Genomic DNA, 71013 nt, shown 5'->3' with positions numbered 1-71013 from the left:
CAACGATCAAGTGCACTTGTTGTTGTGGTTGGCTTGCTTCATCATTTATTATTGCTTGCTTAAGAGCACCAAGTGTGAGAAACCACTTGAATTTCAATGATTTGCTCTCTTTTGGGTGTTGTTTGCTTTCTAGATCAATCCTTTTGATTGCTTCAACTAAGCATCTCAAATGTCCCTTAGATCACCACTTCTATTTTAGCCTTCTAAGCACCACACTTGGTTTACCTACAAAAGGCGGCAAGTCCCTACACTAGGGAGAAGTGACCTCTCTCCAAATAACCATTCTTGATACTCACTTGAAATAACTTGATTGATTGATCCAAATGATGGACTTAACTTGATGAGTAATGTTCATTCCTTATTTAAGTCATTTTCTTTCTACTTGTTTAAGTCCTTTTTTTCTACAAAAAGATTTCTAATTGTCACTAGAACTTAAACTTCATCTTCATCTTGAGTTTGATCTTGATCTTCCAATTTGAGTACCAAATGTGGGCCAAATACACTCCACAATTAAATGGCCTTGTACTCTTTGCTTGTCATGCTTCTAGATCAGTCCAAAACCAAACTTTGATACCTCAAACACACATAAATATGATTCCAACTTGAGGACTATTCAATCAAAATGACTCTTAATCAATCTAATAATTGTCACTTTTCTGGCAAGTTCTGTACGCTTCAATGAAAAATCCATATCTCGCAATGTATAGATCCAATTACCACAAAATTTGGTGGAAATGTGCTTTACTAAGTCATCTAGAAGATGTAAAAAATTGACCTTCATTTGACTTCATATGGACAGCCAGAAATGAAATCTTCCACCACTGCTACATGTTGAAAACTGCTGCACTATAGCTGACAAGATCCACTCCAAAGCCGAAGCATTTCTTATCCATTTCTCATGAAATTAATACAAAAATTTTTACCATAAGCCTAGAGCATGCATACCAAATTTTAAGCCAATATAAATAGATTTGATCACTCAAACTCAGACTTGATCTTAGCTAGCTCAGATTTTTAATTTAGGACAGATTTCAATCACTTGAGCTATACTTCATCAAATGTGAATCAAACTTGAAACTAACTTGTTTGAATACTTTCACAAGACATAAATCCATTCAATCCACTTACTAAAAGTCATCTTATGAATTTATTCAACTCAAATCAATCCAAATTTGATTACTAATCAATTAATCCATTCAATCATCCCATAGCAAGCAACATATGCATATATTTCCAATTCAATAAATCTCATATGCACCCAAATGAATGAGATCAACTTAGAGATATACCTTGGTTAGCTCATGATCATCCATGGTAAGCTTTAAATCATATATATGCCAGCCATTAAATATACCCAATAAATCACCACAACTTGATAAATGACACTTGTATGTTGTATCATTTGGACTTCACTAATTCCTGGCTTGGCATTGGGATAGAATAGCACTAGGCTTCAATACTTGACTCAATATATGATGAAAAATAAGAATTTCATTGAGTCAAGCCTTCAATGTCATGGTACCTACACACAATCATCCACTTTTTGATGGTACCTAAATAAGTTTAGGTCCTCTCAAGTTAGGAGCAATATACTTAGGCATAACCTTAGTATAAGTAGCGGGATGTTTTACAATAGTAACCATTGCAGTACCATCACCATTGTCCCTAAGCATAGAATCATCATTGATTGAAATGGGCTTAGGAGTGTTACCTAGAGGACATGAATGTGCCATGTGTCCCCTTTCCCGGCATAAGTAGCAATTTCTCTTGGTTAGAGCCTTCTCTTCCTTGCTCTTGTATTGCTTCTCATTGCCTTGCCTCTCATGAGATGCTTGAATCTTCTTCTCAAGCTTGGTAGGACACCTTGAGGCAAAGTGTCCCATATCTTAACACTTGAAGCACTTGATGTGAGCATACACCTTCTTTTCATCTTGAGTCTTGCTCGTCATCTTAGCATCTTGGTTAAGCATTTGATGCCTCGCTCTTCCACCCCTTCTTGTTTTGTTCTTCTTCATCATTAAGTCACCACCATCTTCATGGTTGATCTTGATTTGCTCTTAGGGTGTCTTTTCTTGCTCATCTTATGGTTTTGGTTGAGGCTCAACTTGTTGCTTCACCAATTTCTTGGTTGGGCACATAGAAGTGAGATGACCCCAATCATGACACTTGTGGCATTTGACATGCTTGAGCCTCTCTTCTTCTTTCATCTTCTTGAGCTTCTCTATGTAAGGGAACTTATCATGAAGATGACCCACTTCATGGCATCGATAGCACATGAAATAAGAGGGCTTCTCTCTTTCTTGCTTCTTCATCTTCTTTTCTCTTTTTCTTTTGCCCTTTGTCATTTTTTGTTGAAGCCAAGACCACTTTTGTCACCAAAGTTTCTTTGAGTCTTCAACATATGCTCAAAGGTGACTTTTGAGTTGTAGCACCTCTCTACCTTGTTTTCCTTCAAAAGGTTAGTCTCACAAGACATAGAAGTAGAACAAGTATCTATTTGTAAAGAACATGGCATATCTAATAAATCATCACAAGAGGTGGATACATGCTTCTTCCCTACATCACAAGAGTTAGCCACATGTTGTGTTTGATCACTTGACTCATGTCATGAGCTCTCATCATTTTTAAGTTTCTTAGAAAACACTTTGATGAGAGAAGCATGTTGTTCAAGTAAATCTTCATGAGATGCAAGTAGTTTCTCATGAGTCAAAGTTAGCTCCTCATGTGAAGCTCTAAGAACATCAAGTAAGTGCTTATATTCTTCACATGAGTTCTTTAGAAATGAGTTTTCATTTTTCAATTTCATTGTTTTAGCTCTCTCATTTTCTAAAGACATGGTCATGCCAGCAAGTCTATCTACAAGCTCATCATATGAATCAACATGATCAACCACACTAGCTTTTTGTACCTTTGTGTCACCTTGTGACATGAAGCAATATGGTGAAGGTGATGGGCTTGTAGAAGCATCACTCTCATAACCCAAGCATGAGCCACCATCATCATCAACAAAAGTGCATGGAGTAGAAGCATCACTTGCCTCACTTGTGGCATCATCAACAATCTTGTCAAATGAACTTGTGGTAGAATCATCATCATCATCACTTGACCATGAGGTAGAACAATCTTCCACAATCACCAAATTATGGTTATGCTCAACACACTCATGTGCCACCTCCTTGTGATCATCCTCCTTAAATTTGCCATCATCACTTGTGGAGGAGTCACCGAAAAGAGCTTGGATTGCCAACCACATGTCATGAGCACTCTCTAAGTCACACACGTCTAAAAATATCATCATGTAGAGCACATGTTAGATAATATTGAGCACGTGTATCAAGTTGTAAGCAATCCTTTTGAGCTTGGGTTAGATTTCTCTTATCCAAAGCATCACGAGAAAAAACAACAATGATCCACCATGTCTTGGGACCCAAATCACGGAAATGATCAAGCATATGGTGTTTCCACCGTGCAAAGTGTGTGCCATAAAAAATATATGTATCACAAACAACATCTAGCCCAAAGTTCGCCATCCTCTCGGGTCGATGAAGACCACAAATGAGAGACCTAGCTCCGATACTACGTGTAGGGTCGAGATGGCGGACTAAAGAGGGGGTGAATAGTCCTTTCTAAAATTAATCGTGTCGGCTAACCAAAATAAATGTGGAATTAAAACTATCGAACTAGCCAAGACTACACCCCTCTATCTAAGTTCACAAGCACCTTATAAAGATCCTAATTAGGCAACAAAGGTGCTGGGCTAGCTAGAGCTCACCTAACCAATTCTAGAAGCAAGGTCACACAAATCTATGCAACTAGTACTTCAAGCACTGGGGGAGCTCCTATACAACTAGTGATGCAAACCACACAAAGCTCCTAAGCTCACTAGCAATACTCAATAACAAGGCTACACAAGCCAAATTAGAGAGCACAAATTACTTAGCTACACAAACTAAGCAATATGACTAACAAGGTTACTCAAACCAAATTAGTCATGTAAGGAAGCTACTTCTATGCTACACAAGAAAGAAGGTAACTAGCAAGCTATACAATCTAACTAATTGCAAGAGCAACTACACAAGCACAACATATATGAAATAAAATACAAGCTTGTGTAAAGGGGAATGCAAACCAACGGGAAGACAAGGATGACATGATGATTTTTATCCTGAGGTTCACGTGCTTTCCAACACGCTAGTCCCCGTTGTGTCGACCGTTCACTTAGTGGTTCAATAGCTAATTGGCACCACAGCAAGCCCACACGTTGGGCGCCACAAAGAACCCCACAAACCAAGTGAGGGTAGCTCAATAACACGCTCAACTAGAGTTGCTCTTCATGACTCTCGTGGGGTGAGCACAATATCCCTCACAATCACTTCTCTAGAGCACCGCACAAGCTTCTTGCATGCTTCAATGGAGACCACCACGAAGCCATCTAGGAGGTGCCAACCTCCAAGAGTAATAGGCACCACTGGCTTACAACTCGATCATGTAGTGCCACTCGATGCAACCTCACGATGCAATCACACTAGCACTACTACATTCAGACCAATCACAAGCGGTTCATAAAGCCCATCACTAGCGCTTTTCGGTCTCGGTAGTAAGCTGTCGGTGGTGATGACATTCTCATCATAGGCGGTTTGCAACCGGCGGCGATAATAGCTTATCATAGTCGGTTCGTATTACTAGCTGACAGTGATTTGAATTTTCAAAATTACCAAAAATGGGCCAAAAAATAGCAAAAAAATTGTTTCAATCCTAGGAAGCCCCATCCCACTAGCTCCAGCTTTATGGTACCGGGAAGCTGCTCCAGCTCCAACTCCACGTTATTTTTCATGGTATGCGTTGCTAGGATTTGAACATAAGACCTTTGTCCTTTGCTCCTCTAACCACTCTTCTCTAATCACTCCACCCCTAAGTCACTTATGTCTATATAGCATAACCATTCCCCTAGTATTCACTTTTCAGGATTTAAAATGAATATTTAGAACCCTAAATGGCTTTAGATGAAATAGTCATAAACCACAAATTTGTTATTCTAATCAAGATCTACAACTTTGATTTTGGTTGTTTTGCCATCCGAGGTTGTTTAACAAATTTGAATTTCAAAACATCAAAACTTCAGCTAGACTTTTGGGACCTCAAATGATTTCAAATGAAAAAAGTCATCAACTACAAAGTTATTATTCTCACCGAGATCTATAACTTTGGTTTTGGTCGATTTTCCATCCAAGGTTGTTTGAAAAAATTGGTTTTTAAATTTTAAAACTTCAGATATAAATTGAGACTATAAATGATTTCTAATGAAATAGTTGTCAACTACAAAGTTGTATATCTCATCGAGATCTACAACATTGGTTTTGGTCATTTTTCATGTCGTTTGTACAATTCAAAAAAATTGAATTTCAAAATTTGAGTGCGTCAAAAAGAATTCTGGGACCGCAAATGGTTTCAAATGAAAAGTCATCAACTATAAAGTTGTAGATCTTGATATAAAGTTTGTTTTCATCTGACTTTATTTGAAAAATTTGTGAATTTTATTATGCTGCAGCATGGTTACCACCACCGTATCATACAACAAGCTGGCGGTGAAAAACATCTTCATCGCTGGTTCATATGGCAAGATGGCAGTGATGAGGAGCACATCATCACCGCCAGTTGGTGGTGCAAACCGGCTGTGATGATGGACTATTATCGTCGGTTGGCAAGATGAAGCGATAGTGATAGTTATGAACTAGGACATTCTTACGAACCGGTGGTGATAGTCTCATCACTAATGGTTCATATTATGAACCATTGGTCATAAATATCAGTAACGGTTTAATGATACCGGCGGTGATAGAGGCATTGGTGATAGGTCAATTTGTAGTAGTGTAGAATCACTCACTCGCAATGGATTTGCACTTCTCGCAAGCACAAGTGAGTTAGAGGCTTCTCAAACCAAGCACACATAAGGACAACATATCCCCAAGGTGCTTAGCTTCCAGCCCAAGGCCTGCCAAGGGGGTATTTATAACCCCCACACGAAATAGAGCCATTGCTCCAAAGTTCCCTTTTTTCTATGAGGGCACCAAACACGGTGGTGCCTGGCACCAGACATGGCGGTGCCCCTTCCAACGGTCAAATTCCAATGGCTAAAACTAGTCGTTGGTCATCGGACAGGGGTGGCGATGACCACCCAAGCCAACCCCATGAAAACACTGTTCTCTGGTAAAATAGGGCAGTCGCACCGCCCTAGGTCAGCCGGTCACTGCCCTAGGGGTGGCGGTGCACTGGACAGGGGGTGGCGGTGCCCCTAGATGTAGCACCACATCCCCTTCTTCGCCTCCTTGGATTTCTTTGCAAATGAGTCAACACCACAAGTGTTTCACCATCACGTGTACGTGTGTTAGCTTTTCACAAACATTTCCCAAAGGATTAGCACTCTTTTTACCACGCCACTCGATCCTAACACGTATGCAAAGTTAGATCGCTCAAGTGGCACTAGATGACCGATATGCAAATAAGTTTGCCCCTCTTGATAGTACGGCCATATATCCTAAACTCAGTCATAAACTTCTCTACACACCTATGACCGGTTGAAAGCTCTAGTTTGGTTTTGGTTAATTGATGAAACCCTAAGTGCTAACCTAGTTTATCAAAGTGATTATGAGATAGGTAGCACTACTCCAAGTGATGAAGCAATGACGAAGATCATAACAATGGTGATAGCATGGTGATGATCAAATGCTTGAACTTGGAAAAGAAGAAAGAGAAAAACAAAAGGCTCAAGGCAAAGGTATAAAATGTAGGAGCCATTTTGTTTTAGTGATCAAGACACTTAGTGAGTGTGATCACATTTAGGATAGATAGCCGTACTATTAAGAGGAGTGAAACTCATATCGGAATGCGGTTATCAAAGTGCCACTAGATGCTCTAACTCATTGCATATGCATTTAGGATCTAGTGGAGTGCTAACACCCTTGAAAATATTTGTGAAAAAAGGCTAACACATGTGCGCAAGGTGTTTGCAGGCACTCAATTGGTCAATGCAATGAAGAACATGGACATTGGTGATATAAGGCCTAGAGAGGTGATTGATATTGAAGATGATAAGAATCAAGTGCTCTCTAACTCAAATGTGCAAGCTAGTGGTTCTCATGATCAAATCCATGCAAGCACTAGTAATGGCAATGTGCAAGATCAACAAATGGCTAGTTCATCATCTCAATCAAGTGATCAATCAAATGCTAGCAATCAAGTGCAAGTACTTCAACCAACCAATGTTGCAAGAGATCATCCATTGGACACCATCATTGGTGATATTTCAAGAGGTGTGCAAACAAGATCAAGATTGGCATCATTTTGTGAGCACTTCTCATTTGTGTCATCCATTGAGCCTAAAAAGATAGATGAAGCTTTGAATGATGTTGATTGGGTCAATGCTATGCATGAAGAGCTAAACAACTTCACAAGAAACCAAGTATGGGAGTTAGTTGAGAGGCCTAAGGGTCATAATGTGATTGGAACCAAATGGGTCTTTCGAAACAAGCAAGATCAAGATGGGATAGTGATAAGGAACAAAGCAAGATTAGTGGCTCAAGGTTATACTCAAGTTGAAGGTCTTGACTTTGGAGAAACATATGCCCCGGTTGCAAGATTGGAAGCAATTAGGATCTTGCTAGCTTATGCATGTGCCACAACATCAAGTTGTACCAAATGGATGTGAAAAGTGCATTTCTCAATGGGTACATCAATGAGCTTGTGTATGTTGAGCAACCTCCCAGTTTTGAAGATGAAAAGAAACCCAACCATGTGTTCAAGTTGAGAAAGGCTTTGTATGGATTGAAACAAGCACCTAGAGCATGGTATGAGAGATTGAGGGATTTCCTACTCTCTAAGGGATTCAAGATGGGAAAGGTTGACACCACTCTCTTCACCAAAAGGCTTGGAAATGACTTGTTTGTAATGCAAATCTATGTTGATAATATCATCTTTGGATCAACAAATCAAGAATTTTGTGAGGAGTTTGGCAAGATGATGGCAAATGAGTTTGAGATGTCTATGATTGGAGAACTTAGTTACTTCCTTGGTCTTCAAATCAAGCAAATGAAGAATGGCACATTTGTGAGTCAAGGCAAGTATATCAAGGACATGCTCAAGAAGTTTGAAATGGATGAGAGCAAAGCTATTAGTACACCAATGGGGACAAGTGGAAGCTTAGATAGTGATGCTAGTGGCAACATGGTGGATCAAAAGATGTATCGGTCTATGATTGGAAGTCTACTCTATGTGACCGCATCAAGACCGGATGTGATGTTTAGTGTATATATGTGTGCAAGATTTCAAGCCTCACCAAGAGAAAATCATTTGAAGGCAACAAAGAGAATATTGAGGTACTTGAAGCATACACAACATGTTGGATTATGGTATCCCAAAGGAGCAAGATTTGAGTTGATTGGATATTCGGATTCCGATTATGCGGGATGCAAAGTTGAGAGAAAGAGCACATCGGGCACATGTCAACTATTGGGAAGATCACTTGTATCTTGGTCATCAAAGAAGCAAAATAGTGTAGCACTTTCAACCGCCGAAGCAGAGTACATTTCGGCCGGTAGTTGTTGTGCACAATTACTTTGGATGAAGGCCACTTTGAGTGACTTTGGAATCAAGTTCAAGCAAGTGCCATTGCTATGTGACAATGAAAGTGCCGTCAAGCTCACCAACAACCCGGTTCAACACTCAAGAACAAAGCATATTGATGTCCGCCATCATTTCATAAGAGATCACCAACAAAAGGGGACATTTGCATAGAGAGTGTGGGCACTGAAGATCAACTTGCCGACATATTCACCAAGCCACTTGATGAGAAGAGGTTTTGCAAGCTAAGGAATGAATTGAACATACTTGACTTCTCCAATATGTGTTGATGCACCCCCATTATATGACATGCCTCTCCTTCGAGCAAAGCAAGGTAAAGTTGATTGACATGTCATCCATTCATTACTAAGGACTTGTTTAGTGCATCTAGTCATTCCTATCATGTCCTAGGCTCATTCATGAAAATCAAATGAATTTGATGCTTATATGGTACCACTATTGCTTGTATGTTTGAAATGATCTAGTGGTAGCATATGACATATTTGTGGGCTTGTAAACCTAGTGTTTGATTTAGAAAATGAGCTATAAGTGTTTAACTCAACATGGTACAAGATAACCCTTATTTGGAGGTGTGAAGAAGCTTGTCCTTGGATCAAACCGAGTTAAATATCTTTTGCAAGTAATCTAGATTGAACCAAAATTGAGAAAATGATCCTTATTTCACATGGTTTCACCCCAACCTATCCATAATTTAAGCTCACCTTTTGTGCTAATTGTTGACAAAGGGGGAGAGAAACAAAGATATGAGTAATAGGGGAGTATTGGACATAAGGGGAGAGATATGCTAAAGGAAAGGGATCAATTAAAATTTTGAGCACACAAGTAGGGGGAGCAAGCTCATAAACTTGTATGATGCATTTGAATGAACGTTTCATATATTTGCTCGCATGGTACAAATTCTAAGTTTCAACATCCATGCTTGTGTGGTGTATGCTAGTTATAGGTTTGAATGATGAAATGAAAAACTAGCATGCATAGGCTAAAAGTAACTAGACTCATGCTCACATTATGAAAACTAGACCCTTGCTTTTAATGTTGATCTCATGGGGTATTCTAGTTTTTGTGTATGTCTAGTTACTAATGGTGCTAAGGATGGTATTTGGTGCACTCTGATTGGTATCACGCTTCAAAGGTCCATCTCTTATACCTTAGCATCATTTAGTAGAAATTGACTCCTATATTTCCTATCTAAGCATATGTGCAAAGCTACAATCCAAACTCTTAGCACATATGTAGGGGGAGCAATTGCTACCATATGGAGTTCATGAAACTTGTCCATATCCTTTACACATGGTAAATATGCTTGGGCAAGCAACATGGATTCAAATGAACTTTAATTCATATCTTTGTATAAGGGTTGTCATCAATTACCAAAAAGGGGGAGATTGAAAGCTCTAGTTTGGTTTTGATTAATTGATGAAACCCTAAGTGCTAACCTAGTTTATCAAAGTGATTATGAGATAGGTAGCACTACTCCAAGTGATAAAGCAATGACGAAGATCATGACAATGGTGATAGCATGGTGATGATCAAATGCTTGAACTTGGAAAAGAAGAAAGAGAAAAACAAAAGGCTCAAGGCAAAGGTATAAAATATAGGAGCCATTTTGTTTTAGTGATCAAGACACTTAGTAAGTGTGATCACATTTAGGATAGATAGCCGTACTATTAAGAGGAGTGAAACTCGTATCGGAATGCGGTTATCAAAGTGCCACTAGATGCTCTAACTCATTGCATATGCATTTAGGATCTAGTGGAGTGCTAACACCCTTGAAAATATTTGTGAAAAAAGGCTAACACATGTGCGCAAGGTGTTTGCAGGGTTGAGATGGGTTTGGGTCCCTCTCTCCCTCCCGCCTCGCAAGCTCGGCGGGATTCGGCGCTTTCGGGAAAATGAAATGTCTATTTTCTATTGCTCCGGATGCAAAATTCTTGGTGGTTTGCACATTTGAGTAAGGGTGAAGAAGTTAGAGTTGAAATGGAATTGGTCGAAATGATGCTGGCATCGGTCTACTGACCGGACGCTGGGTCACTCAGCAACCGGACGCTGAAAGGCTGCGTCCGGTCGAGCTGGCAGAGAAGTCGCCAGTTTCGGTGTTGCACCGGACGCTGGACCTGTGATGCACCGGACGCTGGTTTCTGCGTCCGGTCAAACTGACTGGTCTGTACAGTGGCTAAGGGTTGAGCACCGGACGCTGGCTGCGTCCGGTCAAGGTGGACCGGACGCGTCCGGTCGAAAAAACATGCCTCGGGGTGCTTATTGGAAACGACCGAACGCTGGGGCTTCAGCGTCCGGTCAGTTTTGACCGGAGCGTCCGGTCAGCTTCGTAGCCGTTGAAATCTGACGAACAACGTTTGAAGCTGGTGACACGTGGCGTCCATCGGGCGATCAGACGCTGAGGGCCAGCGTCCGGTCAGTATGACCGGAGCGTCCGGTCAGAGTGCGTTTTGCCTAGTGAAGGGGTATAACGGCTCTATTTGATGGGGGTTCTATTTATAGCCCCATGGCCGGCTCAAAGGATAACTCTTGCACATTTTCATTGACATAGCATCCTTGTGAGCTTAGCCAAAGCCCTCCCATTTATCTCCATCATTGATCCATCATCATTGTGAGATTGGGAGAGAATCCAAGTGCATTGCTTGAGTGATTGCATCTAGAGGCACTTGGTATTCGTGTTGCGCTGCGGATTTTGCTTGTTTCTCTTGGTGGTTGCCACCACCTAGACGGTTGGAGCAGCGGTGGAGGATCGGCACGAGTTGGTGATTGTTCGTGGCCGTCTCCGGTGATTGTAAGGGGAGTTGTACCTTCCCCGACGGAGTGCCGAAAGGTAACTCTAGTAAATTGCTCGTGTCATTGAGTTACCTCACTTGAGGGTCGGTTCTTGCGGTGTCCTATCGTGTGGACAAGGTTTGTGAAACACCTCTTAGCCACCGAACTACCAAGTGTTGGTCGACACAACGGGGACTAGCGTGTTGGCAAGCACATGAACCTCGGGAGAAAAATCGGTTGTCACTTGTCATTTGCATTCTCCCGGTGATTGGCTTGATCTTCATCTTGTGATTGGTTCATCCCCTATACGACGGTATAATCACCCTACTTACTTGTCTACATTCTTGCAAACTAGTTGATACAAGCTCTTTAGTGTAATTAGAATTGAGAGCTTGCTTTATTATTTACATTCATCTAGTTGAGCTCTTTGGAGTAGCAAGTTTGTGTGCCTAAGTAATCATTGCAACTAGAATTGTTGGATAGGTGGCTTGCAACCCTTGTAGAGCTAGAGCAAGTTTGCATTATGCTATTTGTCATACTAATCAAATTGCTCTAGTTAATTTGTAGATTTTTAAATAGGCTATTCACCCCCCCTCTAGCCATATTAGGACCTTTCACCGGTGAAATGAAATGCCCTATAGATTATACTTTTGCCTTGCCCATTTCATTTCATCTCCTCCAATGTTGATGCAACACATATACCAACCATATCACAAATGATATGATCCACTTCATATCATCATGTGACCTTGTTTGTTCATTGATCTTGACCTCACTTGCTTTTCACCGTTGCCTTCATCCATTGGTGCCAAGTCTTGCTCAAGCTTCACCGCCATGCGGTCTATCACTCCAAGCCTCCAACTTGCCCTTCACGCTTGCAACCGGTCCATCAAGCCAAGTCTTGTTTTGATCTTCTCCACCTTGGTCACATGATTCAATGTCATGTCTCATATGCAATGAACTCCTTCATCACATGTGTGAGCTTTGCAACATCTCCAAGCCATTTTCACCTTCATGGCATATGTTGCTCACACACATGTACCTATGGACTAACCACATGTGTATCTCACATTAAACACAATTAGTCCACCTAAGGTTGTCTCTCAATTACCAAAACCAAACAAGGAACTTTCAAACACAAGCAACCAAATGTGCCCTAAGTTTTTTTGTTTTGAGAAAAAGGGTTGGATTTCATTAAAATGGAAGTTTTACATCTAGCCCCCCTGATAGGGCACCCCTGAAAGAAAGAAAAGTTACAAATGAATCCACTGAAGGAGCACCCAGAGATCATCGCCATCGCCGACCATTGCTGCCACAATCCAGATCTTCCCCACCTCCCGTAACAAAGAAGACCTAGGATAAAGTTCATGGTTGGATCCCAAATCAACGAAGAGTCAACTTTTAAGAAGGCCATCAGTAGTACACCGAAAGCATGCAGTTTATCCACTGAATGCTCAGGCCAAACCTTGATTTCACTAGGATTAGACGTCGATTGCGATTGCCTCACCGGCCAACCCTAGCCGACAAACAACTGACCCCACAAGGGGGATCTAAGTACACCAACCCGTGCAAACAAGAAGGTGGAGAAGTAACCTCACAAGGCAATTCCACTTGACACTGCGGCTATTAGAATCACCTTGAAGGGTCAAAACAATCCTCCAGGCTCCAACGACCATGTCGAGGGCTATGGTGCCAGTGCCACCACTAATGATATGGGCACGGACAGCACAGTGAAGCTACAAAGGATTCGAACACCAACGCAGAAGAAAACATCGAAGAAAACATCGCTGGTGCTGAACCCTATGCATATAACATAGTCATCATGCACCACATGTACATTGACAGCCACCCGACCCCAACCACCTCCAACATAGGAGTCTAAAAGGAAACAAAAGAGTCCCGACGAGCACCCCACCGGGAACAAATCCAACCCTAACATTATTCTTGTGAAGAACAGAAACCAAGGTCTAGAACTGAGCATGTCAATGACACTGTCGCCAAAACCATTGACATCACCTAATCCGCCTTGGGAGGATAAGATCCACACCACAACCATGCTGAAGAGCTTTTCCTCAACGAGGAAACCCCCATGGTAGGCATGGATCGGAAGGAAAACTAACATAACTCTTAAAAACACATACTAGAGCTAAGTATATACATCCGTACCTCAACTCCCTAGTTCTCCACATCTGAAAGGTCCTAATGGCTAGAGGGGGGTGAATAGCATATTAAAAATTTCTACAACAACACTTAGCAAACCGGTTAGACAAATATGAGGTGAAGCGAGTGTTGCGCTAGCCTACTAAAAAGCAAGCCACCTACCACAATTCTAGTTTCTATAGTCTCTATCCACACAATGGCTATGTTACTATGCTAAGTTAGTGTGCTCTCAAAGGCTAACTAAAGAGCCACACTAACCAAACTAAAAGCTCTCACGACTAGCTACACTAAAGAGCTTGACAACTAGTTTGTGGTAATGTAAAGAGAGAGAGCAAGATGGTTATACCACCGAGTCAAGAAATGAACTAATCAATCACAAGAATGAATACCAATGAATACTAATCACCTTGGAATCAAATGATGACACAATGATTTTTTACCAAGGTTCACTTGCTTGTCAGCAAGCTAGTCCTCATTGTGGCGATACACTCACTTAGAGGTTCACGCGCTAATAGGCATCACACGCCAAACCCTCAATATGGTGCCACACAACCAACACAAGATGAGGATCACACAAGCCACGAGCAATTTACTAGAGTAACTTTTTGGCTCTCCGTCGAGAAAAGGTCAAGAACCCCTCATAATCACCACGATCGGAGCCGGAGACAATCACCAACCTCCGCTCAACGATTCTCACTACTTCAAGCCATCTAGGTGGCGGCAACCACCAAGAGTAACAAGAGAATCCCACAGTGAAACACGAACACCAAGTGCCTCTAAATGCAAACACTCAAGCAATGCACTTGGATTCACTCCCAATCTCACAAAGATGATGAATCAATGATGGAGATGAGTGGGAGGGCTTTGGCTAAGCTCACAAGGTTGCTATGTCAATGCAAATGGCCCATAGCTTGAGCTTGAGCCAGCCATGGGGCTTAAATAGAGAGCCCCCATGAATAGAGCCATTGGCTCCTTTGTCTAGTGAAACACGGGCTGACCGGACATGCCAGTCAGGATGACCGGACGTAGGACCCCAACGTCCGATCGCCCGATGCTCACCACATGTCATCAACCACAAATGTTGAACGCTCGATCTTAATGGCTAGTCTGCTTCACGCCACGTGTTAAGTTGCGACCGGACGCGCTACTCAAATTGACCGGACGCTCAATCACTAGAGTTCGGTCGTTTCCAGTAAGGATCTAGAAATGGTTTTTTGTGACCGGACACGTCTGGTGGCTCATGACCGGACCTAGGCCAACGTCTGGTCAACTCAACCTCTCTCTATTGCTTGTGTCAGCGTATGTCACTAGGTGACCGGACACACCCCCTACGCGTCCGGTCCCTCTTTCTCTTCAGTGTCCGGTCAAGGGACCGAGGGCAGCCTTCACTGCACGCCACTTACCGAACACGGGGTCAGAGTCCGGTCACTGCCTAAGGCAGAGTCTGGTCACTGCCCAAGGCAGAGTCCGGTCAATATGAAACTTTTCCTTTTGACCCTGAACTTCACCACCCTTGATTAAATGTGCCAACCACCAAGTGTATCACCTTGTGCACGTGTGTTAGCATATTTTCACAAACATTTTCAAGGGTGTTAGCTTTCCACTAGATCCTAAATGCATATGCAATGAGTTAGAGCATCTAGTGGCACTTTGATAACCACATTTTGATACAAGTTACACCCCTCTTAATAGTACAGCTATCGATCCTAAATGTGATCACACCCGCTAAGTGTCTCGATCACTAAACTAAAAAGCTCCTATCAATTTTACCTTTGTCGTGAGCTTTTTGTTTTTCTCTTTCTTCTTTTCCAAGTCCAAGCACTTGATCATCACCATGGCATCCCCATTATCAAGTCATGATCTTTATTTGCTTCACCACTTGGAATGTGCCACCTATCTCATAATTACTTTGATAAACTAGGTTAGCACATAGGGTTTCATCAATTTACCTAAACCAAACTAGAGCTTTCAACATCTCTAGGGACAGGAAGGCCACCGAAGGCACAGGGAACCGACAAAGATGAGCCGGATCGAAGGAACTCCTTTTTTGTCACTATAGTAAAGAGTGAAGGAGAAAGAAGACTTTGGAGCAGGAGAAAGAAGACTTTATGGGCCTGTTTGGTTGGGTGGCTAACTCCCAACCAGGCTCCAAGAAGCCACCTTCGGGCTATTTCGTTGCCTGTTTGGAGGCCCAAACTAGGCTCCACAAGGCCACCGACCACCCCCAAGCCTGGCTCTAGAAAAACACAGACACCAGCCATTCTTTTGGAGCCAGGCTTGGTTAAGCTCGCTACTTAGTCTCATCACCGCCCGTATCTCTGTCTGGGAGCGCTCCCGGCCCCGGGCCGCCGGTGGCGCCGCACCCTTTCTCCGATGCCCTCGTCCGTAAGCACAAACATTGGCTCCTCGTCTTCCTCTTCCGCTTCCTCTGCGTGCAAGAGCCTCGGCTCAGGATCCAAATCCTTCGAGTCCTCTCTTACGGCGACATAGGGCAGCTCTGGCTGCCCAAGCACCGAACTCAGGTAGGTGTTGGGGAAGAGCACGGGAGCTGGGTGCCGCTGCTGGTGAAAGCCCTAGTTTGGTTTTGGATAATTGATGAAACCTAGTGTACTAACCCTTGTCATTAAATGTTGTGATTGAGATAAGGTAGTACACACCAAGTGATGGAGCTGGATGATGGTCGTGGTGATGGTGGTGACCAAAAGAGATGATCAAGTGCTCTAACTTGGAAAAGAAGAAAGAAAAAAACCAAAACCAAGTGTTGATCAAGACAAATGTATCAAATAGGTTTTTATTTTGGTGATCAAGACACTATAGAGAGTGTGATCACGTTTAGGATCGATAGTCGTACTATAAAGAGGGGAAATCTTTGGTTAAGCGGTTATCGAGTGCCACTAGGTGAAGTGATTCATGCATATGCATTTAGGGACCTAGTGTGCTAACAATGGACCCTTGAAAAATGCTTTGAAAAATGCTAACACACGGGCACATAAGTTATACACTTTGTGGTTAGCTACTTGGAAGCAAGGGTGAAGAGTTTGAGGAGATAGAAAAAGAAAAGGAGGCGAAGATGTAGGACCGGACCCTGCCTACAGGAGGACCGGACCCTAACCTGAGTGAGTCCAGTTAGTGCTCTGACTCGGCCATGGTGGCTAGCTCCAGACCGGACCTTACGTCTAGGAAGGATTGGACCCGGCACTCAGAGTCTAGTTGTGTAGTGCTCTAGGTGACATGGCGCATGGTTTGAGAGCGGGCAAGGAGCGGACGTTGGGCGTGTCAGGTCATCACTGACCGGACGCGTCCGGTCATCACTGACCGGATTTTTGCTCTTTGGACCCTTACTAGAAATGATTTGACTCCACTTCGGTGTGATTCCGGTCATCTAACTATGCGTCCATTTGGTGGCTCATAGGCGAGGGTGCGCATGTGACCGGACACGGTGGTGGCGCATTCGGTCGTGTGCTGTTACGTCCGATCATCAATTAACCCTCGAGCACATTGTCAGGCGACTGTTGGAGATGAGCGGCTACAGTTCAAAAGGGCGACCCGTGGACGGCCAGGGCTGACCGGACTCAGCCGATCGAATGCAGGGCATTGTTCGGTCAGTGCGTCTAGCCATGCCCCCAAGCTCCCAACGACCCTCTGAGCCTTGGGAGCTCTATAAATGGAAGTGGCTCAACTTTGGCTTCTCTTGCACAATTTCATCAGTGATACATCCTTGTGAGCCTAAGCAAACACCTTCCACTCATCTTTATTATTGATTCATCATCATAGTGAGATTGGGAGTGATTTCTAATGCATTTGCTTGAGTGATTGCATCTAGTGGCACTTGGGGATCGTTGTGGCTATGCATTTCTTATTACTCTTGGTGGTTGCCGCCACCTAAATGGCTTGGAGCAGTAGAGGAGCTTTGGCACGAGTTGGTGGTTGTTCGTGGCCATCTCCCGGTGATTGCGAGGGGTCTTGTACCTTCCCTAGTGGAGCACCGAAAAGTAACTCTAGTGGATTGCTCGTGTCATTGAGTTACCTTACTTGTGGGTAGGTTCTTGCGGCGCCCAAGTGTTGGGCTAGGTTTGTACAACACCTATTAGCCGTCGAACCACAAGTGTTGGTTGACACAATGTGGACTAGCATGCCGGTAAGCACGTGAACCCTGGGAGAAAAATCTTGTGTCAAGTGTGATTGTAATTCTCCCGGTGATTCTCTTGGTGTTCATTGACTTTCTACATGGCAGTATAATCATCTCATTCATTCTCATGTATTTACATCCTAGTGTAGCTAAGCTCTTTAGGGTAATTAGTTTTGAGAGATAGCTTGATATTTGCTTAGTTTGGCGAGTGATGGTCTTTAGTTTAGTCTGTGAGAGCTCACTAACTTAGCTTGTAGTAACTTAGCAATTGATTGTGCCTAAAGATCATAGCTACTAGAATTGTTGGGATAGGTGGCTTACAACCTTAACTAGGGCTAGTGCAGAAAGCTTCGCTTATTATTTGACTAACTTCTTGCTCTAATAATTTGTAGAGAATTTTTATTAGGCTATTCACCCTCCTCTACCTATTAGGACCTTTCAGTTGATTGTCGTGGTGGTGGGCCGGCAGCGTGGGAGCGAGCAGGTGAGCGTCGTGGTAGTGGTGGTGGCAGCAGCAGCAGAGGTGGATGTGGGCGTTGGTGGTGGTGGCACGGGTCGAGGTGGAGGTGGACCAGGTTGTGGTGGCGGCAGGGAAGGCCCGGCTCTAGGTGTGGCGGATTCATGGCGTTTGAACCCTGCAAAGAGGTAGGGTGGTCGACGAGTCGACATTGGAATTTGAATGGAGGTTTCCTCATGAAGTTTCAGTTAAATGCCTTTCTGATGCACTGTGATAATTTCCGTGGATAGTTTTCTCATAAAGTTTTAGTTAAATGCCTTTCTGATGCTGGATTTTTTTATTGACGAGAAGGATTTATCTGGAGAAAGGTCCATGCAGTCGCTCATCAGTGGAGTAGTTCACCTTCAGAATGTTAGAGAAGTTCTACCCAATCAACAGAGCACGGACGGAGCTACGTGGGGGCCAAACTGGGTCCTGGCCCCCCTTCTCCGGCTACACTCTATAGGTTTGTATGTCGCTGTATGTATGTAATTAATTCCCGCATCTCTTGTACCATGCTTGCTGTTGCTGATTAGTGGATCACAACTTACAAGTATGTAAATTTGTACATTGTTCATTCTTCTTTGACAGAATTTCAATTGTTCATTGCAGTATATATAGATAGAACTTGAAAAAACAAAAATTTTCCACAGAATTCCAATTGTCTGTACTACTATTGGTAAATACTGTAGCAGTGTACCTTTGAATTGGCCCCCTACACATTCATGCAAGCTCCGTCGCTGCAACAGAGTGTTTCTTTCCTGCTGAACTGATTAAGGGCATCATCACCCCCACGTTTATTCTGAACTCCGATTACGATTCGTGGCAGATACGAAACATTCTCGCACCAAATGGATCCTATCCTGGTTAGGCATGGTCTAGTTGCAAAGCAGATATCCGAAATTGCAGTATTGCGGTAGGAAGCCAGAGGAGATGTGTCGGGCTGGACGAACAGAGGAGGCATTTGAGGTGCTGGAGGAGCTGAAAGGGAGGACGCCAGTGCCATTGGACCAGAGGATGTACTCAGAATTGCTCGATGGGCTGCACTGGATTTCTCAGCCTCATCAAAACAGCCAACCTGTCCTCTACAAGGGTTCTGATGATTAAAAATGTTCCACCATATTGTATTGTATTATTGTGGCACTCATGGTCATCCAAAATCAAACGCATGGCTGGTTTTAGCCCCACCACTTGTTTAACGAAATGCCTCGAAGGGTAACTTTACCAATTCAGAGATGAGGTGTCTGTATGAAAACAAACCAGACAACTAAATGCACTCCGAGGCTAGTCAGGCTAACATAGTATAGACGAAGCAAGGTAAGGGGGTGTTTGGCTCTTTAGTCGCTCCTAAAATTTATATCACATCAAATATTTAGATACTAATAAGGAGTATTAAATATAGATTAATTACAAAACTAATTACATAGATGGAGACTAATTTGCGAGACGAATTTTTTAAACCTAATTAATCCGTCATTAGCATATGTTTACTGTAGCATCACGTTGTCAAATCATGCACTTAGACTTAAAAGAATCGTCTCGCAAATTAGTCACAAATTATATAATTAGTTTTATAATTAATCTATATTTAATACTTCATATCAAAATATTTGATGTCACAACGTCCCGTAGAAACAAGCATTCTAGCCAGACTAGACAGAGATCGGCAGAAAACCAAACGCACGCTATGTGGTGTGCCCCACGTATCCGCAGATTTTTACAAGCAAAGCATTCAGGCCCATGAGCCTCCGCAGATGCGTGGCCCGTTTGCTGACATCCGCACGGCTCCGCCATTTCCCCCTGGAATTTTTCCATTTCTTTTCTCTCGCGAAGAAACAAATCTTGTTCTCTCTTTTTCTCGAGACCAGACCACCGTATACTGGAACAATCCTCCCTCGCCGCCCCACCCATGGCCTCCGCCGCCAGCACGGCCGCCGCCGGGGCTCCGCTGCGCCTCCTCTCCTCCTCTTCCAACCGTATCTCCAAGCCCTTCCTTCCCCGCCCCTACCGTCTCACCCTCTCCTCCCTCATCTCCTTCCAGCGCCTCACAGCCAGGTCCGCCGCCTCCCCGTCCCCATCCACCACCACCTCCTCCCCCTCCGGCTCCGGCTCCGGCTCTGTCGACCCGGCGCAACTGCCCCCCGCGCTCCGCGACATCGTCGGCCTCTTCCAGTCCGTCCCGGACGCGCGCACCCGGTACAAGCAGCTCCTCGCCTACGCCGCGCGCCTGCCGCCCATGGACCCGGCGCTCAAGACCGATGCCAACCGCGTCCGGGGGTGCGTCTCACAGGTCTGGGTCCACGCCGAGCCGGACGAGGGCGACGGCGGCGGCCGCAGCGTTAGGTTCCACGCCGACTCCGATGCGCAGCTCACCAAGGGCCTCGCCGCGCTGCTCGTGCTGGGGCTCTCTGGCGCGCCCGCCGCGGATGTGGCCAGGGTGCCCGTCGAGTTCATCGAGCTGCTCGGGATCAGGCAGAGCCTCTCGCCCTCCAGAAACAGCGGCCTGCTCAACATGCTCAACCTCATGAAGCGCAAGGCACTTGAGATCGCCAGTGGTGACACGACCACAAGTCAGCAATCAGTCCAAAAGTCTGCTGAACCGCGTGGAGTGGACGAGAAAGAGCCTGAATTTGCAGCTTTCGGGGTGCAAGAAGAGGAAAGGGCAGAGGAGGCAGAGAGACGCGACGAGGATTACCAATTGGGTGAAGTGCCACCTGATGCAGAAGGGAATGGTGCTGTGAGCGGTGGGAGGAAGGAGAGGATAAGAGAGAGTTTGGAGAGGGCACTTTCTCCAGTGGAGTTGGAGATTGAAGACATATCGCACCTCCACAAGGGCCATGCTGGGGTGGCTGGGAGCAATGGGGAGACACATTTCAATGTGAGGGTGGTGTCCAAGGAGTTTGAGGGAAAGAGCTTGCTCAAGAGGCACAGGGCTGTCTATGATCTCCTGCAGGAGGAGCTCAAGACCGGGTTGCACGCCCTGTCAATTGATGCAAAGACTCCATCTGAAGTTTAGGTACTAGCTTGCCATGAAATATATATTCTTCTGTAAGAACATCACTTGCATGCTCTTTTTGTCATCTTTATATGATTGCTTGCAGGAAGTTACAAATTTTGGTCAGTAGACAACCTTGCGCTAACCTAAGATGGTTTCATATACGTAATTTAGCATTGGTTTCAGTATTCACACTACAAGAGATTGTTTAGCTGGGCAGCTATTTCGTTTTCAGTATATGTGTTTGAATTTGACCTTTGGCCAACTATATATATAAAATGCGACAACCATCAACAGGTTAGCTGCAAGCCAAATATGTGTTATATCTTGAAAATACACTGAGGAGAAACATGAGTCGAATTCTTTACACAGTTAGAGTTAATAATAGAGAAAATTCTGTTTACAAATGTAGAAGCTGGAAAGACTGTAGATATAGAATTGTCTGTCTGTAATGTAGACTTTGATAGTTCCATACTATGAGACAAGTAGACAAGTTAAAAAGAAAAGTTCACATTTGTATTTGTTTCAAAATATTGAACTTGCAACATCCAGACCATTCCAAGTTGCAATGCAAGTACTCACTCAGTCCCTCTGTCCTTCAATTTAAGGCCTATTTTAACTAGGGACTAGGGAAAAGTCAATCTATTACAAGTTTTGACAAACAATTAGTCAAATTATATGCATGCATAGTATACTAAAATTGCACCAATAGATTAGTATTTGAAGTACTTTTAAGATGGTGCTGATCTGTACCAATTTACAAGGCTTATCTCCGCCAGAATCTGGCTTACTTCAATGGACAGAGGGAGTACAAAAAGAGTACACTGTCCTGCCCCTCCACCAGCCACCACACATGCAACGGCAACACCACCGACACCAAAATGAACGTTTTTTTCTTTTTCTTAAAAAAAAAAACTTGTCCAGTGGGAGAAAGACCGTTCCATGCACATATTCAAACATATCCAAATGAAATAAGGGTTCCAACAGTGCTAACTCCTTATTAAATGAAAAATAAGGGTTGGATGGTTTCAGCACCAACACCAGCTTCTACAGTACCCAATCTTTTCGGAAATAAAATGCACTTCACCACCAAGTTCTGTTGCACGAAGATCATCCATAAGAAGTTAAGAACAGAGAACTTCTCAACTTTGATATTGTTATATCTCTCTCACAAGATCATGCATTTGAAACTTCTTTGCTCTTCCATATGGATTTCTGCCTGCAACTTGATGAAGTAAACACAGACTTAGTTCTATGATATTTTCTTTTGTGGTTTTTAGCCAAGCTAATAATATGAGGAGAGGTAGAGGAAGACCGAAATTGACATGGGGGGAGGCAATAAAAAGAGATTTGAAAGCTTGGGATATACCTAGAGATCTATGTTTGAATAGGAGTACTTGGAAAACAGCTATTGAAGTGCCTGAACCGTGACTTGGGGCTCTTGGTGGGTTTCAACTCTAGCCTACCCCAACTTGCTTAGGACTGAAAGGCTATGTTGTTGTTGGTTTTTGTCAGATAGGTCATGCATTATCCAGATTTTTTTGTTTTATTCAGTTGCTTTGAAGCTGTTTAATTACAGGATGTGGCTAAGTTCTCGGTTACATGCAGTTGGAACTGAATTGTGGTGACCACGATCAATCATGGTGCCAGTCTAGGGATCATGCCATGTACAGTTTTTTGTATTAAAAAAAAATTCAGATTTAAAACACTAGCGCTTCGCAGCACAAAATCGCTGGTGTCCTCCATGTTCTTGCATCAATCAATCCTATTTTCCCAACAATTTTATTAAGAGGGTGTACCATTAGATGGTTAAGCATATCCATGGTAGGGTTGGAACTTTGAATGGTGGCGAGTCCTATTTAATGTGTGGGTGGTCGGTATCCAACATAACTTGCCCATTTTATGTTAGTACAGATACAGAAGTGCTATCATACTTGTGCTACTAAGTTGCTTCATATAGTTTAAAAAAAGAGAGCCATAAGTGTCTCGTGTCAATTTCAAATTTAATATAATGGCTTCAAAGCATTTAAACATATTTTGCTCTTTTTTCCTATGCACTTCTTGTTTCTCAGATCAAATGTCCTTTGAATGCTTCTTCTTTTATTAGTGAGGCATGAGCCTGACATGGGATGACTCGATGGTGCCTAGCATACCTGACGACGAAGGTCTAATATCCCTTAAAAGAGGAAGCAATTGCTGTTTCCATGTTTTGCATTGCAATGGGTCCATTTCTTAAGATAATTTTGATTTATATATTTGAAAACAAGTGAAAGAATACCCAAAGTATGTAGTTTCGAATATGGTAACCCACATGTTTCTTGTATGCTACAATATTGGCCTCATGGGTCAATCTGAGTAGGCATCCTAAACTGATTAGTAATTCTGCAATAGAATTCTTATATTCATTGGCATTAGGGTCTATTTGGAACCCAGGAATACAAAATAGAGGAATGAAAAAATACATGATAGTGATGATAGTGAAGAATTACAGGATTTCAAAACACAGGAATGGATACTTTGAGCTGTTTGCATTAGAAAAGTACAGGAAAATGAGCAAGCATAGCAGGAGAGGGAGAACAAAGATTCTTTCCCGAACATGAGCATGCATAGCAAGAGAGGGAGAACAAAGATTCTTTCCCTTGTGTTGTGGTGGATGTTTTCTTTCCAATGTTTTGCACTACTATGGATTCCTTTCCTTTAGAAAGAACTCAATATTGCTTCATTCCAAACACAATGAACTGATTCCTTTCCTTTAGAATTTATTCCTTTAAAAATCCTTTGGTCCAAACATGCCCTACAGTGATCTGACACGCTCTTTATAGGTGGCAATTTGCAGTACGAGAATGAAACGCACTTGAGGTCTTTTGCTTGCTATATAAGCTTTGAGGTCTTTGGCATGTAAAAACATATGTATAGGAGTTCTCACGACGTTATACATGCATGCTACTTCACCGTTGTGCCTTGTGATCCCAAATACAGGCAAAGCTAATGAACTAGAATATTAGACCTTTGGTTCGATTGCATTAGCATTATTAAAAGATTACATAATTATTCTTTTGATGCTTTCTATTTCATGTTGTTTGGATTGGAAATGCACAACGAAAATTATGTACATCTGACAACCGTTATGTAGTATATGCTTACGAATGGCTATATTGTTATTGTTAGTTTGCGACAATTAGTCAGTCTGATGAAATGCACCAGTTGATTAAAAAAATAAGCACTAACCCAATCAGTGCATTCTGGTTGCACATACTAAAGACGCATACACGCCAAGCATACTAAGATGGTGAAGGTGATCAGTCGCCAGTAAGGCTGGACGAAAAACTCGAAGCTCGTTAGCTCGCTCGGCTCGTGGCTGGCTCGACTCGGCTCGGCTCGGCTCGTTATGATAACGAGCCGAGCCGAGCCAAGATTTTAGCTCGTTAGCTATAACGAGCCAACTCGAGCCAGCTCGCGAGCCGCTCGCGAGCTAAACGAGCCAAGCTTCCAGGAAAAAAAGTATCAAAACTTGTATTAGTTTTTGTATTACTTCATATCTTGCACTTTACAATTGACTGGTAATTGGTCTAGACCCTATAAATTGACTGGTAACTGGTCTAGATGCATTTCTTTTGTATTATTATTATTCTCAAACTTTAGATAAATGTAAATATTATATTTTATGTATTTTTTATACCTGGCTCGCGAGCTTAACGAGCCAGCTCGAGCTTTTAACGAGCCGAGCCGAGCTGGCTTTCTGGCTCGTTAGGATAACGAGCCGAGCCGAGCTAGCTCGTTATCTTAACGAGCCAGAACGAGCCGAGCCGGCTCGTTATCCAGGGCTAGTCGCCAGGCATGTTCGTCTGGTATTAAAGCCTGCTGAAGTTATTTTGTCGTGAGAGAAAAATACTGTAGATTCTAGCTGATAAGTCGACTGATAAGTTCAAGCGGGTTCTCAAAATTCACTATCATGTCATAGGTATGTTAGACTAGATAGTCTGGATAAGGAGCTCCACGTGGAAACTCAACAATGTAATACTTTCCATTGTCAATCTAATACTTCATCCGTTCCAAATTATAAGACGTTTTGGCTTTTCTAGATACATTGCTTTCACTATGTATCTAGACATAGTGTATATCTAAGTGCGTAGCAGATGTCATGAATCTAGAAAAGTCAAAACGTCTTATAATTTGAAACGGATTGAGTATTAGTTTTCACAAGTACTTCCACTGAGTGTATATACCTTTCAATGGTATTGAATCTCGAAATGTGCTAATCATGGTGGTATACAACCTGTTCGTTTGGGCGTAGCTCGTTGTAAACGATCGTAAATTTCCAGCCGGAACCGTATTTTTCTCTCACACAAACCAGCCCGCAATACTTTTTCACGAACCAGCAACGATACGAACTAGCCAACCGAACAGGCTGATACTTCATGACTGAATCCTGGTTATGTGCTAGTGGAGTATGTGGATGGTATCTCCATGAATTACCGAGGTTGATTTGCTTAAGTCTACAGGTTAAGAACTCTACTTCACGGATTACCACTTAACTAAGTAACTAGTGGGGAGCCAATGCCCAAGAGCGTCACCACCATAGCTTAGACGGGCTTATGTCATTCATGTATTTTGCCGGCTCCGACACGATGACTTAGTTGTCGAGGTCCTTTAGCTACCTGGAAGTGTCATGTAACTACTCCATACTTGATTCTATTTAGATTTTAGACCGTGCGTTTAGGTTGTTGAAGTCACTTGGTCTTTTACGTAGTTTGGATCGTTGACTAATAGTAATAGATAATGAGAGCATAATTAAACACCAAAAAGGACCGCAAAAAATTTAAGTAACTTCAAACTAGGCAGCAGGATGTAAGGAAAAATATATTTGTTTAATTACATAGTTTCCCAAGAATTTTTTTTTGGATATTTTCTATAAAGTTCATTTTTTTTGCGAATTACACGAGTATAGACGCAGACGCTCCTATAAATTATTAAAACAATCCAATTTATCACCCTTACAACAGACATACTCTGTAGCATCAAATAGGACAACCGACGTGACCTCACGTAGGCGATCAGGTTGAAAAAAAAACAAATGTTTTAAAAGTTGAAGAAGGGACAAACATATATGGGTTCATAGCTGGAGGAGGAAAATCATGTCTCAAACATAGTTGAGGGCGATGAGAGGACCTTTTCTGGGCACAGAACTATATACATGTCCATTTGGCCCAGCATCGACCGCCCCAACTCAGAAGGTCGTCCAAATTCCAGCGAAATTTGTCCCCTCAACTATAAGAGACCATATAAGATTTAAATAATTCCAAACAAGTTATAGTAATATAAAAGAATTATTTTAGAAAAAAATAAAGCGTTTTTATAGTTTTTCAAGCTAAACGCATTTTCTATAAATTTTCTAGATTAAATCATATTTTGAGATTTTAAATTACATACCTTTTTCACAAAAGTATTTGGATTTTTTAAATATCTCTATAGTTGTTTGGTAAAGAAATTTTATTTGACCCTATGCTATCAGCTTAATTTGATTTATCTCTCCAGCAGCCGACAGACATCTCATAGTGGCTTTTGATAGAATCTATTTGATCTCCGAACTATCATGGCATTTCGATTCGTCTCTCTCGTAGCTAACGTCGTGTCTCATTGTGATAGGTTTTGTATGGATGTGTATAGTGGCGGAGTCAGGATTTATACTCAGGGGTGGCCGTCAGGAATTATACTTAGGGGGGCCGGCTCGGTCTTTTTCATTGCGATAATTTTATTATCTAGTTGTGTTTTATATGATTATATTATCTAGAAGATATTAATAGGTATATATGACAAGAATTTTATATAATCTCCCTCTTAATATAAATAAAAAATATTAAGTCATACTACTAATTTTTTTTGTTGTGAAACATTGGGGGGCCATGGCCCCTGCCAGCCCCCCCTTGGCTCCGCCAGTGGATGTGTATGTAGGGTCGAATGTATGCATGCTTTAGAGCTTCCGTGTTGGTATAATTCAAAAAAAAAATGTCATAAAAATGTTCCAATTCTGTCCATGTACTTTGAAGTGCCCGAGACACCGGCTCGGTTCATTAAGTTTTGGACAAGGTCGGTCCGACTGGAAATCAACTATTGGCCCTAGTTCGGCTTATCCCCATATTCGGCTTGTTCGGCTTTTTTTTTTTCAGTCGGAACATTATTTTTCTCTCATAATAATTCAGCCAGAACAGTGTTTTTCAGCCAATTTCAGCCAAGTTTCAGACCAGCGGTCAAGGAAATTTCTTTTTTTTTTACACACACGGAAGTTTCCTGGAATGAACAATGAATAATCCACAGGAAAACCGACTTGATCTGATCTGGGCAAATGAGCGTCCCCACCACGTCAGTGAGTTGACGCCTGAAGGAAGGGAGGAGGAACTGCCAGCCAGCCTGACGGGGCAGCCGAAGAAGCGCCGCGCCGTTTCACTTCGGCGCGTGCGCTGTGCGCTCTCTCGTCTTCCCCCCGCCCCGCCCGCTTACCCCAAATTTCCCCAGCATTCGCATTCGCATTCGGATTTCCCCCCCACCCACGGCTCCACCCCGAACCCCAACCGCCTCCGCCGCGCCCTCCGTCCCATGGCGTCCCCCTCCCTCGCCGCCGCGGCCACCAGCCCCGCCTCCTCCCCACTAACCCTAGACGCCATCCCCCTCGCCTCCCGCCCCGCCCCCGGAGCCGCCGCCACCGCCGCCGCCCCGCGCAAGCGGTCGGTCCTCCTCCTCGACCACCGTTCGCACCCCGCCGCCCTTACGCCCCCGCTCCTCTCCTCAACCGCCGCCGCCACCGCCGCCGCGTCCGCTCCGCACGCGCGCCGCAAAAAGACCTCCCACCCTTCCCGGCCGCGGTGGCAGACCGTGCTCAGCATCGCCGCCAAGAACGCGACCCTCCTCGCCGCGCTGCTCTATCTCGGGGGCCTCGCCTGGCGCTGGTCCCACCCGCCCCCGCCCTCCCCGCCGCCCGACCGTGCCGCGCTCGAGGGCTACGCCGCCCGCGTCGACCAGGTCGAGGCCTCCCTCGCCCGCACCTTCCGGATGATCCAGGTGCAGCTCGAGGCCGTCGACCGCAAGATCGACGGCGAGGTCGGCGCCGCCAGGGGCGACCTTCTCGCTCTGCTGGAGGAGAAGCGGCTCGCGCTCGAGGGCCAACTCACCCGGCTCGACGCGAGGGCCGGGGAGCTCGGCGACGCGCTGGCCGGGCTCAAGCGGATGGAGTTCCTCCGGAAGGACGAGTTTGAGAAGTTCTGGGACGAGGTGAAGGGGAGTCTCGGCTCGGGTTCCGGGAGCGAGGTTGATCTGGACCAGGTTCGTGCCTTAGCCAGGGAGATCGTCATGAGGGAGATTGAGAAGCATGCTGCAGATGGGATCGGCAGGGTTGACTACGCCGTGGCCTCAGGTGGGGGAAGAGTTGTCCGGCATTCGGAGGCCTATCTGCCTAAACGTGGTGGTTTGACGGCCTGGATACCTGGAGTTGACGTGGGGGCTAAGCCAGAGAAGATGCTTCAACCGAGCTTTGGGGAGCCTGGACAGTGCTTTGCCATACAGGGTAGCAGTGGGTTTGTTGAGATCAAGCTCAAGTCTGGAATAATTCCTGAGGCAGTAACACTTGAGCATGTGTCTAAGGTAAGGTTTTTGGCCACCCAACATTTTAGTATTGCATGGCTATGTGCTTAATTATCGCTTGTGTTTGTCTTTTAAATTAAATATTAAATATTATTGTAAGCGGTGGATGACATTGTCTAAGTACGAATGTAGGATGCGCCACCAGTTACTGAACTTACTGCTTGTTAAAAGTTTAGATTAGTTTCTTGATGGGCTTAATGCATTATGTTTGTAGCATTGAGTCTGATTGTATTCAATTGCAGATAGAAGCCCCTCAAATTATGCTTCATGATTACAGTCCTAAGCATTTCATGTTAAATTTGAATCGGCTTGCAATTATTATTCCATGTTTATGGGCATCATCATTACATGCATAAGCCAGTAAAGGAAGAATGAATCTTATTTTTGCAATCAATGCTGGTGCTAGGAAATTTTCTTTCTGGTTGTATCCTTACTGAAAACTGAACAAGACTGACTCTTTCAAATCATGTATGTATTAATATGAAGTTGTGGTGTGTTCTTGAATTGGCTTGCTTTGCTTGCTTTCTTTTTCAGCTTGGTAAACAATACTTGCTATTCTCATTTGTAAATATTTTTGAATTGTGATACTGATCAAGATCTAGTCCAATGCATTTTATTGAATAATTGAGAAATGGGAAATTGGTTTGTCACCTCTGGGAGTCATTTGTCTGACTTGAAGTGAATTGCATTGCCACTTTTCTTTTTCTGTTGAGAAAATTATGAAATAGTACTACTACTCAACTTGTTTTTTCCTTGTTGTCAATCTCAGTTTTGATAGTGGGCTACTAGATTTAGTAAAGAGGACGTGTGTAGTACATTAATTGTTCCAGATCAGGATCTTTATAACTTGTTTTGTTAGATTAGTATTGAAGGTGTCATAATATGAAGAGAGCCTCATTTATCTTTGAACAATCTCCTTTTTATGCTGTTCATTTTGATGTTTGAGAACTATTCACTTCCAAGCTCTTCCAGACTGTATGCCAAATGTTGCTTTATGGTTTGTTTCCTCGTGACTGTTGCTTCTTTTGAGTGAACTTTTGCTCTCGTGTCCTGTTAATTGTTACTGTCATGTTTCAAAAAAAGGGGGAAAAACTGTTACTGTCACTTTACAATATTGGCATTATGTAAATAGCTATGCAAGGAATTACTTCCTTTTTGTTTCATGTAAGATGGCAATGCTGAGCCCACTCATTTAGCTGGTAGAGTGCAGGTGTTAGTACTTGTTCACTGGTTATCTTGACAGAGAAGGGGAAAAACTCTCATAAGCATCATCTAAATTGGCAGCATTTATGGGGATTTAGCTGCAGTTTGGTAAACATAAAACTGTACAGGAAAATTTACATAGCTATTGAGTGCATGCATTTATCGTCTTTATTTGACCACAGTGAAAACAACACATGTTAGTTCTGAAGCTAGCATGGATACTTACTCTGGTGCATGACATGCAGGATGTGGCATATGACAGGTCTACCGCTCCAAAAGACTGTCTGGTGTCTGGATGGTACGAGGAGACGCCTGGTGAGACCCAATCCGGTCATGCTGCAAAGATGGCTTTGGCAGAGTTCACGTACGACTTGGAGAAGAACAATGTGCAGACATTTGATGTGTCAGCCCCAGATGTAGGCGTTATCAATATGATCCGGTTGGATTTCACTTCGAATCACGGAAGCTCGCAGCTGACGTGCATGTACCGCCTCCGGGTCCATGGCCATGAACCTGTCTCTCCGGGAACTGCAGGTTCTCAGGCCTGAGAGTTGTGGAAGCCCTGTGTTTCTGTTTGCTACGTGATTCACTTGACGGTCCGTTCTTTGTGCCCAATCTAGTTTTGGTCTAGGGCTGTCATGTACACACTGTAAATCTAACAATTGTTTGCTGGTAGCCTGGCGTCTTCCTAGGTCCTAGTCCAGTAACATGTGGTAGGTGGTTAGTTTGTGCTATGAACACATGGAATTTCAACAGTATTTTGTTGTGCAATTGTTTGTTTGAACCTTGTCATGGCTTGTGCTGTTGTCTTTGGTTTAAGCAAACTTCCATTGATTTCCCGTTTCCAAAGTCCAATGATGGATGATCTTCGTAGAAGGAACAGATCCTTTGCTATTTTTTAAATATATATTCTTCGATCCTTGAAATTGAATTTATTCTAATAATTATAATTTAGACATAAATTAATTAAGCTAATATGGTTGTATACAACAACAACAACAAAGCATGAAAACGAGTTGAAGACCATGCTATAAGTTGGGGAGCAGAAACATAGCATGGTGATTCATAGAATCAAATTATATCTCTCGCCCTATGATATGTGAATTTAGGAAAAATGTGGAATATCAAATTTCAAAAGAATAACCTAATTTATTGAGTAGATTCTAATTCCTCTAAAATAAAAGGATCAAAATGGCCCCTTTATGAAAGTTGTGAGCCCTAGATTTCGTAGAAGAAAGCTCCTTGTTCCATAATTCCATGATGCCTTTGTGGACGAAGGACTTGCACGAATCTCAAAGCTGACTTTCTAGAAGTCAGCTTGTCTCGTCGTCACCCCTGACCCCTGCGCGTGTCTTCGTTGTTTCTTAGGGGCTTTTACATTTTTACCATAATTAAGATTGACGTTCATCCGATTATCACTCTTAAAATGACACTTATAACTTTATCAGATGAGAGAAGTCTGAGTTCTTAATTTACCATATTTGCGTATGTGGCAAGCCACGTCAGTCCGACACGCTGACGTCCAGTCAGTATGAACACGTGAAATATCCTTGCTACCCTGTCTTGCTCCTCTCTCTACATCTCCGATAGTCAGGTCCCGCAGCACCTGTCACTGTTTAGGTGGGCCCCACTCGTCAGCTTTGTCTTTCAGCTTCGGCACCTGGACAGAAGATAGCTAGATAGGCCACGCTCCTGTGTCTGTGCGCAGGAGCACCACCGGGCGCCGCCATGGCCAGAGCTCCATCGCCCAGCGCCTGGATGTGACGCACCACAGCCTCGGCACGGCCTTCATGCCCAGCTCGCCGGAGCAGCTGCTCCCCAGCGGGTGAGCCACCACCTCGGCCTCCACAATGCGTGCAGCTGCCTCCACAGGCTACTGGTCGCTCGCGATCGGCGCAATGCGTGCAGCCATGGTGTGCTGGGTCTGCTTGGCCTACATGCGCGGTGTGTGCGACTGGTTGCCATTGCTGCCGGCAGTGACGACGACCGGGAGCACGACGAGCACCCCGCGGGTGGGGCTGCTGGTGCTCTTGGCGGCCGTGGCGCTGGTGGCGGGGTGGTTCCTGAACGCCGTCCGGCCGCCTCCGCCGACGCCGTGCGGGACGCCCGGGGGCCCGCCGGTGACCGCGCCCAGGGTGCGGCTCCGGGACGGGCGGTACCTGGCGTACGCCGAGTCCGGGGTCAGCAGGGACCGCGCGCGCTTCAAGGTCGTCTACTCGCACGGCTTCTCCGGCGGCCGCATGAACTCGCCCTGCGCTTCCTAGGTTGGTGACGGCGGCCTCGCCCGCCTGCGCTGCACGTCTGTCTCCATCTTCTTTCTTCCACATTCATGCATGTATGCATGTGCTTCAGCCTTCAGGCCGTGGCAACCACTACCACTGGTCTGATAGCGCACCGGCACCGGAACAAGTTGGTGGCCAGCACCAACTCCACCTCCATCCCCGTGCGGGCGGGCTGTCTCCCATCCAGTGCGGGAGCCGGAAGACGAAGCTGATGAGTGAGGCCCACCTGACAGTGACAGGTGCTATGGGACCCAGCTGTAGGTGGAGAGAGAGCAAGACAGGGTAGCGAGATTTCACGTGCCTATGCTAATTGGACGTCAGTGTTTCGGACTAGCGTGGCTTACCATATGTATAAATATGGTAAATTAAGAACTTAAACTTTTGATAAAGTTGTAAGTGTTGTCGGTGATAATCGGATGAGCGTCGATCTTAATAAAGGTAAGAATATAAAAGACCCACTCTTCTCGCTGCCCAGCTGAAGGAAGCCGCTTTTGCAGTTTGGACGCGGGACAGCCTCCGCCCTTTCCGTCCGCCGCGACTCGCGAGGAATTCCTGCCGAGGTACGGCGCGTGGCTCAGAGCCAGCCTCCCAGTCATTTCATTTGCTGTCCATCCTCCCTCTCTGGATCCGCCGTCTCTGTGCTGCGTCACTCCGATGCTCGTGCTTTCCCCAGATCTCTCATGCTATCGTCTGACTCCTTGCCGACCGCAATCCGGCTCGGCCCACGCATGCGCTGAATGTGCAGGGCGAAGCATTCGTTGGGGGCGAACGTTTAGGGCGGGGATTGGGGAAGACGAAGCTGCGGGTTGGCGCAAGCAAGCAAATTTGGGGTCCTAGCTTGAAGGGCTACCATCTTTTTTGGTTGGTGAGCTACACATCACATGCCAATCTCCCGTTTCAGTACTCTTGTATTGTGTTTATTATTTTAATTATCTCCTGTAATAGCATTTGTTCTGTCTCTAAATAGCTGGGATTGAATTATCTCTTAAAGTTATTGATTTATGATTTTACACCTGTAATTTCTAACTCAGTTCTTTGTTTGATTTCATTGCTCTGTCTGTTGGATCATGAAACTAGCGTCTGTTTGATTTTACATCTATAATTTCTAATTATTTTATTTGTTTGATTTCATTGCCCTGTCTGTTGGATCGTGTAACTAGGGTCTGTTTGGCAGAACGTATTTTTGCCGGCTAAGCTCCACGCAAGAATTTGAAGGATTTTCACCTACGTGGGGAGCTGAAAAAAATTTGCTCCTCTCATTCGCCTCTCTCCGCCTGCGCGCAGTAGGCTGCCATCACCCCTCTCCACGGCCTGATTCGTCTCTGTCTCCATCCGTGCCGCCCTCTCCGCCGCGCCTGACCCAGTAACTTGTCAAACGGAATCAGTTCTGGAGAATTGGGAGTTAAATTCTGGGGATCCCATCTTCTAATTTATCAGAAATAGTTCAAATATATATAGATCAGAAAGCAAAAACAACAGTTGCCCTCATGTAGACAATCTGTTTACTTTATTTTCTGGGACATACCAGTTTCCTGTTGTCGTTGTGGTATACAATCATATGCGTGCAATCCGAAGCCTTTATGTTTATTCATGAGACCAACCCCTCTCTTTTTTTTTCTCACAGGGATGGCTGGAAAAGGAAGCTATGTTCCTCCACAATATATTCCCTTATACAGCCTAGATACTGAAGAGGATTGTGTCCCTGCTGTGGAAGAGAACCATGCTGCGCACCATAAACTAAACCGGGATCCGACACAATGGTCATCTGGCATCTGTGCCTGTTTTGATGACCCCCAGAGCTGTATGCCACTTTCTAATCTGTGATCCTTGATTTACAGAAGAAAATATAAAAGGTGCTATTTGGTTGCATGTTAGGTTGTATATAGTAAGTAAACACTAAAATGTAATGCTTTTCTTTTCTCTACATACCAAATGTAGCATGTTCTTGTGTTTATGTAGTGTAATAATGATGAATATGTGTTTAAGAGAGAAATATTTGAATTGAGCTATGATATATTAGGATAATCTTCCTTATTAATCTGTAACCCTTCTTGCCTGTTTTCCTTACTAGTATTGCTTGGTGGTGGATTTTTAGGCTGAGTTCTTGTAGATAAATAGCAATATTTCTGCATGTTACTTGACATACATGTGATGTGTTCAATCTGTTCAATTCATTACTCATCCAGCGCACTGCACACATATCACTATGAGCTAGCTGTTTTTTTAGGGAAGTAATACAGTAAGGTTCCATAGATTCTTATTCTGGTAGTGCAATATGAAAGCAGTCCTACTACTGCTCTTTTCCTTATTAGTATTGCAAACATCGTAAACATGTGAGAATGAGTGAATGAATGGGTTGTGATAGTGGAGAATACCTATTTGTGTTCTTGTTTCTAGGGAGCTATCAATAACCTAATGTTGCCCTCCCATTTATGGGTAGTAAAATATTGGAAAGGTCGGAACTACTTCTCATTGTGAATAATGCAGTTAGCTACCATCTGCACTGATCATATTCAGCTGAATTTGATTTTCTTTTTCAAGTTCAACAAAATACTGTAGGATTGGGTTGATATAGATCTTACACTGTTTCGACAAAGCAAGTTAATATTTGGTATTGTCATGTTTGTTGCTGCTTTGAGTTGTCATTCAAAATAATAGTATGAAGTGTTTCCTAATACGTAGCTGTCTGGATTTACATTTAATAAGTAAAAATAGCTAGGTTTCTTCTGCGATATTTCATAAGAAAAAAATATGTAGCTTTAAGCCTCAGCATATCATAAAATAGGAAGTTTGGATAAAATTCTCATTCCTAATTATTTTCTAATGCTTTGTTTATCAGTAGTATATAAATTTGCTCAACTGAGAAGGCTACAACAAAATGTAGCCATGGTGACTAGGACCAACCAAACAAGATGTTAATAAGATGGAATTGTGCTTGAATAAAACCTCTTTTACCTATCTATTGGGTATTGTATATTTATTCAATCCAGTTTGGAGGTGTCACCATCTATTGCATAATCATGTAATACTGAAAAATCCCATTTACCTGCATAACAAGATTTTCTGGCCATTTTTCTAGGTTGTATTGGTGCGACTTGCCCCTGTTTTCTTTTTGGAAAGAATGCACAATTCTTGGGATCTGGAACTCTTGCTGGATCATGCACTACACATTGCATGTTGTGGGGCCTTCTCACAAGTCTATGCTGTGTATTTACTGGAGGTCTAGTATTAGCAGTTCCAGGATCTGCCGTTGCTTGTTATGCTTGCGGATACCGCAGTGCACTAAGAACAAAGTACAATCTTCCGGTATGTGGTTTGAACCGCTGCGGTTGTTATATTGGCATTTTTCTTCCCCTGCAAATTGGCAATCAGAAGCAATTTTCTTAACATCATGCAGCGTTTTCTCAACTACTGTAATTTGGCTATTGGGAGCAAATAAATATACTAGAGACATACTAGGGCTTCATACAGGGCATTAGGGCAACATCCTCCACTATTTCTAATAGTGTGCTCTGCGATATAGTTGATTGTCTTTTCTATCCCTATAAAATAGATGATAAAGCTGTTTAAATAGAATTATTAGGGACATGTTCTCGTATCCCTTTACAGCTGTTGTGTTTGCAATTGCATTGCACAAAGTCACTGTCAATGATACAGTGGCTCTTGGTACCAAAACAAACAGTGCATGCTTAGGCTCCATTTGGTATAATTCGACCCCCGGCTCCTCCACGCACTTGTACCATTGTTATTTGTCTTTGTAACTGGATGGTTTGGAAGTTTTGCATGGGCATTTGCTATAAATACGATGAATTCGTACAAAACGTGGTTAACTACCTCTAGAAATTAGTCATATTTGGGGTTTCAACTGTAGATCATTGTGATTTCTGATACACCTCAACAAATATTTTCGGAGTTTTAATATTCTTCTGTCATTTACCATTGGTGTGTTTCTTCAAAACAAAATTACAATTAGTGTGATTTTTTTGGTCTCTGATGACGTTTTGTGGGTTTAATATTTTTTTTCTCACCCTGGAATGTTTTTCCTATGCAGGAAGCACCCTGTGGCGATTTGACGACACACTTATTCTGTCACTTGTGTGCTATATGCCAGGAGTACAGGGAGATCCGTGAGAGAACAGGCAGTGGGTCCTCATCGGCTCCTAATGCGACTCCACCCCCAGTTCAGACGATGGATGAGCCTTGATCTTAACTGATATGAATGTATGTTATCTGACAAACTTTGTTGTGTGACCTGGTGGCTGGTGATGCCTTTGCCTGCCGGTGTTTTGACATATTTTTGTTCTTGTGCTCTCACAATGTTACTATGTGGTTTGTAGAGTTGTAAACATGGGTTTTGAACTAGTGAACCACTGACGGTTCACGGAAGTTGTAAACACAGTTGTACCATGGAACTGTAGCAGAATTGTACAGTCATTTTTCTCTCACAACAAATCAGCCAACAGTACTTCTCTCGTTGAAGGTTTCACTGTGTTCAGTTCTATGAAGTGTTTTTTTTTTCTTTTTGTCAAACAATCAAATTGCCAACTGCCTGCAGATGAACGATTCAATATTGTGGCGAGTGGTATAAATTTCAGTTTATTCAAAAGTTTTCGTTATACAAACATAGCACACGCGCAAATTCTTCAGATTACATGGCACATACAAAGATACAGTCTCTTTTATTCTGTTGTTCCTGCACAAAGTTATGTAGTACTAATGAGTTCTCTCTTTCTTCAGGCTTGAGCATCATCATCCAACCAGAGGGTTCACCACATGCCCAAGGAACAGCAGGACGCCACTCCTCTCCTCCACGATGGCGAACAAGAAGGGCCGGTCCGCCACGAAATCTAACGGCGGTGGACCCATCCTTGCACACTGTTTTATGCACACGGCTGTGGCCGCGGCGGCCACGGTGCCGACCTCGTCCACCTCTACGGTGGCCTTGTGGTACACTCCTGAGATGAAGAGCCCGTTTCCACCGGACACCATGCCGGAGAAGTCGCCCCCTCGGAAGGCTCGGTTGACTCCCAGCTTCTGGATATCGCCGGATGCCTCAAACTCGAACGTGAACTTGAACTTTGGCACCATGAACCGCCCGACGGGGACCTCGTCCACCGGCGTGTGCCTCCTGATGAACCCCGGCGTCGAGACGGCCTTATCGTACAGATCACTGATCTTAAGAGCCTCACCGTCGGGGAGGAGTAGAAGCATGTAGAACGCGGCCTGCCGCGCGCCGCCGCCGTTCTTGTAGGGCAGCTTGAGCGCCTTGAAGCCGGGGAACACGGCGACCTGCTGCTCCTTGAAAAGGCTCGTGGTCATGAACGGCGCGCGCACGGTGGCGCCGTCAGGAAGATGAAACGGCGCGGTGAAGTTCCTGAACCGATCGAACGGCCGAGCCCACGTCCCCTTGAAGTAGATAGCGTTGGCGAGGACGAGCACCGTGAACGAGTCGACGGAGCCGGGAGGCAGGACGTCGTCGATGAGCCCTTTCGTTGCTTCGCTCACGAACGCGTTGACTCGCCGCCTCGCCGCCTCGGGCTCCGAGGCGAAGTCGACGGACTCCGCGACCGCCGCGTAGCGCGACGCGGCGGCGTCCCTGAACTCCGGCGTGAGCGCCCGGACCCGGTCCACCCAGACGCCGCAGGCGAAGGACGTCTGCGGGAGGTCGCGGAGCCTGGCGACCAGCGCGGTCGCCGCGGCGCGCTGCAGCTCGTCGAGCGAATCGGAGCCCAGGAAGCCCAGGAGCTCCCGCTGCGTCTCGCCCCGCGCGCCCGCGGCCACCAGCGCGAGCGCCGCGTGGAACGACAGCGGCGAGACGATGAAGTTGCGTTCGCCCGCCGCCCGCAGCCCGGCCTGCCTCGCGAGCGGCAGGCACGACGCGCCGCCGTCCGCGTCGAGGTCCGGCGGCACCACCGCGGGGACAGAACGGCGGCCGCTGCCAGCGAACACATCCGGTCGCCCGTGTCGCCAGTCCGGTTCCGGAGCCGCAGGCCCGGCTGCGAAGCTGGCAAAGGGCACCTCGCCGGGCGGTCCCCACGGCACGTTCTGTGTCGATGGACGTGGACCATCAAATGGGTTCGCGAAGGACACGGGCATGCTCCAAGCGAACGGATCAACAGGTGCCTCCGCGAACACGGGCGCGCGCTGGGGCGCAGGGTGCGGCGGGGCGAAGGCGAACCACGGCCCCGCCATGGACCCGAAGCCCAAGTCGCCCGCGCCTTGTCCGTCGTTGTCTCGGGAGCCTGCTCCTGCTCGTGTCGCGGTGCGCTCGTCGCCGTGGTGCTGGACGCCGCGACGCGGTGTGCTCATCGTGTACGGGTGCTGCGAGGCCTCAGAGCTCAGAGCGCTCCGGCTGCTGAGGACGAAGCACCAAGCGTATGGTTCGTCACGCTAGTTAGCACCACCGCCGGGGAACCGGAACGAAAGAACGCACTGGTAGAGTGGTAGTTGATAATTTTGTATGTTCGAAAAAGAAAAACTTTGTACGCAAAATTGGCGCGAAGATGGCCTGCCCTGCCGTGCGTTCTCTCGACGGAAACTCACCGGCACGCTGGGGCTGGGCCACCGGCGGGATCGCCGAGTAGCGCAGCGGTTGCACAAATTGAAAGGCTGGATGGGTGGGTGGGATGAGAATGTTGCAAGTCTGGTGCTCCATTTATGGAGAAACGGGGTAGTGTTGAGCCGCTAGTTTCTTCAATGACAAGTAAGCTTGCTCCAAGTCAACGGAGGCTCTGAGTAAACCATTCGGCAAGCGCGCACAGCTTGGTTAGGGCGTAGAGCTTTGAGTCTGGTATACCCTGGTAGCAATGCCATTATGCCACTCATTGGCTTGGCGAGCTCATGGCACAGCGTCCGCTTCACGCAGCTTTCACACGTCATTCAACTACTCACAATGATTATTATATTTAAGAAAACTTTCAACAAATTCAGGGTAGAAAGTGTTTGAATAGAAGGGTAGCAACGATGCACCAATTAGTTTCTCATCTTGTGAGGAACAACGAGGGGTAGGTACTTCGACCGACAGATCAACAGCCAAACAACCATATCACTTTCATAATTGACAAAACAATTTGCTTCGAAAACCTCCTCTGAGGCAATGTGAGGAGTAAAAACCATAGGACCAACCGATCTATTCTAACCTTTTTTCTATAATCAACAATGGCTATAAGGAGTGTTCTCTGTAACCGCTTTCGTGCAAGTACAGCACAATGAAACACTAGCACATGGAGAAAAGAACATAGCTGGTTTTTGTTTTTTTTATTCTGACGCGGGTCCTACTTATCGATTTAGCGATAGAGGCCCCGTTCGTTTCGTTGAAAAAACAAGCCGAAACACTGTTTCGGCTGATTTGTTGTGAGAGAAAAATATTCTTTCGGCTCAAAAAACAAGCTGAAAAGTACGGATTATAAGAAAAACGAACATGGCCAAAGTGTTGGAACTTCTGGCAATGGAGTTGAACTTATTTAGCTCAGTTCTACCTTTACACTGGAGCTGCCCTTAGATTGTGTAGTACTAAACACTTGCTTGTTGCTTTTTAGTTGTAACACCCTCGGTGGTACACCCTAATTATCTACTAAAACATGTCATGAGCATCATATTTATGTGTTAATGTATGTAATAAAGTGTGTAGATCAATTTCTGTAACTCAAAACGATCGACAGAAATGCGAAACGAAAGTTGATTTGATAGTCATGTTATATCACTTAGGGTTTAAAACCAATTTTTATTAAGCAAAAATGCTATAGAACATGTATGTGATACTTAAAAAAAGTTTGAAATACAAACTTTGTCGATAACAATGAAATACTTGCGGTTGAAAAATGATATTACTAGCTAATATTTTCACTAGCTTAGAAATCGCAAATGGAAGTCAAATTCAGCTAAAAAACTTAGAAATTTTCAAGTCTGCCAACAGTTAGACATTATTATATTTAGCAATTTATTGTGAGAGATTGTGTTAAGGAGTGGTGTTGTGTTATAGCTCGATTTGGTAGCCTCATATGCCATCTTGAGCATGGTGAAGATGGTTTAGGTCCTAAAGCAACCGTTTGGTTGTGTTGAACGTTTTAAAATTCGTGCGTGTCATTATCTCGGGCGGTCTGGCTGAAAGCATCGAGGCCCCTAGTTGAGTTTCGGTGATTAATGACAATACGAGATTACTATGACTAACGTGTGTTTTGGAGAGGCATTTAAGTTAGGTCATGGTAATGGCAATTGATTGGGTAATCATGGTTGTTATGCCCCTACGATGGAAATCGTTTCGATTTTCAAAGGATGGACGACAAGGTTAAGGATGGACTAGTTCTAAGTATCGTTTGGTGTTGAAAAGACACTTAGAGTAGTTTAGAACTTTGTTTTTCCTATGACCGTACTATTAAGGGGGGGTATAAACTAGTAGCTTGACCTAGGTGAGTCTAGTGGGTTAGGTGTGGTGCACACTTATCAAATCTAGCACTAGGTAGCTCTGGAGTAGCCCTAAGATCAATTGGAGCAAACTTCATTCACATATGATTTCGAGTTGGAAGTGAATGGATGGTCAAATATTGACCGGACGCTGTTCCGATTGTGACCGGACGCTGGAAGCAGAGTCCGGTCAGTTCATTTGATCAAGCTGAAGTCGTCTAGTTGTTACTGGATGCTGAGAAAAAAATGACCGGACACTAGGTGCCAAAGTCTGGTCGACTCTAGAGAGGTTCTAAAGACAGAGATATCTGATCGGACGCGTCCGGTCAGTGCTGATCGGACGCTAGTCAGGATCCGATTACTGACCGGACGCTGAATAGGGAAGTGACTGGACTTTGGGTGTCAGCATCTAATCAACATCAGTAAGGTTCCAGAGAGCGCGTTTCTTAACAGGACACGTCCGGTCAGTGCTGACCAGACGCTGGTCAGAGTCCGGTCATAACTTAACGGTTCTGTGGCGGGGATAACTGACCGGAGCGTCCGGTCATCATGACCGGAGCATTCGGTCACCCTGCAGAATGCTGACTCAACCTCCTAACGGTTCGTTTTGAATGAGAGAGTATAAATACTTCCTCTATTCATCCAAGGGAGGTCTCTTGCCTATTTGATCAGCTGAAAATACCCTTTAGAGTGCTAAGGAGAGCAAGAGCATAGTGAGGTAATTGATATTTGAGAATCCAAGATTAAGGACTTATTAGTGCAAGGAGAGTAGCAAGTGTATATCCACCCTTCTCTTTATGCTTATTGTGGTCAAATGAGAGTTCTTGCTTGTTACTCTTGGTGATCACCATCACTTAGACGGCTTGGTGGTGTTTGGGAGTTTGGTGATCATCCGGTGGAGCTTGTGGATGACCCAACTCAAGTTGTGAGCTATTGTGGGTGATTCACCATGATGGAGTATTGAAGAATGAACCCATAGAGAGCACTTGATCCATGCACAGATCAAGGGGGAGCTACATCCTTGCGTGGGTGCTCTAACGAGGACTAGTGGAAAGTGGCGACTCTCCGATACCTTGACAAAACATCGCTGCGTTCCTTCTCTCATTACTTTAAGCATTTATATTTGAGCAATTCATTTATTGTCTTTACATTCTTAGAATTGCCATGTTAGAGTAGGATTGGAACTTAGGGTGCTAAACTTTTGTGCGGTAGATCAATAGAATCATATTCTAGGCACAAGGGGTGAAGTGGGCTAAGTGTAGGGTTTAATTATTGCAAATAATTTTAAAATTAGCCCAATTCACCCCCCTCTTGGGCATCTTGATCCTTTCAATTGGTATCAGAGCCTCATGCTCACAAATTTAGGCTTACCCTCCTAGAGAAAGATGTCCCACGGGGATGGACCTCCTTCTATCTTTGAGGAAGATAATTTTCCTTATAGGAAAATCCACATGGAGGCTTATTTAGAAGCTCTAGATGTTGGAATTCTTAGAGCTGTCTCTCAAGGTTTCCCAAAACCTAGGGACCCCACACACCTTCAAGGCGATGAAGTCAATTATGAGAAATAGAATGCAAAGGCTAGAAACACTATCTTTATAGGCCTTTGCAAAGATGTGTTTAATCGTGTGCGGAACCACAAGGACGCCCATGCACTATGGTCAGACATTTATGCGCTCCATGAGGGAACAAAGAGTGAGTGTGAGAAACGCTATCATCTCATCATGAAAAAGCTTAATTCTTTTGAGATGCTTCATAAAGAGAGTGCTAATGAGATATACTCATGCTTAAATATTCTTGTAGAGGAAGTCAATGGGCTTGGACTTACACAAATACAACCATCCGATGCTGTAAGAAAGATCTTGAGTGTCCTCTCCATTGACAACTATGGGCATATTGTGATCGTGCTTCATCAAGGTAATCTTTCCACCGCTACACCAACTCAAATCTTGGGAAAGATCAATGCTTATGAGATGTATATGCACATGACATCACAAGATGGCTCTTCTTCTACCAAGAAGAAAGACAAAGACTTGGCATTCAAGGCTAGCCAAGAGAAGGGCAAAGCAAGAGTTGAGTATGAGAGCTCAAGTGATGATGAAATTGATGATGCAAGTCTAGCTCTCATGGTGAGAAGAACCACCAAGATGCTTAAGAAGCTCAACAAGAACGGTGTTAAGTTTAATGGTAAGAAAAAGAAGTTCTTCACTAGCAATAGAAGGAAGCCAATCTCGGAGATGGATTGCTATAATTGTAGAGAACTTGGTCATCTAGCACATCAATACCCCAAGCCAAAGAAAGACAAATTTAAAAAGAAGTACAAGGGCAAGAAAGATGATTCAAGCAATAAAGATGATGATGAGAAGAAGAAAAACAAGCCATACAAGAAGAAGGATGGCAAGAAGAAGGATTTCCACAAGAAAAAGAAAAATAACAAGGCATACATCATCGGTGATTGGCTCATGGATATTGATTCATCAAGTTGCTCATCTGATGATGATAGTGAGAATGAGAAGGTGGCTGCTATTGTGATTGACTCTTCATCATCTTCACCGACACCACCGTCATCATCCTCTACATACCTATGTCTTATGGCCAAGGGTGAACGAAAGATATCAAGTGATGATGATAGTAGTGGTGATGATCATGCTAGCAATGATGATAGTGATAGTGATGATGAATTTGAATCACCTTCATATGATGATCTTGTCAAATTGCTAAATCAATACACTAAGATCATTAGAAATACTAGAGCTAAGAATGAGAAGCTAGAACTTAAGAATGACTCTCTTTTAGATAAATGTGACATAGCGAAAAAAGCTAGTGTCGAGCTTAGAGAAGAAAATGAAGTTATGTCATCCAAACTCAAGGAGCTCAAGTCTTCTAAGAAGGAGCTTAAAGAAAAACATGATAAACTTGAGGGGATACATAATGAGCTCATCACTAGCTACAATATGCTAAAAGAAGAGTATACCAACCTCAAGGTTAACCATGATAATCTTGTTATCTCTCATGAGTATTTATCCAATGAGCCACATGATTCTACTAACGATGTTGTTAAGATTGATATATCTACATCATGTGGTGATTTAATTATTGAGAGCATTGAGCAAGGTTCTAGTAGCAAAGGCAAGCAAGTGGTTGAGTCCAATAACTATGATGAATATGTCAAGATCAAGAATGAGAAGCTTAAGAAAGATCTTGAAGAACTGTCAACCACCAACACTATTGTGATAGGGAACCTTGACCATGATAGTGATCTAGTTCTTAGAGAATGAGAAGCTCAAAGCAGAAAACAAGATACTCAAGGAGAAAAATCATGATGAGCTCAAAGAAGAGAACAATAAGCTCAAGTTAGAAAAAGAACATCTCAAGACCAGGTTGAGCAAATTCACAAGAGGTCAACATCTTCAAAGTGAGCTACTCATGAACACCATCATGAAGATAGATAGAAGTGGAATTGGTTATTTGGCAAATCAAGGGAAGAAGGCTAAAGCTCAACAACAACAACAACAACACAAGTCAAATCCAAAGCCAAAGAGGTGTTTTGAGTGTGGACAAGAAGGTCACTTTGCCCATGAGTGTGAAACTCCACCACCACAACCCTTGCCCAAGCATGCTAGACCCTTTGCTTTCAATGCTCATTACATGCTTAGAAAGGACACTAGTGGAAAAATAAAAGTCTTATTCTTAGGACCTCCCAACAAGAATAGGCCTAAGAAAATTTGGGTTGCAAAGTCACTTGTTGAGAAAGTCAAGGGCCCTCAACAAGTTTGGGTCCCTAAACTAGCTTGATCTCTTGTGTGTAGGTGAACTACATGACCGGTGAACGTCATTGGGTAATTGATAGTGGTTGCACTCAACATATGACCGGTGATCCTCGTATGTTCACCTCACTAGATGAAGAAGTTGATGGACAAGAAAGAATTATATTTGATGATAACTCAAAGGGCAAAGTCAAAGGATTGGGCAAAGTAGCAATATCAAATGATCATTCAATCTTAAATGTGCTATATGTTGCTTTATTGAGCTTCAACTTGCTATCTGTTGGTCAATTGTGTGATCTTGGCTTCCAATGCTTGTTTATCGAGAAGGAGGTGGTTGTATCTAAGAAAGATGATGATCAAGTTATATTCAAAGGATTTAGATACAACAACCTATATCTAGTGGATTTCACCTCCGAAGATGCTAACTTGAAGACATATCTATTCACCAAAATATCACTTGGGTGGCTATGACATAGAAGACTTGCTCATGTTGGGATGAGCTCACTCAAGATCCAGATTGGATAAACGCCATGCATGAAGAGTTGAACAACTTCACTCGCAATGAAGTTTGGACTCTTGAAGAGCGACCACAAGGTGCAAGAGTTATTAAAACAAAGTGGGTGTTCCGTAACAAGCAAGATGTTCAAGGCATTGTAGTGAGGAACAAGGCAAGACTAGTTGCAAAGGGGTTTTCTCAAGTTGAAGGGTTGGATTTTGGAGAGGCCTTTGCACCTGTTGCAAGACTTGAAGCCATTCGTATCCTCCTTGCATATGCATCGCATCATGAAATGAAATTATATCAAATGGATGTTTAAAGTGCATTTTTAAATGGCTTTATAAATGAACTAGTCTATGTTGATCAACCTCCCGGGTTTGAAGACCCTAGATATCCTAATCATGTTCATAGGTTATCCAAGGCGCTATATGGGCTTAAGCAAGCCCCAAGAGCTTGGTGTGAGCGTCTTCAGGATTTCCTCATTGAGAAGGGCATCACCATTGGGAAGGTCGACACCACACTATTCACCAAGAAGCTTGATGGAGAGATCTTCATTTGTCAAGTATATGTTGATGATATCATATTTGGATCAGCAAATGAAGAATCTTGCAAAGAGTTTGGTGAATTGATGTCGAAGGAGTTTGAGATGTCAATGATTGGAGAGCTTATATTCTTTCTTGGTTTTCAAGTCAAGCAATTGAGAGAAGGGATTTTCATCTCTCAAGAGAAATATACAAATGATCTTCTCAAGAGGTTCAATATGGATGAATATAAGCCAATCAAGACACCAATGCCAATTAATGGACATCTTGACCTAGATGAGGGAGATAAAATGGTTGATCAAACTCTCTACCACTCTATGATTGGTAGTTTGTTATATTTGACTGTATCTAGGCCCGACATCATGTTTAGTGTGTGTATATGTGCTAGATTTCAAGCTAATCCTAAGTAAACATATTTGGTTACCATTAAAAGATTTCTTAGGTATCTTAAGCACACACCAAGCATTGGTCTTTGGTATCCCAAAGGAGCTAGTTTCCAATTAGTTCGCTTTTCTGATTTGGATTATGCCGGTTGTAAAGTTGATAGGAAAAGCAAATCTAGAGGGTGCCATTTGTTTGGTAGATCACTTGTGTCTTGGTCCTCTAAGAAGCAAAATAGTGTGACTTTGTCCACCACCGAAGCGGAATACATTGCCGCGGGTGCTTGTTGCACACAAATACTTTACATAAAGCAAACTTTGCTAGACTATGGTGTAGTTCTAGAAAAGGTACCTCTTTTGTATGACAATGAGAGTGCGGTAAAGCTTGTAAATAATCTGGTTCAACACTCTCGCACCAAGCACATAGATATCCGCCATCACTTTCTTAGAGATCATGTTGCTAAAAATAATATTTCACTAGAAGGTGTAAGGGCTGAGGATCAATTGGCGGATATCTTCACAAAAAACGCAAGATGAGGCGACATTTTGTTGGTTGAGGAATGAGCTCAATGTGCTTGATTTTAGTAACTTCACTAGAAAATGAGCTTGTGTTGTCCCTTGCATTGTATTGTAATATACAACATATTTACTTTTTGGTAATGCATTTAGGGCTTCTTTAACATGGTTAAGATAACCGTTGAAAAGCGTGTGAAGAAGCTTAACCTTGGATCAAACTTGGCAAGCATCTAGAATTACTTTCAAGTATTGCATTGCATATGCATGTGTGTTGTTTTGTCGTTTCCTTTCGATTACCCTTTTATTGCCTATTTTCTTAAAAAGAAGTATAACCTAAGACAAAATATTTTGAAAAATTTGAGGGTTTGAGAGAGGTCACTTATATCAGTCCCAATTGGTGTTTATTTGGTTCTTATTGAAGTTGGGACTTGATTGGGAACAGGCAGCGCGAAGAAACATTGAAGATTTGCTGAAAAAGGGTGACTGGATGCTGCACCGGACTCTAGATTCTAGCGTCCGATCAGTTCATAGGAGGTGAATAGAAGCGCAAAGGAGTGACCAGACACTGAAAACAATGATCTTCCTGTGTTCAGTCAGATGGTGGTCCTACGTCTAGTCAAGCAAAGAAGGCATTATCAGGATCGACCGGACTCTAGCTACATCCGATCAGGGGTAACCAAACGCGTTCGGTCGCAACTTCAGGGGTTTTGGACCTCTTTGTTGTCGACCGAATTCCGGGTGGCAGCATCCGGTTGTTGCCACCGAAGCGTCCGGTCAGTAGAATTCGTGCGGATTCAGAACTCTTTTTCCTTTCCTTTTTCTAATCCATCATGGGGGCCCCATCATATAATCCATACGCCGCGTGACTTGTTTGACCTAATCCCATGCCGTCATCGCCTGTGCCATCTCTCCTATGCCACACTATGCTTCACATCACTGTGCATCCATCACCGCCTGTAGTGCTGCTTGTCCCATGCCGCACTGTGACCTCCTCACGCCAGCGTGCCGCTCCAGCATAGCACCGCCTACACCAACTACCCGCAGCTGCACCACTGCGCCTCTACTCCATGAGCCCTAGCCCTTGCTACCACGCAGTCCTACCGGCACCGCCTGCCATGATGCCTGCCAGCGTTGCCTACCCTGCAATAGCACCACATTGCGTCACTGGTGCCCTAACTACCATCCACCGTGCCTACATTGGATTAATCGGCCACTGTATCGCAACCCTAACCCTAGACGTCCAATTGCCAACCCAGTGGTTCCCCCATGATTTGTTCCTCTGTTGGTTGGTCGTCGATTCACCGGTTCATAAGGTAGCAAGCCATCACCACTAATTTTGTATCTAATGCTTGCTTCTTAGGGTTTCACATCTCTAGATGTATTTTATAATTATTTATATATCTGATCTATTCTATCGTGCAGCGAGTCGGTGTTTTTGAGGTCACTTTGGTAGTTGTCAATTAACTCAAGGCCAAGCCCATGAGTACGGATCGAGGCCAAGCCTCATGAGTGTCAGTGATAGTTGATTCTTGTCTGTGACATCAGTTCATTTTAGCTCCAGCAATGGCACGTGTCAAGAATGCCAAAGGTGGTCCCGATGATAAGGATCTAAGGCCTCCACCTCGCCTGTCTACTGAGTTGAAAGGCAAGGCAAAGAAGACCACTACAAAGAAGCAAAAGTTTGCAGATGCTAATACTAAGAGAGCAGCAGCAGTGGTAGCCGTCGTAGAGCGTGTAGAGAGAGAGGGGCTCAGAGTGGTGTTCGCATTGTAGACCAGCTTTCACCAGCTCAAAGGGCCATCATCGAGAGGGTTGAGCATCATCATGGTAGTCTAGCTTGAGACTATCATGCTTGAGGGACGACGTGTCGCTTTGGAGGAGACTCGGCCTTAGGGGGAAACTATTGAGCAGCAGACACAACTAGCAATGCAGTCAGAGGATACTTAGTAGGCTAAGTAGACTGAGTAGGTAGAGCAGACTGAGGAGACTAAGTAGGCACCTCAGCCACAGTTACGACGCTCTAGTCATACTCGTGCTCAGGTGACACCGAGGCCAAAGACATAGAGGAGGGGTTCTCGTCCACCTCCTATGACTCACCTTCACCTGAGGGCTACCACAACCAAGCAATTGCAGCAGCTCCATTTCGTACAGTTTGAGGACTGGTTTCCACCAAGGCTGGATGAGCATGCTTTAGAGGGATTCTATACACCACTACAGGAGGATTTCTATCATGCATATCTTAATAGTGGAGTGACATTCAGACCCTAGAGAGTTTGCCCTATTGAGTCACTTGTTGCAGCAGCAGGAGAGCAGATTCATCCTCACCTCTCATATCTACAAGGGTTGACATACCTACTTGGATGGACTGGCTGATATGTTCCATCATGGGTCCATGAGTTCTACTCTTCACTTTGGATTGACCTAGGCCATAGGTTCATATACTTTGCATTCAGAGGCCATGACTACAGGCTAATGAGCTTCAGGGTCAGAGAGATCCTCAAGATACCAGAGTCACCCATCCACCTTTATGAGGTTTGGTATGGACAGAAAGAGCCTTCTAGATGCCCTCACGGTGGTCTTGTGCCTCCTATAGATCTAGTCCAACCTTGCTTCACAGAGCCTTTTGGCGAGGGATCGAGCAGGACACCTAGAGATCTTACACCTACAACTTGCCTTCTTGATGCTATCATGAGGAGGACTTTGCTCCTGAGGATGTGTTATCATGAGGGATTAACTTGCATTTAGCTATGGTTGGTGAACTCTCTGGTGCAGCAGATAATTTTTGACATCTAGGATGTCATTCTTTCAAAGATGAAGGACACTCTTGCAGAGGGGTTCAGAGGTCACAAACAACTACCTTATGCTCACTGGATTACATTTTTGATTCGCAAGGCAGTTACAGACAACTGCCTTATGCTTACTGGATTACATTTTTGATTCACAAGGTAGTTACAGTGAAGTCCCCAGAGACAATGGCTGAGTACATAGGTGCTACTATAGAGTTTCCTACATATAACATGACTCAGATGCTCCATCATAGTATTGCGAGGACACCTCGCCAGCCGAGCTATCGCCCAGAGGTGCTAGAGACTGCAGCCCAGTAGGATGAGATCATCAGGGGTGTTGCAGTGATAGAGGAGGAGCAGCTAGATGTACAGTAGGAGGGTATGGTCGAGAGCGACCCTAGTGATAGCTCAGATAATGATTATCAGGCTATTCCTCATATGCTGCCACGATGACATGATAGTGAGGCCGGTGGCTCTAGCTTAGCTCCACCATAGCCACCATAGACAGACCCTGCTCTTCTTGCTATTCTTGAGCGGATGAGGTAGGATCTAGCACGCCAGGCCTAGGAGACCACAACTACACTAGCATAGGTTCAAGCTAGACAAGATGAGTTCCAGAGATAGTAGCAGGCCATACAGCAGCAACATCAGGCCATGCAACAACAACAGCTCCTGATGCAACAGTAGTTACTTGGATTTATGCAGCATATTATCACTGCTATTGGGGTTGCTCTGCCACCATCTACACCTTAGCTCGATCAACCTACCACCACTTTAGTGACTCTAGTTGTATAGCCTAGTGGGCTTTAGTGTTAGGGATAGCCTGCTACACAGTTTACTTCACCTACTGAGTAGGTGTCCCAGTGGTTTGCTTCGCTAGTGACAGCTAGGGTCCTCACTTCACACCTATTTATATGGGCTTCACTCCACCTCAGAGCTCCTCAGTGCTTACCCTAGTTTCCAGGAGCCTTGGTGCTTCTTTCAGCGAGCTTATAGGGCAGCATACACTGCCAGAGCTACGAGTCCCTGCTCCTTCCATAGTCGCTCCAGTTACTAGGACTATAGAGACGCTCCCATCATCTATTGCATCATTAGGGCCACTTGCTATAGTGATACCTGCAAGGTCATAGGCCGCATGAGTCCCAGAGCAGACCCAGACCACTTTAGCTTCACTTCCAGCGACAGAGGGTCAGATAGCTCAAAGCTCTGGATCAGAGGATGATGCTACATAGTTTTAGATCGCTCACTACACCTCAGCGCCAGATTCATATTCTCCTACCCCCCGACCGACCCTTAGGTTTTGGTGTTTGATGTCAAAGGGGAAGAGGGATCGAGTATGTTAGATCTAGGGGGAGCGCTATATCTAGGGGGAGCGTATGATTTATTACTTTTGGCTTTTTATGTGTAATACATTATTATGCATTCATGTTTACTTTCATGCATTGAATTACATACGTGTGATTGTGATATTTATGTGATATGTGACATGTGTGCTCTCTACTTTGATTTATTTATATGTCATGTCACTTGGTTATGCTCATTTGCTTTGCTTCCACATTTTATTCTGATTCAAATGAGCTTTATTTCATGTACTCATGCTTATTTCATATCTATTGAGTACACTATGTTGGCTTGGGTCATATAAGCATGTCTAACTCCTTTGCTCTTATTGTCAAAAGCTTATATGAACCAAGCATGTTGAAAACCTCATCTCTTTCACATACTCGAGGTAGTATTGTTATTAATCACCAAAAAGGGGGAGATTGAAAGCATCTAGGCCCCTAGTTGGGTTTTAGTGATTAATGATAATACAAGGTTACTATGACTAACGTGTGTTTTATAGAGGCAATTAAGTTAGGTCATGGTAATGGCAATTGATTGGGCAATCATGGTTGTCATGCCCCTATAATGGAAATTATTTTGGTTTTCAAAGGATGGACAACAAGGTTAAGGATAGACTAGTTCTAAGTGTCATTTGGTGTTGAAGAGACACTTAGAGTAGTTTAGGACTTTGTTTTTCCTTTGGCTGTACTATTAAGGGGGTAAGAACTAGTAGCTTGACCTAGGTGAGTCTAGTGGGTTAGGTGTGGTGCACACTTATCAAATCTAGCACTAGGTAGCTCTAGAGTAGCCCTAAGATCAATTGGAGCAAACTTCATTCACATATGATTTTGAGTTGGAAGTGAATGGAGGGTCAAATGTTGACCAGACACTGGTCCAGTTGTGACTGGATGCTAGAACCAGAATCCAAGTAGTTCATTTGATCAAGCTGAAGTCGTCTGGTTGCGACCAGATGCTAAGAGAAAAGTGACCGGACGCTGGGTGCCAGAGTCGGTCAACTCCAGAGAGGTTCCAGAGAGGGAGATTTTTGATCGGACGTGTTCGGTCAGTGCTGATCGAACACTGGTCAGGATCTAGTTACTGATCGGATGCTGAACAGTGAAGTGACCAGACTTTAGGTGCCAGCGTCTGATCAACATCAGTAAGGTTCCAGAGAGCACATTTCTTGACCAGATGTGTCTGTTCAGTGCTGACCGGACGCTGGTCAGAGTCCGGTCATAACTTAACAGCTCTGTGTTGGGGATAACTGACCAGAGCATCCAGTCACCATGACCAGAGTGTCCAATCACCATGACCAGAGTGTTCGGTCACCCCGCAGAATGCTGACTCAACCTCCTAACAGTTTGTTTTGAATGAGGGGGTATAAATACTTTCTCTATTCATCTAAGGGAGGTCTCTTGCCCATTTAATCAGCTAAAAAACACCCTTGAGAGTGCTAAGGAGAGCAAGAGCCTAGTGAGGTGATTGAGATTTGAGAATCCAAGATTAAAGCCTTATTAGTGCAAGGAGAGTAGCAAGTGTGCATCCACCCTTCTCATTAGGCTTGTTGTGGTCAAGTGAGAGTTCTTGCTTGTTACACTTGATGATTGCCATCACCTAGATGGCTTGGTGGTGATCATCTAGCGGAGCTTGTGGATGACCCAACTCAAGTTGTGAGCAGTTGTGGGTGATTCATAGTGACGGAGTGTCAAAGAATGAACCCGTAGAGAGCACTTGATCCTTGCATGGATCAAGGGGGAGCTACATGTAACACCCCAGGTGTTTGTCACCAGTTAAGCAATGGGTTTGAGCTCAAACATGACATGTCGAGTGGTAATGAAGGTGTCAAGATCAAATCTACATGATGGAGCTCCAACTTAAACTTGGGCCACGCACATTTGCTTACATATGGACCCTTGTTAAGATTATGCAAGAGTAATGTTAAACATGCTTATTCCATGTACATTACATCCCCATGCATCCATCTAGACCCATGGAAAAGTTTCATGAAGTTTGGAATAAAAAAGTCACATGAAATGATAAGTCATATCTTTGCATGAATTACTTTATCAAGTAGATGGAAACCTATGACATCAACCAAACCTTGCAACCTTGCTCCAACAACTCTAATTGAACTCTACAACAAAAGTTATGAAGGGTTCGTGTTGAGCAAAGATGGAGAAAATATCCGAAAATCATAGAAACACTAGATTCTATAGCAAAAAGGGCATTGACTGAGAAATAAAGTTGACTTCTGGACCAGATATGAGGTTTGACCAAAAATGAAAGTTGAATAAAAGTTTGATTATAACAAACTTTGTTAAAAGACCAAGTCATGATTCGGTTTCAAAATGGATCAAAACAAGGCTCAAAGTCTAATAGAAAAACTGAAATTAGCCCGACAGTGTTTGCAGTCTAGAATTCACTGACATCGACGTTGACATTCCGCGTTCTCTGAAATTCGTTAAGCAACTTTAGTTGGTCCAAAAATAAAAGTTGAAGGTTATATTATGGAGAAGAGCATATAAAAAGTTGGGCTAAGTTTGACTCCGTTTTGGTCCTCAATTTTGTGTTTTCTTAACCGCTATCAAGGCACTGACAGCGTCATTTTGTGGCTTAATTACCTGCTGATGAAGAGCTCTAACGACCATACAACCTTAATCAAGTTTGTAGAGTATCCTGAGTAGAGCAACTTTGCTAATGGCACCTTGGTCCGAATGTGCACAGAATATGCCAAAAACAGATTCCAAGTCGAGCTCCATCGCGCGCGCCATGTGTTCGACGAAATGGCGTCATGGTAGCCATGCACCAGAACGCATCCTCCATGGCCAACGCGCATTCAAGCGCTGTGCCACGTGCTGCCGAGCGCCCCTGCCCCTCAAACCAAGCTCCCGAGCTACTCTATCACCCACTCACCTCTCCACTCTCCCTTCCTTGCTCTCTGGCGTCAAGCGCGCACTCTAGTCGCGGCCGCCATTGATGCCGCCACGAGCTTGAGCTGGCCACCGTCGTTCTTCCACCTCCGAGCGCCTGGTAGCCCTGCATCCACCGTCACCGGCTCCGCCGTCCTCTCCTGGTCCTCGCACGCCCCTCCTCAGCTTTCCTTCGCCGCTATAGAGCATGGCCACGCGACAGCCATGGCCGCCGTGTGCTTGCTCACGTGGCCAGCAAGCCTCGGGCCGCTGTGGGGCAAGCCGTTGGCACCTGCGGGTGTGTGCGGGTCCCTCGACGCTTCCCCGCCACTCGCCGCCGCCGGCGAGCCTTCTCTAGCCACCACCAGCTGAATCCCCGATGACCTCCCTGCTGTGATTCACGTCAGGGACCCCATGCTTGAATTCGACAAAGTGAAGGGGCCTAACTGCGAAGTCAGTGACTCATGTGAATAGTGCCATAAGTGCTGGTTTTTAATTGTTTTGCAGGAACTTTGGAAATTCATAGTAAATCGTAGAAAATTCGTAAAATAGTAAATGTGGACTTTTTGGAATCCTTGTGAAATTCTCTATGTACTAGATCAATAATATTACATGTTTTAGTTTAAAGGTTTAGCTGTAAAAATAGATTTAGGCAGTTAGGTTCTTAATGCTAGTCATGTCTTATTCTTTTCATAAGTGCAGTTATTTTACTCAATTAAATGTGAAATTTTTATGGAGTGTTACTGATGTGATTAGTGATGTCTGGTAAAAATTTTAGTATTTTAGGCGTGATAGTTTAAGATCTATAAAAATAACAAATTACCTGTATTGCCTTACCACTATTCTGAATAGGTCTGCAATATTAAATTAATTGGCTTATTTAGGTTATGAATCATGACTTGATGATAATGCATGAGTTGTAGTACTTTTATTAAGATTTTTAAAAAGCTAAATATCATGATTTTTGGTTAAGTAGATCTTGAGTTATACTTGCTTAAATATCAGTGGCTGTTTCTGCCCAAACTCTGATAGGGTTACCTTGTTGGTATTGTGGAGCCTCCTTAATAGTAGAATTAGCTTTAGGTGTTTACAACAAAGTTTTTTATAATTTGATAAGCTTTCTAAAAAGTCTAGAACCACATTTATTGGACATGTATAACTCCAATTATAGCTGTTTAAAATGGCATGTCAGTTTCTGTCTATGTTTTGGACAGAGATGCAATTATTGGATTAATTGACCCTTCTAACTATAGAATCATCTTAATATGAGAATAAGAAAGTTGTAGGTAACTTCCTAGGCTTTTCAAAAAGTTATGGTTCATGTTTGTTGGAGGTCTAGAACTCCAGTTGTGCTTCTCTTAAATTCTTATCAGTTTTCTGTACCACTGCTGTTGGGTTGCAATTGCAGTTTTGCTTGTGCAATTATATTCATGGTGTAAATAATGTTTTCTATGGTTGTAGTGAATACAAAAGTTGTATCAAATTTCATGATCTTGCTTGTGTTAAAATTGTAAGGTCATAGGCCAGATAGTGTAGGAGTTACATGACTTTTAAGTCTTCTGTCAGGTTTTGATTATATTCTGAGCAGATCTGGAAGATGCTAGTGTTTGATCTAGTTAGGGTTTGAATGAGCTTTTGGTGATAATAACAAAGTTGGATATAATTCATGTATCTAGCTTCTGTTAAAATTTGGTGGCATTTGGTTTTGTGGTTTGTGAGTTATGCCTGTTTAAAGTTGGGTTACAGAATTGATTGCTCTCTATCAATTGTGGACCAGTTTCTGTAAATGGGTATATTTGACTTAGTTAACTTGAGAATCATTCTAAGATGATTAAAAATGAATTATAGAAAATTTCATAAGCTTTCCAAAATATCTTCTTGTAAGTCATTTGGATTTGTGTAACTCCAGTTATAGCTAAATCTTGTAGCTGCTGTTTGCATGTCCAGAAATTGACAGATTCCAATTATAGTTGTTTGCTTGTATATTGCTAGTGTGGCTCATACCTTTGATGATGGTTGAGTTAGAGTACCTGAGATCTTGGGAAATTTGTGTCATGCTTGGTGTTGTCATCTTCTTTGCTATCGTGGGATGATGAATTGTGCGATATTTAAAGTAGGCAATGCGAAGTGCTTGTGCATGATTAATGTAGCATTGTGCTTGTCTTACTTACTGCATGCGATACATTGTCTATTGCACTTCCATGTATTCATATACTTGCATATTGCATCTCATATAGGTACACTAGATGCACCATGTGAAGGATGCGATGTTGGAGCCAAACCCGAAGATTTGGTTTGGTGGATATATCCCGAAGATGGAAGGACTAAGCAAGTGCTAGGACCGGAGATGTCACCATGATGGTGCAAGCTAACTGAACTAACTTGTGTTGGATCCTAGGCAAGCCTCGGAGCATATTAAGCCTCCTAATTTCTGAAATGCAGTTAAAGTATTATTGTTACATATATATTGTTGCATTAAGTTTAGGTGTTGGATGCAAACACTTGCTGCATTGGTTATCCAATCCTTGTCTAGATATTGATACCCTGAATCCTATGTAGCTCAGGTTCATGTAGTGCTTAGCCCTACTCAAACGTGGTAGAAGTCAGGTGATTTCCTGTCACCTGTGAGATATAGGAATATACATATGGCATGGTTGACTATATTTGCTATCGTGGAAAAGAACCTGTCTTAATTTGAATTGAAGATCGGGCAGAGGCTTGCCGGTTTGCAGTGACTCCGTCTGTGTCGCTTAAGGACTGAATCTTGGAGCCTTTCCTGTTCATGTTGAACGCATGCCTCTCTCTTAGTTGGCCGTGTCTAAAGACCGACCGCGAAGCCGAGTAGCTCAACTCAGGCCAAGAGTCGATAAGTATAAAGTACGCCTCGAAAGGGAGCCGTGGGCGTGAGTCCAAGGGCAGGTGATTTAAAAGTCCTGATCGTCCTGGCAGAAGGGTAATCCCTGAGAGCGCTGGCGCTGATCGAACCCGCGAATTTGGTTTCCGAGTTATCCCAAAGGTGACCCATGGCTACCCTTGCAAAGTATGCCAGGGTGAGAGTTAGGAATACCCCCTCAGCTGAGTTGTAATTCGATTCGAGTCGCCGTCTCTCCCAGTTAGTGAGAACTTGACAAGCTTATCTCCAAAGTAGATACACTAAATAACATAATGGTTCAGAAATGATGATATGATGATGACAGCCTCATTATACCTGCTATGGTTAATATTGTTTGCTCCTAATACGTGAGTGCTCTAGTATAGGTGCAAATCTAGTGGACAGGTAAATGATGATAAACTTGATGCTAAGTTTAAATTGGTCACTATATTCATAAGCTCTTTTATGCAACTGTGTCAAGCTAGCCCACCTCATAAGCCTTGCATGACCCTTGGTGTCCTTTATTTCTAGTTTTGATGGGTAAGTCTAGCTGAGTACCTTCTCGTACTCAGGGTTTATCCCACCATGTTGCAGGTGAAGTTCTTGGCCTGTGAAGATGGTGGCTAACCACCGGTGGCTCGGTGATTCTATAGTTACTTCTCATCTATATGCTTTTGTCGGATGATGTCACTTATGCTAGCAATGTATTTGGAACATATATTAATGTAATCTTTTGAAAGCGATGTTGTTTTCACTAATTCATTTTGAAACCCAAACTTGTACTATTGTTTGTGAATCCATTTGTAATATTATTTTCCGCTGCAACCCTGCATATGTAATGTGTATTTGCTTAATCACGCAATCTTAGTTGTGATGTTGATTTACCGAGGTCTTTTGGGACACTCGGCGGACTACCGGGTTTATATGAGTGAAAGTATGCGTGTGTCAACGTGTTAGCGGGGACAACCGTACTTGATCTTGTATAAATCAGGCGGTTCTGTTACAGCTGGCATCAGAGCAAGATTAAGCATAATACTATCATGTACATTGTTTTAAAAACAAAGTTTTGGTTTTAAAAAGCCTATTTTAACTAAAACTTTAGCTACAGGCAAAGTTATCAAAAACTAATTTACAAAACTATGCTAGCAACATCCTCCTTTATGCCCAGTTAAGGACTATTAGGTGGCTATCTAAGTACTAACATGGGGGTTTTTACTTTCGTCGTCCATACGGTATGCTATTGTATGGATGTCATTCGTTTGAATGGTAATGTATGGATCAATTGCCTCTACGCCCAGGTAAGTGTGAGTTGTGAGAGCATGACCATCCAACTGTCGGTCTAGGGGAGAGTTAGCTATGGTTACTGGAATATTTACATGTCACACACATGTATATATGAAGGTACTTAATTGTGGGTATATTTATCGGGTAGCTATGGATGTCGAAGTATATACATTTGGGGATGTATATATGGAGAGTATCTTAGTTTACTGCTTTCATTGTATGCTTATTTATCTCTTGTGGGGATGGGCTGCAATGAATTTGCCTACAGGTACGCTAACCACGAATGCGTAGATTGAATGTAGCTGATGACTAGCTATATATCGAGAGAGTACGTGTTATGCCACCGACATAGAACGTGATTGCCACCTTAGGCTGGCAATTTCATGAGGACAAATAGGACGAGCATACATCATGATTGTGCTTGTGCATAAATATGCTTCCCTCACCTTGTTCTAATGCTAAGTAACTTGTGATCAATGTGATGTCACTATTTTTCTGGTGTGAAGCTAGCCAAAATCCCTTGTCCCATGCTGCTTGAATAGCTATGCTTGAAGTTAGTGTGTGATTAGTTTTGTCTTGTATGTTTGCTTCCAAAGGAAATAGATGACATGTTATTAATTGGCAAAAACTCACCCCTTCAAAAACTAAATTGCTAAATGTAAGTAAAACTTGTTTTGTAGAGAGACCCACCTACTCAGTAAAAAGGAAACAAAAGATAACAGTGCCTTACCACTATGTTTTGCCTGATATGTGTAGTGGTGTTGTTGTAGGTGACTGCTTGTTATGTACGAGCTTTGTGCTTCGTAATAGCCATTTAAGCTAATTGGATTGAGTGTTTCGAAATGCTCGCTTAAGACCATGATGTAGGCCTGGATGCTCGTTATCTAGGTAGTGCCATAGTTGTCACCCTTTTGTCCTCGGTAAGCATATGAGTGTGGAAGAGCACTATCCTAGAGCAGCGTCCAAGTTTTGGTAATCTCAGGGTTGTCATCTACAATTAAGTTCTCTCTTAGGAACCTAAGCCTGTACATGTGGTTGCTAGCCTTGAATGTTGTGCTACGAAGACCTTTATCCATACCTTTGCTTGACCTTAGGCCCAAGCTTAATTCCCTTGAATGCTTGCATGTGTCGTGGTTGTCCCGCTCCTATGGGGGAGGACCTTGCTCAAAAATCTTTGTCGGACTTCATTGCTCTTTCTCCTACGGATGAGCTAGTGCAATGCTAATCGCTATCTGCCCTAGCTTTGGAACCTTTTCTGTGTAGATCATGTCATTGCGTTATCAACTGAATCCCTAGTGAGTGCAATGGCTCTGTCCCTCGAATCTCATTTATTTTGCCTCCAACCCTTTCAAGTCTCTGGATGTTTATCAGTCTTGATCTCCTGTTGCTGCTCGACAGGACCAAATCTCATGTTACTCTTTATCTGGTAATCACTTTGGTGGACACGAGGCGTATATGGAAATTAAGCAAGAGTCTCCTGCTTAGTTGCCTTTGGCAATTAGGCTATGTTCTTTTGCGCTGTGTTTTTGATCTTCTGATCACCTCCTTGTTGATTCCTAACCTTGTGACTATCCTTGTTTGCTATCCCTCTTTTGCACAATGCTTGTTCTTACAATCTAATTGGTGCCACTGGAAATTTCACTTTGGTTGTTTGTCCAGTAATGGTGCCACGATTAGTGATCTACGGTGCCACGACGGAACCTAGGGCCTCCTTGTGGGCGGCCGACGCATGGTTGTGCTGCTAGGTGCGCGCTGGTATCGAGGTTTCTAGTCATGATCCATTGTTGAACTGCACCGATGTGTTATTTTCACATGAGCTCTTCCTTGGTTATCTCTCCATATCTTATCAAAGATCCCTATATCAGATCGAAAGTAGTCGAGCTTCCTGTTGAAGTCACAAAAGGGATAACCTTTGAAGAACTGGTCACCGACATAAATATTAACTGACTACAAGAGGTGGTAGACAAGTGACTCCACTTGGTTGTCCCAGTATTGACGTCCATCACCTAGTGAACAACTTATGTCATCTTTGTTGGATCAGAAAGGCATACAACACTTAATGTTGGACAAATGGTTAGTTGGATAAGAATCGAACGTCACATTATGATTATGACCTGGCTATCCAAGTCTTGACTATTATGTGCATGCTGATCGCACAGTCGAGATCAACAATCTCTAGTGTGACCCCTTGTCTGCTGACTTCGATGGCGACCATCTGTTATGCATTAATCACAACTATTGTTGGCAAGAGTGAAGGTTGAGAACTTCTAGTATTGAGAGACAACTGATTAGTTACTAGTCAGAAGCTTAACCTCTAGCTAGGTGACAACTTTTGCTAATTACAAAGGCTATGTCTCGCAGAGCAATGTTAAGCAATGTAATAGCAAGCCATTTAGCAATGCAACTACTGCTTTGTTTTCCAAAACTTATGCTATCAAGTCAATTCCATCTTGGATAATCACATAGATAGTACAAGACATTGTATCGGCTATGTAAGGAGCTAGCTAAAGCATGTGCCTAGTTTTGATTAGCATCATTGTGCCCCTAGGTACCACAAACAGATTTGTTCAAGGTTCTGTTGGACCAAGTGCCGGAGAATATTTAGAAACGGTTCCTTGTCTCTGTAGGAATGCACTACATGTGGAATAATGCTTTGTGCCCTACGAAAACAGTCCACAAGTCCAATGCTTGTGCATCGTCAAGTTGGTGTCTAGATCAACGGCAGAAATTGTTACCTAAGAAACATGTCAGGAAGACTATAGCCTCCATATTCAGCTAGAGAAAGGCTGCTGCTGCTATGAGAAAGGTTAGAGAGTGCAAAACACACGCCTCAACGTGTGAAGCAAAGAAAAGGGAGAACACAAAATCTATCCAGATTTTGTGGCACTAAATCGGTTATCTTCAAGCCGGCGATTAGTGACTCAAACGAAGTTGGATTGACCCCAAACTTGGTGATCTCATTCCTTGCTTAGGACCCTTCAATGTCTTAAGTTGGTTTGAGTATTGGTTGAGTAAAACATCAGATTTGAGAGATATCTTGTCGGCTCGGTTTGCTGCCATTTCAGAACAGAGCAGTTTTGGTAGATGAATTGTTTGGATGGTCAAACGGTGTCCGGTTGAGTTGAATTTTGGTGAGTAGTTAGAAGACCCATGGATATACATGCCCACCAAAATTTGTGCATATTGGAGCAGTAATTTGTGAGATATGAATAGAAAACAAAAGGGTACAGAATCTGCAATTTCGCTGTGACTACGATCATCCTTTGCATTAGACGGTTGTGTTTGTAATTCATGCCAAGAAATTACAACTTGTAGGTGTATTGCTGATTAGACAACCCTCCATACCCTTGAGAAGATAAATTGCACCCCTATGTGCCTTGCTTTTGCCCTCTTAGATCAGCAATGCGTGAGCAGTCAAGGTGCTCTAGAAGTCAATTTGTGCCCTTGCAATTCGAAAGTAATTGGAAAAGTGTCAAACCATAGATTTTTGGATTATGGTTTTTGAGACATTGATTGGCCTAAGAATGGAAGCCTCGATGTCAAATATAGTTTAAGAAAGCTGGTTTTGCTACGATGCAAGTAAACCCAACTTGCTGTGCAACTGCACCACGAAGGCAAATTGTACTTAACCTGCTTGGTAGTAAACTAGTCCCTAGTTTTGTGATTACTTGCAACTTGTGTTGCCCTCCAAGCCTCGCTAACATCCTTCTGCATCAATGGTTCTCCAATGCTGACATGCCTAAGGTGTCTTCCATGTGTTTTACCCAAGGGGTTGCCTCAGATACAACTCAGATAACTGTTGCCGCTTGGATACAAGAATTCCCTTAAATAATGGTCATCGAAAACACTGAGTCAATGGAGTCAGCTATCACATTCACCGCTCACTCAACTGACTCAGGTAATACAGTACTGTTATCAGAGAAAGAGCACTGCACATATGGAATATTATGTAGCTTTCCATCAGTTGACATATGAGTGAGTGCACCGCTACAACCAGTTTGGATATTGGTTAACTAGCTTCTCATGCCCTCAAAGGATGTTTACCTCATCTATGATCACATTCTTTATGAAAAGTTGTACTCGAGCCACTTTAGTAGATAACTGCTTTTCAAACCTTGGGAACAAATATAGCACCGTTGCAAGGAATATCTGTTAACAGACTGTGGTCTAGTGCAAAATCCATAGGTCTATGCTATATCCACTTGGAAAGTAGATGCTGCAAGTATTTAGTCTATGTTTGTATCGCTCTTCGTACATCAAGGATGAAGTACGTAGGACATTGCTATCTTGGATTCCTCCCAAAGTAACAATACTTCATGAAGGCCAACGAAGGAAATTCTTCAGACAAAACTTACTACAAAGGACAAGTATCAGAAAGTGTCTTGACCAAATTAGCCTCTCTAATACTCCGAAGTTAAGTGGCCTAATGCTATCACTGATGTTGGAAACTGGATGACATGTTTCTCTTCCCATAAAGTCTTTTGCACCGAATCTCGGGACGTGATTCCTTTAAGGGGGGAGGGCTATAACACCCCAGGTGTTTGTCACCAGTTAAGCAATGGGTTTGAGCTCAAACATGACATGTCAAGTGGTAATGAAGGTGTCAAGATCAAATCTACATGATGGAGCTCCAACTTAAACTTGGGCCACGCACATTTGCTTACATATGGACCCTTGTTAAGATTATGCAAGAGTAATGTTAAACATGCTTATTCCATGTACATTACATCCCCCTGCATCCATCTAGACCCGTGGAAAAGTTTCATGAAGTTTGGAATCAAAAAGTCACATGAAATGATAAGTCATATCTTTGCATGAATTACTTTATCAAGTAGATGGAAACCTATGACCTCAACCAAACCTTGCAACCTTGCTCCAACAACTCTAATTGAACTCTACAACAAAAGTTATGAAGGGTTCGTGTTGAGCAAAGATGGAGAAAATATCCGAAAATCATGGAAACACTAGATTCTATAGCAAAAAGGGCATTGACCGAGAAATAAAGTTGACTTCTAGACCAGATATGAGGTTTGACCAAAAATGAAAGTTGAATAAAAGTTTGATTATAACAAACTTTGTTAAAAGACCAAGTCATGATTTGGTTTCAAAATGGATCAAAACAAGGCTCAAAGTCTAATAGAAAAGCTGAAATTAGCCCGACAGTGTTTGCAGTCCGGAATTCACTGACATCGACGTTGACATTCCGCGTTCTCTGAAATTCGTTAAGCAACTTTAGTTGGTCCAAAAATAAAAGTTGAAGGTTATATTATGGAGAAGAGCATATAAAAAGTTGGGCTAAGTTTGACTCCGTTTTGGTCCTCAATTTTGTGTTTTCTTAACCGCTATCAAGGCACTGACAGTGTCATTTTGTGGCTTAATTACCTGCTGATGAAGAGCTCTAACAACCATACAGCCTTAATCAAGTTTGTAGAGTATCCTGAGTAGAGCAACTTTGCTAATGGCACCTAGGTCCGAATGTGCACGGAATATGCCAAAAATAGACTCCAAGTCAGGCTCCATCGCGCGCGCCACGTGTTTGACGAAATGGCGTCGTGGTAGCCATGCACCAGAACGCGTCCTCCATGGCCGACGCGCGTTCAAGCGCTGTGCCACGCGTTGCCGAGCGCCCCTGCCCCTCAAACCAAGCGCCCGAGCTGCTCTATCACCCACTCACCTCTCCACTCTCCCTTCCTCGCTCTTTGGCGTCGAGCGCGCACTCCAGTCGTGGCCGCCATTGATGCCGCCGTGAGCTCGAGCTGGCCGCCGTCGTTCTTCCACCTTCGAGTGCCTGGCAGCCCTGCATCCACCGTCACCGGCTCCGCCATCCTCTCCTGGTCCTCGCGCGCCCCTCCTTGGCTTTCCTTCGCCGCTGTAGAGCATGGCCACGCGACAGCCATGGCCGCCGTGCACCTGCTCACGTGGCCAGCGAGCCTCGGGCCGCTGTGGGGCAAGCCGTTGGCACCTGCGGGTGTGTGCGGGTCCCTCGACGCTTCCCCGCCACTCGTCGCCGCCGGCGAGCCTTCTCTGGCCGCCATCGGCCGAATCCCCGATGACCTCCCTGCTGTGATTCGCGTCAGGGACCCCGTGCTTGAATTCGACAAAGTGAAGGGGCCTAACTGCGAAGTCAGTGACTCATGTGAATAGTGCCATAAGTACTGGTTTGTAATTATTTTGCAGAAACTTTGGAAATTCATAGTAAATCATAGAAAATTCATAAAATAGTAAATGTAGACTTTTTGGAATCCTTGTGAAATTCGCTATGTACTAGATCAATAATATTACATGTTTTAGTTTAAAGGTTTAGCTGTAAAAATAGATTTAGGCAGTTAGGTTCTTAATGCTAGTCATGTCTTGTTCTTTTTATAACTGCAGTTATTTTACTCAATTAAATGTGAAATTTTTATGGAGTGTTACTGATGTGATTAGTGATGTCTGGTAAAAATTTCAGTATTTTAGGCTTGATAGTTTAAGATCTATAAAAATAACAAATTACCTGTATTGCCTTACCACTATTCTGAATAGGTCTGCAATATTAAATTAATTGGCTTATTTAGGTTATGAATCATGACTTGATGATAATACATGAGTTGTAGTACTTTTATTAAGCTTTTCAAAAAGCTAAATATCATGATTTTTGGTTAAGTAGATCTTGAGTTATACTTGCTTAAATATCAGTGGCTGTTTCTGCCCAAACTCTGACAGGGTTACCTTGTTGGTATTGTGGAGCCTCCTTAATAGTAGAATTAGCTTTAGGTGTTTACAACAAAGTTGTTTAGAATTTGATAAGCTTTCTAAAAAGTCTAGAACCACATTTATTGGACATGTATAACTCCAATTATAGCTGTTTAAAATGGCATGTCAGTTTCTGTCTATGTTTTGGACAGAGATGCAATTATTGGATTAATTGACCCTTCTAACTATAGAATCATCTTAATATGAGAATAAGAAAGTTGTAGGTAACTTCCTAGGCTTTTCAAAAAGTTATGTTTTATGTTTGTTGGAGGTCTAGAACTCTAGTTGTGCTTCTCTGAAGTTCTTATCAGTTTTCTGTACCACTACTGTTGGGTTGCAATTGCAGTTTTGCTTGTGCAATTATATTCGTGGTGTAAATAATGTTTGCTATGGTTGTAGTGAATACAAAAGTTGTAGAAAATTTCATGATCTTGCTTGTGTTAAAATTGTAAGGTCATAGGCCAGATAGTGTAGGAGTTACATGACTTTTAAGTCTTCTGTCAGGTTTTGATTGTATTCTGAGCAGATCTGGAAGATGCTAGTGTTTGATCTAGTTAGGATTTGAATGAGCTTTTGGTGATAATAACAAAGTTGGAGATAATTTATGTATCTAGCTGCTGTTAAAAGTTTGTAGCATTTGGTTTTGTGGTTTGTGAGTTATGCCTGTTTAAAGTTGGGTTACAGAATTGATTGCTCTCTGTCAATTGTGGACCAGTTTCTGTGAATAGGTATATTTGACTTAGTTAACTTGAGAATCATGCTAAGATGATTAAAAATGAATTGTAGAAAATTTCATAATCTTTCCAAAATGTCTTCTTGTAAGTCATTTGGATTTGTGTAACTCCAGTTATAGCTAAATCTTGTAGCTGCTGTTTGCATGTCCAGAAATTGACAGATTCCAATTATTGTTGTTTGCTTGTATATTGCTAAGTGTGGCTCATACCTTTGATGATGGTTGAGTTAGAGTACCTGAGATCTTGGGAAATTTGTGTCATGCTTGGTGTTGTCATCTTCTTTGCTATCGTGGGATGATGAATTGTGCGATATTTAAAGTAGGCAATGCGAAGTGCTTGTGCATGATTAATGTAACCTTGTGCTTGTCTTACTTACTGCATGCGATGCATTGTCTATTGCACTTCCATGTATTCATACATTTGCATATTGCATCTCATCTAGGTATGCTAGATGCACCACGTGAAAGATGCGATGTTGGAGCCAAACCTGAAGATTTGGTTTGGTGGATATATCCCGAAGATGGAAGGACTAAGCAAGTGCTAGGACCGAAGATGTCACCATGATGGTGCAAGCTAACTGAACTGACTTGTGTCGGATCCCAGGCAACCCCCAGAGCATATTAAGCCTCCTAATTTCCGAAATGCAGTTAAAGTATTATTGTTACATATATATATTGTTTCATTAAGTTTAGGTGTTGGATGCAAACACTTGCTGCATTGGTTATCCAATCCTTGTCCAGATATTGATACCCTGAATCCTATGTAGCTCAGGTTCGTGTAGTGCTTAGCCCTGCTTAAACGTGGTAGAAGTCAGGTGATTTCCTGTCACCTGAGAGATATAGGAATATACATATGGCACGGTTGACTATATTTGCTATCATGGAAAAGAACCTGTCTTAATTTGAATTGAAGATCGGGCGGAGGCTTGCCGGTTTGCAGTGACTTTGTCTGTGTCGCTTAAGGACTAAATCTTGGAGCCTTTCCTGTTCATGTTGAACGCATGCCTCTCTCTTAGTTGGCCGTGTCTGAAGACCGACCGTGAAGCCGAGTAGCTCAACTCAGGCCAGGAGTCGATAAGTATAAAGTATGCCTCGGAAGAGAGCCGTAGATGTGAGTCCAAGGGCAGGTGATTTAAAAGTCCTGATCGTCCTGGCAGAAGGGTAATCCCTAAGAGCGCTGGCGCTGATCGAACCACAAATTTGGTTCCTGAGTTGTCCCAAAGGTGACCCATGGCTACCCTTGCAAAGTATGCTAGGGTGAGAGTTAGGAATACCCCTCAGCTGAGTTATAATTCAATTCGAGTCGCCGTCTCTCTCGGTTAGTGAGAACTTGACGGGCTTATCTCCAAAGTAGATACACTAAATAACATAATGGTTCAGAAATGATGATATGATGATGACAGCCTCATTATACCTGCTATGGTTAATATTGTTTGCTCCTAATAAGTGAGTGCTCTAGTACAGGTGCAAATCTAGTGGATAGGTAAATGATAATAAACTTGATGCTAAGTTTAAATTGGTCACTATATTCATAAGCTCTTTTATGCAACTGTGTCAAGCTAGCCCACCTCATAAGCCTTGCATGACCCTTGGTGTCCTTTATTTCTGGTTTTGACGGGTAAGTCTAGCTGAGTACCTTCTCGTACTTAGGGTTTATCCCACCATGTTGCAGGTGAAGTTCCTGGCCTGTGAAGATGGTGGCTAACCGCCAGTGGCTTGGTGATTCTATAGTTACTTCTCATCTATATGCTTTTGTCGGATGATGTCACTTATGCTAGCAATGTATTTGGAACATATATTAATGTAATCTTTTGAAAGCTATGTTGTTTTCACTAATTGGTTTTGAGACCCAAACTTGTACTATTGTTTGTGAATCCATTTGTAATATTATTTTACGCTGCAACCCTACGTATGTAATGTGTATTTGCTTAATCATGCGATCTTGGTTGTGATGTTGATTTATCGAGGTCTTTCGAGACACTCGGCGGACTACCGGATTTATATGAGTGAAAGTATGCGCGTGTCAACGTGTTAGCGGGGACAACCATACTTGATCTTGTATAAATTGGACGGTTCTGTTACACTACACCCTTGCGTGGGTGCTCCAATGAGGACTAGTGAGGAGTGGCGACTCTCCGATACCTTGGCAAAACATCGCTGCGTTTCTTCTCCTCTCATTACTTTAAGCATTTACATTTGAGCAATTCATTTCTTGTCTTTACATTCTTAGAATTGCATGCTAGAGTAGGATTGGAACTTAGGGTGCTAAACTTTTGTGCGGTAGATCAATAGAATCACATTCTAGGCACAAGGGGTGAAGTGGGCTAAGTGTAGGGTTTAATTATTATAAATAATTTTAGAATTAGCCCAATTCACCCCCCTCTTGGGCATCTTGATCCTTTCACTGGTGTCATGGATGCGGTCATCGCATGGCCTGCCCATGCCATGCCCATGGTCATGCATGGCTGGTTGTGGCTGCCTCTAGCCTGGCCATGGCTCGGCTACCGCTGGCCCACCATGTGGAGCCACCATTGCTGCCGCCTACCTTGTCCCACGCTGTGCTGTCGTCTCGCGCACCGTGTTGGGTCGGTTGAGCCGCCTTGGCTTGGCTAAGGTTGGTCGTAGCGGTCCACTAACCCCATCCCATGCCCATTCCCCTACCTCACGTTGTCGCTCTTGGTGCCGCCACGGTCGCGCTGCTGCTGCCCTCCGTGCCGCGTCACAGCGCAGCCACTGTCGCTGTCATCTTGTCACCACACTATGCTGCTGCTGCTACTACCCTTGCTGTCTCGGGTCATGATGCTATTGTTTGTCGTGTCTTTGAGCACATGGGTTTGCCCCTTGCTGTCTAGCGCCGTCGCCTTGCCATTTGCGGTGCTGCGGCCGGGCTTGCCACGCTACCCCACTGCCTGCACGCACATGTTTTGGCTTTGGCTCTTATGCACCTATTGCCCTAGTAGCATCAATTGCACCCCACCAAGGCAAGCACAGACCAAGCCAGACCTACCTCTTCCCCCTCATTGGCTTTTTCTTCCCTGTCGCCATGGCCGGCGAAGCCGCTTTCTTAAATTCGGCAGATACATGTCACCTCATGTCGATTCATTGCCTCTCTGGCTCTGCCTATGAGTCGTCCAGCCACCTAACCTTACCCCACCTTAACTCATGTCATGCCAAGCTCCAAGTTTGGAGTATCCCTCTGCTGTGCCATTAAGGCCGGACTTGGTCGTGGACAAGGGCAGTCACCCACTGCACCACTTCACGCAATCCACCTACCTCATGAGCTTTGCCTCCACCTCCACTTCACCCTGCCCACCTCGCTTGCACCTCTATCGCCTCGCCGTAGCTGCCAACGTGGCTGCGCCATCTCGGAGCACCGCCACACCCCTCCGGTCGTGCGTGGCCAGCCCTTATCCACTAATCATTCCCTCAACCATCACTACAGCCATGACCAGGGTAAGCTGGGGTTGCTCACGCGCTAGCCAATAGATATGTGGTGGTCTAGGATGGCCGGTACGGCCACACCATTGTTGCATGCGGCCGCTCACCATGGCCACCGCTCCCGCAAGCTCCGCTGCTCCCGTAACTTCATCTAGTGTAGGTGCTAGGACCGTAGATGCAGGTCGGCCCACTAGTGGGGCCACTGCATGCCTTAGTTGGCTGGCATCACCATCCATTGCCGTGCCCACCATGCCAGCGCACGTAGGGGTGGCCGAGGGCCTTGCTGTTGTAAAGAGGAGAAAGATCTGAGGGTTTTATTGTAAAGTCGCTGTGTGTAGATAAAGTAACATGGACTGCGAGTTGTTTTACTCATAGTCTAGGAGTGTTTTTGCAAGAGTACCAGCACGCGCGGGCTTCCTCGCCACAGGTCGCCTCCACACGTGGGCCGCCGCGCGCTCTCGCACGCACGGATTGCGTCGCGTGCGCCGAGTGGGCCCAAATTAGTTTAGTTTTTTCATGAAGAATAGAAATAGCTTTTCATTTGCATTTCTGAGATGAACTTTGGTAAATCATATAAAATAATGTAGGTATCCAAAAATTGTGAAACTAATTTTGTTAGGTTCCTAAAATTGTGCTCTATCTGTTGGTGTATTTAGTTCATGCTTATATGTGTTGACCTTTGGAGCTATTAAATTATTTGAGAGTGCTTAATATTATTAGGTTAAATATTGTAGGAATTTGTTTTGGCAAAATGATGATTGCTTTAGCTTTAAAATTTTTATAGTAGCTTCATAGTATTATTATGTGCTCACTGTAATTTTTGTAGCTTTAGAATAGACTTAACATAAGGGTAGTTAAATGCTCTTTGTTTCAATATACATTAAATCATTAGTGGAGGTAAGGATATATCTTTAGTTGCTAAGTTAAAGGTTGTTAGTTGAACCCAATACCATGTTTGATGAAAATGATAGCTAACTTAGTATCTTAGTCATTAGAGTTTGCTTAGTAGCTTGGTAGATGTATTGTTATTTTAAGAGTTGCTGTTGTCGTAATACTAAGTGTTGCATCCTCATCGCATGCATGTAGAGAACGAGTTGGCGGAGATTATGACCATCGGAGACCATGAGTTCGAGGAGGTGATTCAGGAGTATGAGGAGGAGATCCTCATGCAGGAGGAGGTCCTAGAGCCACCACTGACTGACTGAACTGACACCCTGCCTGCCCAAGGCAAGCTCCGGTGCATAATCCTTATTTTGAATGATCACTAAATATATATATATATATATATATATATATATATATATATGTGATGTGTATTTATGTTATAGGAATTATATTGAAACTATATGCATAGATAAACCTACCTATGAGTCCTACTAGTATAGGTCGAGTAGCTACTATGCTTAGGCTATTGGTAGCATGAGTAACCTATCGTTACTCGCAATAGGTGATTATTATTATCACTCTCATAATAAAATGGTGAAAGGAAAATTGGAGACTGGGTAGGGATATGGTACGGGTATTGGTGTGTGTAATAGGTTGTGTCCTATGGCCAATGGAGCATAGCTTGGTTACACTGTTTTCCCTGTCCATGTCGGTTAAGGACCAGCCATTGCATTAGATTCTAGTCAGATCGTAGACTTATTATCCTGAGCACATACTTGCTTATGGGAGCGAGAAGGCTCGTTGCTCTCTTGTCATGGGTTTTGGCTCTTTTTGAACTAACTGATTGGAGGTGGGGATGGTGGAGATCTAAACACCACACTGAGTCCAGGACTCAGGTGTGGGGGCTTCGAGTCTAAGTTTGGACGGGGACCTAGACCCCTTGATAGGAGAGTGGTGGGTTGGTCCTACTTGTGCCTAGGGTACAAGCGAGGCATGTGTTTCGTGGTACCCAGCTAGGCTACATTGATTCATGAATTGCCATGTAATACGGTACGACTTGTCTATGATCTAGCACCGTAGTAAGAACTAGAAGATAAAAGATGGTGAAATAGATCTGATTGCTCAACTCTTGCTTGAAAGTAGAACATGTGCTTACATAGAATGGCTAGATAAATGAACTAATCATGACTACTAATAAGAACATCCATAAGGATTCACTACTAGTAATGCTTTTCGCAAAAAGGAAACCCAACAAACCATAAAGCTTATCATATCCTTTGGAGTTGGGAAGTATTCCCACTAGTCAGGTAAGTCTTGTGAGTACATTGTGTACTCAGGGTTTATTTACCCCTGTTGTAGGTGCATCTTGAGGAGTAGCTGTTGAGTGGAGGATTCTTCTGGTGGGCAAAGATGGATCCTTGTATCTTATCGTTAGATGTTTATTGTAGTTCCGTTGTTTAAATTCCGCACTTTGAACTTGGTATTGTAATATTGTATTTCTAAGAACTCTGGTTGTATGAAATGAACTAAGTATTATAAACTCGTTCTCACTATTGGATCCTAGAGGAAAAACATGGATTGTTCGAGTTCTTCATTGGGGTGTGCTCGATGGAACCGTTCGATGTAGCTTACTTTTGGGGTGCT

The 71013-nt window shown here is 43.6% G+C and overlaps 5 protein-coding genes across 12 annotated transcripts; 4 read left to right on the top strand and 1 right to left on the bottom strand.

The window, feature by feature from the left end:
- The first annotated feature begins 20014 nt into the window (after window positions 1-20014).
- LOC136458057 (sufE-like protein 1, chloroplastic/mitochondrial) lies at window positions 20015-24198 on the top strand. Of its 4 annotated transcripts, XR_010759870.1 has the most exons (3): window positions 20015-21207; window positions 22467-22630; window positions 24009-24198. XR_010759870.1 is itself a non-coding variant. In XM_066458065.1 (2 exons), exon 1 carries the CDS (start codon window positions 20101-20103, stop codon window positions 21205-21207), a length of 1107 nt encoding a protein of 368 aa, XP_066314162.1. In that variant the 5' UTR covers window positions 20015-20100; the 3' UTR covers window positions 24009-24193. The 4 variants fall into 4 exon arrangements, 3 of the variants coding, with proteins under 3 accessions (XP_066314162.1, XP_066314163.1, XP_066314161.1); XM_066458065.1 differs by lacking the exon at window positions 22467-22630 and having other exon boundaries at window positions 24009-24193; XM_066458066.1 differs by lacking the exons at window positions 22467-22630; window positions 24009-24198 and adding an exon at window positions 23294-23311.
- A 3251-nt stretch (window positions 24199-27449) lies between these two features.
- LOC136458056 (SUN domain-containing protein 1-like) lies at window positions 27450-30821 on the top strand. The gene is made up of 2 exons (XM_066458063.1): window positions 27450-28821; window positions 30270-30821. The coding sequence occupies exons 1-2, from the start codon at window positions 27487-27489 to the stop codon at window positions 30570-30572; spliced, it is 1638 nt and encodes a 545-aa protein (XP_066314160.1). The 5' UTR covers window positions 27450-27486; the 3' UTR covers window positions 30573-30821.
- Window positions 30822-31884: 1063 nt separating this feature from the next.
- Window positions 31885-32544, top strand: LOC136458055 (uncharacterized). The gene is made up of 2 exons (XM_066458062.1): window positions 31885-32288; window positions 32377-32544. Exon 1 carries the CDS (start codon window positions 31923-31925, stop codon window positions 32286-32288), a length of 366 nt encoding a protein of 121 aa, XP_066314159.1. The 5' UTR covers window positions 31885-31922; the 3' UTR covers window positions 32377-32544.
- A 153-nt stretch (window positions 32545-32697) lies between these two features.
- On the top strand, window positions 32698-36713 carry LOC136458054 (cell number regulator 5). 5 transcript variants are annotated; one of them, XM_066458061.1, is made up of 6 exons: window positions 32698-32866; window positions 33052-33167; window positions 33481-33707; window positions 33931-34107; window positions 35386-35612; window positions 36358-36713. In XM_066458061.1, the coding sequence occupies exons 4-6, from the start codon at window positions 33933-33935 to the stop codon at window positions 36508-36510; spliced, it is 555 nt and encodes a 184-aa protein (XP_066314158.1). In that variant the 5' UTR covers window positions 32698-32866; window positions 33052-33167; window positions 33481-33707; window positions 33931-33932; the 3' UTR covers window positions 36511-36713. The 5 variants fall into 5 exon arrangements, with proteins under 5 accessions (XP_066314158.1, XP_066314155.1, XP_066314154.1 ...); XM_066458058.1 differs by having other exon boundaries at window positions 33052-33171; XM_066458057.1 differs by having other exon boundaries at window positions 33052-33171; window positions 33467-33707.
- Window positions 36714-36896: 183 nt separating this feature from the next.
- LOC136458052 (putative serpin-Z12) lies at window positions 36897-38919 on the bottom strand. The gene has a single exon (XM_066458055.1). It carries the CDS (start codon window positions 38613-38615, stop codon window positions 37056-37058), a length of 1560 nt encoding a protein of 519 aa, XP_066314152.1. The 5' UTR covers window positions 38616-38919; the 3' UTR covers window positions 36897-37055.
- Between the last annotated feature and the right edge of the window lie 32094 nt (window positions 38920-71013).

This window comes from Miscanthus floridulus, chromosome 6, assembly GCF_019320115.1.
Source record: "Miscanthus floridulus cultivar M001 chromosome 6, ASM1932011v1, whole genome shotgun sequence".
NCBI classification, from domain to species: domain Eukaryota; kingdom Viridiplantae; phylum Streptophyta; class Magnoliopsida; order Poales; family Poaceae; genus Miscanthus; species Miscanthus floridulus.
The sequence above is the reverse complement of the archived record's forward strand: the minus strand, read 5'-3'. Positions and strand labels throughout refer to the sequence as shown.

What these genes read in the sequence shown, in the direction of transcription:
- LOC136458057 (XM_066458065.1), top strand. Translation starts at nt 20,101, where the DNA reads ATGGCCTCCGCCGCCAGCACGGCCGCCGCCGGGGCTCCGCTGCGCCTC.
- LOC136458056 (XM_066458063.1), top strand. Translation starts at nt 27,487, where the DNA reads ATGAATAATCCACAGGAAAACCGACTTGATCTGATCTGGGCAAATGAG. An exon ending in CACTTGAGCATGTGTCTAAG is followed by an intron (nt 28,822 to 30,269) that starts GTAAGGTTTTTG and finishes CATGACATGCAG; the next exon opens with GATGTGGCATATGACAGGTC.
- LOC136458055 (XM_066458062.1), top strand. Translation starts at nt 31,923, where the DNA reads ATGCGTGCAGCCATGGTGTGCTGGGTCTGCTTGGCCTACATGCGCGGT.
- LOC136458054 (XM_066458059.1), top strand. Translation starts at nt 33,933, where the DNA reads ATGGCTGGAAAAGGAAGCTATGTTCCTCCACAATATATTCCCTTATAC. An exon ending in TTTTGATGACCCCCAGAGCT is followed by an intron (nt 34,108 to 35,385) that starts GTATGCCACTTT and finishes CCATTTTTCTAG; the next exon opens with GTTGTATTGGTGCGACTTGC. An exon ending in GAACAAAGTACAATCTTCCG is followed by an intron (nt 35,613 to 36,357) that starts GTATGTGGTTTG and finishes TTTCCTATGCAG; the next exon opens with GAAGCACCCTGTGGCGATTT.
- LOC136458052 (XM_066458055.1), bottom strand. Translation starts at nt 38,615, where the DNA reads ATGAGCACACCGCGTCGCGGCGTCCAGCACCACGGCGACGAGCGCACC.